The sequence below is a fragment of the Vicia villosa genome, unplaced genomic scaffold (assembly GCF_029867415.1).
Source record: "Vicia villosa cultivar HV-30 ecotype Madison, WI unplaced genomic scaffold, Vvil1.0 ctg.000365F_1_1_3, whole genome shotgun sequence".
NCBI classification, from domain to species: domain Eukaryota; kingdom Viridiplantae; phylum Streptophyta; class Magnoliopsida; order Fabales; family Fabaceae; genus Vicia; species Vicia villosa.
The window spans coordinates 144844-216932 of record NW_026705167.1 but is presented as its reverse complement, the minus strand read 5'-3'; the positions used below and the strand labels follow the sequence as shown (position 1 = coordinate 216932).

The following is a 72089-nucleotide window of genomic DNA, read 5'->3' as shown; positions in this document are numbered from 1 at the left end:
TTAAAAAAAACCTAATGGTTACAAACCTTATGGCTAAAACCCTAATGACAACATTCACCTAAGGGAAAAAACCTAGTGGGCAAAAACCTAATGGTTAACTTAGACTACAGTTAATGCCTTAGGGTTCCTATGGTTTTTTGAGTTTAAAGGCTAAATCTAATTAAAACCTAAAATAAAAACCTAATTAAAAATTAAAACTAATTATTTTAATAAAACTAATTAGATATGACCGTGCTAATTAAACCTAATTAAATGAGTTAAATAAATCAAGTGAGGAAAAAGTTAGTTTTAGAAGTTAATTTGAAATTAAGCAAAATAAAAAGAAATAATGAAACAAAAGAGAAAAGAGGCGCCTGGATCTGGTGAGATTGGTCCCTGATGGACAAGCGTCGCTGGGCCCTTAGATTTGGTTCCAGCCAAGATCTGTTGGACAATGTTGGGGGTTTACCGCAGGCTTACATTAGTTGGTTGCGCAGGATCCGTTGCAATACAAGGAAACAACAATTTGAAAAAAAAGAATTTATATGCAACCCCAGGGATCGAACCCAGGCATATGGGGTTGCAAGTCACACGCTTAGCCACTTGAGCTATTTTTATTCACTACACATGTATCACACAAGAAAGATTAAATATAAAACAAAGACTATGTGGAATTTTCATAGAAATAGTCAACCCTGGGGCCCACGTAACACGCGATGACCAATGAGAGGGGGAGAGAGAGAGTCCAATATTGTAGACTAGCCAATCACGCTGAAGATAAGGGGGGAAACCTGTTGACCAATAAACTATCACCCGCCATGTTGCCGTCTTCATCCTCCGGATCCTGCAATTGTGTTAGCTGTGAATTTTGCTTGGGCTTTGCTACAAAATTACCACACCATTGTCGTAACTAAAACAATCAAATCCAAACCTGAAAAATAAGCAACAAACACAAAAACCAATTGCCCATATCTCCTTAAAATTAACCCCTGATCAAGAATATGGCGCTCATTTTGCATGAAACGTCATGGAACATGGGACTCGAAGCTTTGCAGGTTCGAACCATCAACAATGGTGGATCACAGTTTAGGACCTAAAGCTCTAATATGGCACGTTGGACATGCTCTAATTGACATCAGAAGCTTGTTAGAATCGTTAGTTCACAATAAAACGTGATGAAATGCGTTATATAAAAGTCACAACGTGAATGCTTATGAAGAACGTAATTTCCATGTTATGAACATGATCAAGCTCAGTTTATGATCTCACCTTACCTTGTAATACCTCAAAGGTTGATTGGGGTAATTGGTTGGCCTTGAATCCTTATGAAATCTCTTCTTTCTCGTGGCCTAGTTTAGGTTTTTTTAAAGAGTTTTTGGAACATGTTTCAAGCTAGGATTCGTCCTCTTGAGGCTGAACGTGTTTGGCTTATATAGAGGAAGGAATTAGGGTTAGAAACTTGGAGAGAAAGCCATTGATTGATTGAAAAAATATTTGATTTGATCTTGTATGAAAACTTTCCAATATTGGCCAAATTTATTTCCAGTCTTCTTTGAACGAATTTGTATGATATTGCCTCTAAATATGTGCTCAAGATATGATTTAGAAATAAGCCAAATGCAATCTTTTATTTTTCCCATCATTTACTTGATTTAAATTGAATTTTAAGAGAATCAAATTCAAAATAAAATAAATAATAATGCTAAAAATAAGAGATTGGTCATATGGGTCGTGTACAGGTTTAGGATCAAGTCTCAAAACCAAAACTTAGGCCCATGGGCTTAAAAGATCAAGATTCTCCCCTTTTGCACTTCATGCATTTTCTCAATTTTGCCTAACTTGTGCAAGCCATAACTCCTTCAATTTTTGTCATATGAAGATGTTCTAGGACTTTTTGGAAATCCCAAGATGTCCTCTACTAGCCACTTTGGAACATTTTTTTGCATTTGAGGCTTTTATCTTGAAAATATGGCTCCTGACAAAAAGCAACTTTTTGTAAACTCTTAGAAGGACCTGTAATGTTTTGGCTCATATCTCCCAAATGATGCATTTCTTGGTCTTGTGTCCAACATCAAAGTTGTAGAGAATTGAATTTCCTTGAGATTGAGCTTTGGTTGGGGAATTTATGATAAAGTATGTGAGAGTTATGATCAGTCAAAGTTTAGTTGACTTTCTTCTACAAAACCCTAATTTAGAAACTATGAGTTTTGTTGATTTATGAACTTTCCGTGATGAATCATGATCAACCCTTGATAAAATGATGAATGTAACTTCAAAATATTGATGTTGACCAAAAATCAGGAGTTTTGACTGTATGTTGACCATAGTTGACTTTTAGGCCACATTAGTCGACTATTTTGGGGTATGACACGGTCTAGATGTGATTTTGGGTATGAACCGGTTGGAATGCAATTGTGTTCATATTAACTGTTACAACAAGTCTGTGCGGTTTTCTACTCTTGATGAGGAAGGGGAAATTGGTTTCTTATCTGCTAGGCAGTTGAACGAGTTGATGCTGGATGAAGCTTAGCTGTTTTCATTGGTTGCATCCTTATCTATTAAGAATAGGGCTACTTTTGATGAATTGCAAGTAGTACGAGAATTTTCCGAAGTTTCTCCTGACGATATTCCAGATGTTCCACCAGAAAGAGAAGTGGAATTTACTATTGATCTTGTCCACGGTACCCGACCTGTTTCCACCGTACCATACAGGATGTCGGCATCTAAATTAGTAGAGTTGAAGAAGCAATTAGAAGAATTGCTTGAAAAGAAATTTGTGAGACCAACTGTGTCGCCTTGGGGAGCTCTAGTGTTGTTGGTGAAAAAGAAGGACGATATGATGAGACTTTATGTTGATTACCGCCAGTTGAATAAAGTGACAATTAAAAACAAGTATCCACTTTCGAGGATAGTTGATTTGATGGATCAATTAGTATGTGTACGTGTGTTCAGCAAGATCGACTTGAGGCCGGGTTACCATCAAATTCGAGTAAAAGATGAAGATATTCAGAAAATAGCTTTTAGAACTTGGTATGGACATTATGAGTATATGGTGATGCCTTTTCGTGTTACTAACACGTCGAGAGTACTTATGGAGTATATGAATCGTATCTTTCGTCCTTATTTGGATCAGTTTGTAGTAGTATTCATTGACGATATTGTAACATATTCCAAGACAAAAGAGGATCATGCTGAGCAATTGCGAATTGTACTGCAAGTGTTGAAAAAGAAGCATTTATATGCTAAGTTGTCGAAATGTGAGTTTTGGTTGGAAAAGGTTAGCTTTCTTTGCTACGTTATTTGATCGGGTGATGGTATTGTTGTAGATCCATCCAAAGTAGATGCAATGTTGCAATGGAAAGCTACGAAGACGGTTACGGAGATCAGAAGTTTTAGAGGCTTGGCTGGTTATTACAAGAGGTTCATTGAAGGTTTTTCTAAGTTAGCACTTCCGCTAACTCAGTTGACTTGCAAAGGCAGAGCGTTTGTGTAGGATATTCAATGTGAATAAAGTTTTATCGAGTTAAAGAAGAAATTTACGACGACTCAGATTTTGATATTACCTAATTTTGAAGAATCGTTTGTTGTATATTGTGATGCTTCTAAATTGGGTTTAGGTAGTGTGCTTATGCAGAATGATAAAGTGGTGGCCTACGCATCGAGACAGTTGAGAATTCATGAAAGGAATTATCCTACTCATGATCTAGAATTAGCTGCAGTGGTTTTTGTGCTAAAAATTTGAAGGTATTACCTTTATAGCTTCAGATTTGACATGTTTAGTGATCATAAGAGTTTGAAGTATTTGTTCGACCAGACAGGACTGGATATGAGGCAACAGAGGTGGTTAGAACTCTTGAAGAATTATGATTTCGGCTTAAATTACCATCCCGATAAAGCTAATGTGGTGGCGCACACTTTAATTCGGAAAGCGTTACATATGTTATATATGATGGTTAAAGAAATAGAATTGATTGATTAATTCAGAGATATGAGTTTGGTTTGTGATCTAACACTATAGAGTGTAATGTTAGGGATGCTAAAGATTATCAGTGACTTCTTGAATAGTATTAAGGAAGCTCGAAAGTTGGATTTAAAATTTGTGGATTTAATGATTGGAGGTAATCATCTTGGAGACAATGATTTTAAAGTGGACGAATAAGGTGTGTTGAGGTTCTGTAATAGAATTTGTATTCCTGATGACTCTCAGATGAAACAGATGACTTTAGAGAAAAGTCATAGGAGTAGTTTGGGTATTCATCCAGGTGCAGCTAAGATGTACCAAAATTTGAAGAAATTATTTTGGTCGGCTGGTTTGAAACGCGATGTAGCAAAATTTGTATATTTGTGTTTAACTTGTTAGAAGTCAAAAGTCGAACACCAGAGACCTGTAGGATTAATGCAATTGTTAGATATTCCAGAGTGGAAGTGAGATAGTATATCGATGGATTTTATGACGGGTTTTCCAAGTACACTAGGAGGATATGATGCTATTTGACTGATGGTTGATAGGCTGACAAAATCAGCTTATTTTATTTTGATCAATATTAGTTTTTCGGTACCGAAGTTAGCAGAGATTTACATCGGTGTGATTGTGAAGCTGCATGATGTGCCCTTGAGTATCGCGTCTGATAGAGATCTAAGATTTACTTCGGTGTTTTGGAAGAGTTTACAAGATGCGTAGGGTTCTAGGATGAGATTGAGCTCGGGTTATCGCCCATAAACATATAGATTGGGTTCTTGAATTTAAGGAAGGAGATCATGTGTTTTTTAAAGTCATTCCAGTGACCGGTATTGGCCGTGCGTTGAAACCAAAGAAGCTTACACCTCAATTTATTAGCCCGTCTCAGATTTCAGAGAAGGTAGGAATTGTTGCTTATCGGGTGACATTGCCACCTAATCTTTCGAATTTGCATGATGTATTCCATGTTTCACAACTTCAAAAATACATTTCGGATCCATCTCATGTGATTTCAATGGATGACGTACAAGGGCACGATAACCTTATAGTCGAGACGTTACTAGTGAGGATTAGAGACCGTGAAATGAAGAAGTTGAGAGACAAGGATATTTCTCTCGTAAAGGTAGTTTTAAGAGGAGTTGCCGGACAAAGTATGACGTGGGAATTAGAAAGCAAGATGCAAGAGTCTTATTCTGAATTGTTCGAATGAGGTAATTTTCGAGGACGAAAATATTCTAAGTGGGGGAGAGTTATAACACCCCAAATATTTTATTTATTATTTTAATCGGTTGTTTGTAACTTATTTGATGCTATTGTTGTTTGTCGGTGTTTTTATGCAGGATAGTGTCAAAATAACAATTTTTGGGAGAATTAGCCTAATTAAATAAAGTGGTGTAAAATAATTATTTAGAATTATAAGAATTATTTAAATTGGATTATGAGGAAGTTAGTGAGGGTAATATGTGATTATCATATTAAGGGTCCAAGGGTTAAAGTAGGAAAATGAGGAAATTAGAGAGGAAGAAAGAATTGTTGAAACATTTGTGTATGGAGAAAGAAAGGAGCATAGCTTGGGCTAAGAGAACCTCCATCGAGAGATATTTGAAGAATCTTTACCAAGGTTAGGGTGAGGTTCTGACACTATAATAGGTGGTATAATTGTGGGTATGTGGGGATTGTCAAATGTTAGGCTTGTGGTATATGTTGTTCATAATTTGATCTATATAAGTGATTACCATTGTTGAATTTGATGCATATTTGCTTTTATGGAATGGTTAAATATGTGGTATAATGTGTAGTAACAATTTATGAATAATGAGTATTTGTTTTGATGCAACTTTTGAAAGTTTTGGGCTTGAAGGGTTTGAAAATCGCAACCTGAAAATAACAGATTTTTCTATTGGTATAGTAAAGTAACCGGTTACTTGAAACGAAGTAACCGATTACCTAACTCAAAAGTTGAAAATAGTGACTACTGAAAGTTGAAGTAACCAGTTACTTGAAATGAAGTAACCGATTACATTGGCCAAATTTTGCCTAATAGAGGCGTAACAGGCTTAAAGTAACCTGTTATCTGAAATGAAGTAACTGGTTACTCTAGGACAAAAGTCAATTTTTCTAAACTTTGAAAATTCATATCTTTTAACTCGGGTGTCTGTTTGGCGCGTCGTTTGAACCGTTAGAGAGATAAAAATATTCTCTTTAACATGATAATAATTTTGGTATTTAAAAATGATGTTTTCTGTTGGAGACTTATGTCTCACATGTCCATATTGTATGAAGTGCGACAAATTTTGTCGTGATTAACAATGATGTTGCAGGAATGATGATCGAATAAATTACATAATATAATGCATAACGATGTCACCGTTTTTGGCATGAAATGGTAGAATGCTGAGGGCTTACACTCTGTAATTGCATAATTACGTTGTTGCATATTATTGTTGCATGCATACATCGTTGAAGGCTTATGCCATGTGGTTGCCCAAATTGGCATTATGGAGAGAGCTTATGCTTTGTTGGTACCACATGCATCGAGTCAGGTAAGTTTCATAACATAAAAATAACTGATTTCCATGATGTTGAGTTGTATGGTTTAGTAAATGATACTAATTTTATCATTAAAACCAATTTATTTAATCATTTTGTTAAAAATCGCACAAAACTCAAATAAAATAAGACTGAAGAATTAATTTGATATGCTACTAATTATTAGTATTATTATTATTTTATATTTCCTTTATTTTAATTTTTTAAAATTTCTGAAAAATAAATCCCAAAATCTCTTCGCGTCTCTCTTTCTTTCTTTCTCTATTTATTTTTCCCAAAACTCAAACCCTACCGTTAGGTTCATTTCTTTCATCAATCAACAATCAATAGAGCAGTGTAGTATCCACTACAGTGCTTCGTCTTCCACCTTTCCGTTCATCACTCCTCATACGATGTCGTATCGTCCAACTGCAAACTCCAGGACCGAGGTCCGTCGCAATCGATACAAAGTCGCCGTCGATGCCGAAGAAGGCCGCCGACGCCGCGAGGACACCATGGTTGAGATCCGCAAGAATCGTAGAGAAGAGAGTTTGCTCAAAAAGAGACGCGAAGGTCTTCAACCTCAGCAGATTCCTTCCTCCATTCACTCCGTCGTAGAGAAGAAGGTCTTTTTCGCTTAATCAATCTTTTGCATGATTCCTAAATTGCTTGATCACAGGGATAAATAATCGTCGTTCTTTGATTGTTTAATTGCTTAATCGTTGAATTTGAATTGCGGAAGAGTAGTTAGTTTGCTTAATTACTTGTTAATTTTTTAGATTTGCGCAACCCTAGATTAGTCTGAATTTTCTCTCTCTGAATTGCAGTTGGAAAATTTACCATCCATGGTTGCTGGTGTTTGGAGTGATGATAATAATTTGCAGCTTGAGTCAACAACTCAGTTTCGAAAGCTGCTTTCTATTGGTTTGAAATTTGATTAATTACTCTGATTATTTACTGTGTAGCCACTTTTGATTAGTTAATTAAAGAATCTTGGATTGACTTGAGTTTTTATTTCCAGAACGTACTCCACCGATTGAGGAGGTTATACAGACGGGTGTTGTTTCTCGTTTTGTTGAGTTTTTGATGAGGGAGGATTTTCCACAGTTGCAGGTTTGTTGTGTACTTGGGTTTTATTTGTGTGTTTCAGTTTGTAATTTTGTAATTAAAGTTTTCTTGTATCTGATGTTTGGCCTAAATGTTATGTGTTACATGATCCAGTTTGAGGCAGCTTGGGCTTTGACAAATATAGCTTCTGGAACGTCTGAAAACACCAAAGTGGTAATTGACCATGGCGCTGTCCCAATTTTTGTGAAGCTCCTTGCTTCTTCTAGTGACGATGTCCGTGAACAGGTATATTCTACATATTTTAACTTACCTTCATCCACCTTAAATATGCAGAAACTCTGGGAAACTGATAAGATTATTATTATTATTATTATTATTATTATTATTATTATTATTATTATTATTATTAATTATTATTATTATTATTATTATTATTAATTATTATTATTATTATTATTATTATTATTATTATTATTATTATTAAATATTGAGGTCTAAACATTTTGTGCATGTTAATAAAATGAAATAAAAGGGATACCTATCAAGTCTCAACTACGAAACTTGGTTTTGTTGATTTTTGGATTTTGATTTTATAAATACTTTTGTGGGTGCATGCATTATGTTTCTGCTGAGTGGTTTTATTTATTTGTGTACTAGATATCAGAAGAACAATAATAGAACCTTATAATTGCACTTTTTCCAGCATCTTTTCTTGAAAACTAAACATTTCTCCTGTTGGGTTTTTGTTATGCAGGCAGTGTGGGCATTAGGAAATGTTGCTGGGGATTCTCCTAAATGTCGTGATCTTGTTCTCGGCCAGGGGGCTTTGATTCCTCTTTTGGCACAATTGAATGAACATGCCAAGCTTTCTATGCTGAGAAATGCTACTTGGACACTTTCAAACTTCTGCAGAGGCAAGCCACAGCCCCCTTTTGATCAGGTAGAAGAATATGCATTGCTTATTCATTATGAATCCAATAATTCAGTCCTGACAATAATTTTTCTCTAACTGTTACTTTTCTTTATTATACTCCAATCCTTTGCCAAGGTCAAATACTAGAGTGGTAGTCATTGTTTAAATTTTCCTTCTGTAACCTTCATAGGAAACGAAGAGGGATTGTAATACTCAACTATTTTCTGTTTAATTTTCATATTGAATCAATAGTATGTTTACAGACCCTATAGATTAGCGTGTTTATGTTCTAGCATTATACAGAATACGTAAGTAGAGCTGGTCTTCCCGTTGAACAACACTATTCAGCCTTTTCTTTATTTTCTTAAGCGACATCTTTCACGTGTTCTATCGTGGAATTGCTGAGAATGCAATTGGCCAGCCACTTGTACAACCAAATCTTAACTGTTGTCCATGTCTGAACTTGGAGGGTTATCTGTTAGCTCAGTATTTGGTTTGTCCAATATCTGTTTTACTGCTTTTGCTGTGTTGCTATAATGTTTTATTCTATGGACCTCACATTTTACTATCTTTTTACAGGTTAAACCTGCACTTCCTGCCCTTGCTGGTCTTATTCATTCAAATGATGAAGAAGTCTTGACTGATGCCTGCTGGGCACTTTCATATCTTTCTGACGGTACAAATGATAAAATTCAAGCTGTAATTGAAGCTGGTGTTTGTCCCCGACTTGTGGAGCTTCTACTGTGAGTAACCTCACATCTCAAATTCAGCCATGCAAGAATGCATGTGCCACTGTTGTTTTTCTGATAATTTCTAAATGCTCTACTTTTGTTCAGGCACCCATCTCCTTCAGTGTTGATTCCTGCTCTTCGCACTGTTGGAAACATAGTCACTGGAGATGATATGCAAACTCAGGTATTGACTTTTGGAGCAAATCTTGTAGCTGTTTTGCTCATTAAGTTACTTTGCCTTCTATAGTAGCTTTACTCTTGTGTTTTTGTTGCTATGTGCAGCAAGTAACTTTGCCTTTCTGTATTACGGATAAATAAATTACTGCTACCAGGGGTTATAAGGTGGGATGGGTTGGGGAAGGGACACAAGTGACTGAGTGATAAGGAGATCAGAACAAACTAGCTACTAACATTTGCTATTAAAAAAAAAAAACTGGGAGCATGGTTTATTATTTGCAATGTCCTCTTCTATTTTCTTTTTGTTTAAACATTAATTATTAAAATATTACTTGCCTAAAATGTTCTAATTTTCTTTTCACTTTTGGAGATTGCATTGTTACCTTCTGTTGAAGCTATTCATCAGTCATTTTTTGCCCATCTGTTATCTTGTAATCATTTTATGGTTTCCTTATTAGATTACCAAGGTTTTGCTATAATCGTTACACCTCTCACATGCTTACACACCCATATAAATGTTATTGCTCAAGTCACATACCTAACTTTTCATTGGATTCGAGTAAGTTTTCCCTGGACTGTGAGATAATAAGCTCTATTTTTTTCCTGGAAGTTTCTGCTAAAATTCTCATACCTAACTTTTCTTAAGGCTCCTTTGTCAAGTGGGGCACCTCTACAAGTTTCTGCTAAAATTCTCATTATCACTTACACAACGAAAATGACTGTGTTTCAGTGTTGAAACATGCTTTTCATAATTTTATATTATGTTTGTTTGTTTTAACCTGGTGCTTTGTTCCATAGGTTATCATCAATCACCAGTCTCTTCCTTGCTTATTTAATCTGTTGACCAATAATTATAAAAAAAGCATCAAGAAGGAAGCTTGTTGGACCATATCAAACATTACAGCTGGGAATAAACAACAGATTCAGGTACAGTTGGATTGCACGATAATTAGAATTTAATACTGTCTGCGATGTTCTGATTGCATTGAACATTTCTTTAATTCTCATTTCCTAATAATTAACAGGCTGTGATTGAGGCCAATATATTCGGTCCTTTGGTGACCCTGCTTCAAAATGCTGAGTTTGATATTAAGAAAGAGGCTGCTTGGGCTATCTCAAATGCTACATCTGGTGGATCTCACGAACAAATCAAGTATGGAGAGAGATTAATTTTCAATATTCCTCTTGAGGGTTATTATGGTGTTTTAAGTTATTTAATTTTCTTGCAAGATATAAATTATTCTTCGCTGATAACAGGTACCTAGTAGAGCAAGGGTGTATTAAGCCATTGTGTGATCTTCTTATCTGTCCGGATCCTAGAATTGTGACAGTTTGTCTGGAAGGGCTTGAAAACATCTTGAAGGTTGGAGAAGCTGATAAAAATATTGGCAACACTGGTGACGTGAATCTCTATGCCCAATTGATTGATGATGCCGAGGGGTTGGAGAAAATTGAAAACCTCCAGAGTCACGACAACACTGAGATTTATGAGAAGGCTGTGAAGCTTCTTGAGACATACTGGTTGGAGGAAGAAGATGAAACTATGCCTCCAGGGGATGCTTCTCAAGGAGGATTCAACTTTGGTAGCACTGATGTTCCTTCTGTGCCTTCTGGAGGGTTCAACTTCAATCAGTAGATTGTTCTCGCCTTAATGAGGGCAATGTCTTATATTTAGCATTTTCTGGTTAGTCTGCAAATTTGTTGATGAAACCATTCTACTATCTTATTAATTTGCATGTGTTTGTTTTTTTCATTTCTTTAAAGCTTATTAAGATTTTTTTTACTGCAGGAGTTTTGGCTGGTCTATCATTAAAGTCCTACAGTATACAGGACAAAGCTGGGGTCAAATGAATGTGTTGTTTCTGTGTTCAACAAGGTCCAACATTGGTAAATAGAGTGTTGCTGGATTGGCTCGGGTATTACAATGCCTGTTTTTTCATATCTCATGGTGACAGATGTGTGGTGGCTTGATATTTTTAGCCATCGTCGAAAATACTAGACATCTCTGAAGTGATGATTACATAAAATGAATGTTCCGTATCATGATTTATTTTTTCTTCGTTATATGTAGTTTGGAGTTGCTTAAGTCTTAGTTATACAATTGTGGGTCTTTTTGGCAAAATGCCATATGGTCGAGTTTTTACCGGTCCGTCCGCACCTATGAATTTTTTGGTCGATGAAGTTTACCCTAGAGTGCAGCTATTCATTATGTTATCTATATCTAGTGTCCTTTTTTGTTGATGAAAGTTTGTTTTGCAATGTCCTAAAACAGGAAATAGTATGATGCAATCATTTTGTATTATATATAGTTTCACGAAGGGCATGTATTTCTATATATTCCTGCTTCACGCTATCACATTCTCATAAATCCTTGTCTTGTGCATTGAGCATTATATTTCCTTCAATTTTGTAGATCCTTAATAAAGAACTCGTTTCAATAGATGGAACTCAATTACTTCTCACTTTTTAATCCCTGAAATCTGTTTTTCTTTTCATTTTTATTTTATTTTCATATATGTAATGTAATACCTAATCTTCAACTAGTCGACTATCTATCTCAGACAGAAAGATGCATATGATCTTCTTTTAACAAGTTTGAAAAATTCATACACTACTTCCATTTAAAAATTTCTCATCTCTGTTATAAATAAATTTCAAAATTTTCCAGTTTTCCAATTTTATATTATTTTTCCTTTATTATTCATACACTACTTTTTAAAAAGTTCACGTCTCTCTTGTTATAAATTTCAAATTTTCCAGTTTTCTACTTGCTAATTATTTTTTCCATTATTCTGTAAAAGTGTTTGTCTCTTTGTTATAAATTTCAAATTTTTGAGTTTTCCACTCTTTTTTATTCTGGAAGAGTGTTTGTCTCTTTGTTATAAATTTCAAATTTTTGAGTTTTCCACTCTTTAATTATTTTTCCATTATTATGTTAGAGTTTTGGATGGAGGGAAGTAAACTTTTTTTTCAGAGGAATTTAAAATGATTTGACTGATTATTTATTGTTTGGATTAAAAATATAGAAAATTGTTAAAATGATTGAAATCAATAAAATATTTTGTTTTAAGTTAATTTTAAAAAAATTTAAATGAAAATTAAAAATAAACAATTTAAAATTCTCTCGGTTTATATAATGTGAATGTCAAATTGGTAGTAAAGTTGGTAACCATAATTTATAAAAAATTTAAATTGATTCTATAAATTTTCAAAAAATTGCAAATTAATTCTAATAAATTTTAAATTTTACAAGTTGGTCTTCATAATTTATACAAATTTAATATTAACTCCATAAATTTTTAAATAATTTCAAATTTTACATTTTACAAAGATTCCAATAAATTTTAAAAAATTATAAGTTGGTCATTGTTTTTCAAAGTTTAAACTATATAAAAATGTTCTAAAAAGTTAACCATTAATAATTCTAACACTTTGTTCAAACAAAAGAATTGAATTTTTTTTTTCCAGTTAAATCATTTAAATTATTTAGAATTTTAAATTAACTCATTCAAATATACTATTATTCATTCTCGTGTTCACACACATACACCACACACTTTACGTTTTCACTTTCTTTATATTCATGTTCAATTTCGTTTATATTCTCCAATTCCCCTTCTTTTTAATCTCTCACTCGTTCTTTCAATATGTTCTTTTACCTATCTTGTCACATACTCATCTCCTCATATCTAGACGAACATTCTTATCATCTTTTGTCTTGCTTGAATGTTGTGTAGTATTTCAATTACATTATCTCATCAATTTTTTTTCACATGCATCACATCAAGACAATGTTTTACATTTATACTAAACCAATATGAAAGATCAAAGAACACTAACTTCTTTTTTCATATATTTTTCTCCGCAGACTCTTTTTGGTTATTTTCAAAGAAACGTTAATGTGTTGTTTAAATTATAAATTTTCTACATGTTTAAGGGCTTTGGAGCGATATCAAACTTCTATTCTCCATTAAAAGTCTTTTGTAATCGAGTTGATTAATCTGGATGTGTGTTCATGGTTAATCAATTTCTTAATAACAATCAAGGCCAAGATCCATTCATTTGAAGGTTCTTTTAGATTTTCTATATCCTCATTTGGGTCATCTTTATTCTTAGCTCTCTTTCTTGTTCGAGGATTTTTATCTTTGGAATCGATTGGTTTGCCACGCTTCAGGCGTGGTTGAGACTCATTTGATTGTCCAACAGGGATATCAATTTTTATTGGAGCATTTACAACTGGTATATATGATTTAGTCACACTTTTTGGATCAGTGAATGCATTTGGTAATTGATTTGCTAAGTTTTGCAGTCGAATTATCTTTTACACTTTTACTTCACATTGTTTTGTTCGAGGATCAAGATGAGATAATGATAATTCATTCCAACTGATCTCTTTTTCCAACTTCTTATTCTCACCCCCTAATGCTGGAAAATTTAATTCATGAAAATGACAATCAACCAAACGAGCAATGAATAAGTCCCCTATTGTTGGTTCAACGTACTTTATAATAGATGGAGATTCATATCCAACATATATTCAAATCCTCCTTTGAGGACCCATCTTATTGCGTTGTGGTAGAGAAATTAGAACATACACCGTACATTCAAAAAAGTTTAGATGGAAAATATTTGGTTATTTACCAAAAACTAGTTGTAAAGGGGAAGAGGTGTAGTAACTCGTTGGCCTGATGCGAATCAATGTTGCAGCATGCAAAATTGCATGTCCCTAAGCAGAAACTGGGAGTTTGCATCTCATAATCAGTGGTCTTGCAATTAATTTTATTATTTTAATAAATGATTCGCAAGTCTATTTTATGTATGAACATGTGCTACTGGGTGTTTAATGTCAATTCCAATGAAAATTCTGCAGCATTATCAAGACGTATTTTCTTGACAGGATAATCGGGGAAATGAGCTCTTATTCGAATTAGTTGAGCTAGAAATCTCGCAAACGCCTGGTTGCGAGTTGACAATAAACAAACATGTGACCATATAGTTGATGCATTAATTAAAATCATAAAATATCTAAATGGTCCACATAATGGGTGTATTGGCCCACATATATCACCATGTATACGCTTTAAAAAACTGATAGATTCATTTCCAATTTGTGTTGGTGATGGCTGAATTATCAACTTCCCTTGCGAGCAAGAGCTGCATGAGAACATATTTGATTGAATAATTTCCCTACTCATTAATTGATGACCGCATGAATTTTTAATTATTTTTTGCATCATTATATAACTGGTCTTGCAAAATTAGAAATTTATCATTATTTGTAAACTTCTGATTTACACTTGTATGTGCTTTTCCATTACATATTTTGTGTCCGAATTATATTTTGTAATACAAAAATATTCAATCCTTCCATCATCTCCTGTTTCAATATGGTATCCATTTAGACGAATATCTTTGAAACTCAATAAATTTCTATGAGACTTGGGGGAATATAATGTATTATCAATGTGCAATATTGTTTCTCTAGGTAACAACATATTGGCTCTTTCGGAGCCTTCGATTATTTTTGAGGTGCCAAATATAGTACTGACATCAGTATTTCGATTTACTAAATTAAAGAAATATTTTGTATTCTTGAGAATTGTATGGGTTGTTGCACTGTCAGCAAGACACATATCTTAATTATTGGTGCTAATGTCCATATTCATTTTGAGAGCTCCGTGCTGATAACGTGTTATAAAACTAAATAAAACTATAGAGATCAAAGAGAGGTAGAAAAGAGAAAGCAATATTATATTCTCTTCTTTCAAGTGTCATTTACATTGCAATGTCAATCTCTATTTATAGAACCTAAGGGAGATGGAAAATTACACATAATGAAAATGAAAAACTAGGAGAAGGATGAACAATTGAAAATATGAACAGTAATTAAATGTTAACACCTTACGCCATGGTTGATAATATGAATCGTAATGAAATATAAGGACAAATTCTTTTTGTGACGAAAAAATAGAAAATGAGTTATTACTACGATTAATAGGACGACTGTTGTAATACGGTGTTACGAAAGGTCTATTTTGCAATAGTAATACCACATCACTTTGGCAGGAGGACCCTTTCTTCTTACACCACCACCATCATCATCATCATCATCGTCATCGTCATCGCCATCGTCATCGTCATCGTCATCATCATCACCGTCATTGTCCTTCAACTTGTAGCGTTACACCCTACACTTGGGGCACTGATTCAATATGTCATACTCTTTCTTGTATAATATGTGATCATTACGATATGCATGTATTTTGATATAGTACAAACCCATTATATGGAATGAAAAACAAAAACGCAAGTAAACTAAATGACTATTTTGTTTTTATGATGACAACACATGATATCAAACGATATTCAGTGAAGTCAATATATATTAAAGATAACTCAAACGGTCAAAGATACTTCAAATGATTGAACAAACTATTCTCCCGAATCAAATCATAGTCTTGAAGATCAAAACAATAATATAAGTAGTGCCAATAATATAATACACATGTTCCTCAATTCACTCTCTTTTAAACAATGAACATTTCTCACATATTACTCCAATATATATACGCTAACAAATCTTCTCCTCTAACATTTTCATCTCATGGAAATTTTTAGATACATGTGTAAAATGTGTTTCAATAGAATTTGGTTTTCAAACAAATTAATATTTAAATAGGTAGATTTTGATATTATTCATACCGACAATAAGAATAATGAATATTTTGTTAAGAAACAAATATTTAAAAATTAGCATAATATGCTTGTAGACAATGAAAGATTAATTTTTTTTTCATTTAGTTCAAACCATCAACTCTTTAGATCTAATATTGTAGCGTGTCTGATTTATGCTGTTATCTTTCATAAAATATAAAAATGTAATTGACATATCTAGTAGCTGCAGAGCCAATACAAAAGAGTGAATGAGGCTCAATACTTCGTTTGAGTTAGATTTGAATGGTAGCTTAGGAAAGCTTTTCACGCGCAAAATAAAAATAAATTGCTTTCAATGAGAGTTGAACTCATGACCTCCCGCTTACTAAACGGGTGCTCTAACCAACTGAGCTATGAAAGCTTGTTGACACGATCCTGATACTGTACATATTAATTCGCAACACGTATCTAATAATTATTGAAGAAATAGATTTCACTAATTTCCTTCCCTGCAAAATAAACACAAAATAGGTCAAACCTTGTATTAACTCGTGAATTGATGTTACATAAAGTAGTACTAGCATGTTTTTTTTTTTGGGTTTCTTAAACGTAACTGAACATTTGAGAAATTAAAATTATTTTGTTACATTCAATGCCAAAGGATAAGTCCATGTTCCATGGTCAAAGTTTACTGAAACTCAAATTAACCAACAGTAAGTCGAATAGTTGATTCTTTGAACCAATTCCTGTAAAGTACACAAATCAATGACTTACATAGTTAAATTTACATCATAAAATACAAGCTGTTTATTAATCATCTTGGTGTAACATACTACAATCCTTGTAATTGGAAATAATATAACCGTATTCTGTCAAAAAGAAAAGTAACTACTTATTTTAAATTTCATAGAATCAATACTGTTTGTCAAATAGGGGAGCAAACGCGAGTGGATATAACTCTAACAACTTGTTTTATTTTATTTTTATCAAAACAACTCTTAACAATTTATTAGAAAGTAAAATTTTGTCCAGCTACACTAGTAACCTGATTGAGCCTAACAGCCCACTCAGAATCAGTTTTGACCGAAGGTACTCCTCAGTCCTCACAAGCTTTGATCAAACTTATATTGGAACAGTAAAGGCATCATTATTAGATATAAGTTAGATACAAGAAGTGCAATAAAATTTATACAGTCAATTAGAGTTATTACATAATATTAAATTAAAAGTAATGCTAACGAGTGCCCCAGGGGCACTGGTTAAGAGATTAAAAAGGTAAGTTGAACATTGTTTAATAAATTAAAAAAATATGTTTTTACCAAAAATATATGTATTAAATGCATTAAAAAAGATTGGGTGTATTCAGTGCATTGAATTTAAAATATTTTCTTAATTTGGAATGTTTAACCAGTGCCCCTGGAACACTCGTTAGCATGACCCTTAAATTAAAATTGCAGTCTATGTTTGAAAAAATTTAAGCAATCTATAATATAAGAAAATTAATGGTTGTGGAAAAGTCTAAAATACCCTTATTTGATTTTTTGCCACCACATTAAAATTGTGGTTTTTTGGTCTTTGTACCATAAAATTCTTAATTTTATTATTAAAATAATACAACTCTTATATTTTATCAAACTTATCAAATATCTCTCTATTCTCTATTTTTTTTCTCTTTCATCACTTTCTCACTTCTTTCTTCCAAAAAAAAATCTATCAATCAATAATATAAGAAAATTAATAGTTGTGGAAAAAACCAAAATACCCTTATTTGATTTTTTGCCACCAAATTAAAATTGTGGTTTTTTGGTCTTTGTACCATAAAGTTCTTATTTTTATTATTAAAATAATACAACTCTTATATTCGATCAAACTTATCAAATCTCTCTCTATTCTATATTTTTTTTCTCTTTCATCACTTTCTCACTTATTTTTTCCAAAAAAAAATCTATCAATCTATAATATAAGAAAATTAATGGTTGTGGAAAAGTCTAAAATACCCTTATTTGATTTTTTGCCACCACATTAAAATTGTGGTTTTTTGGTCTTTGTACCATAAAGTTCTTAATTTTATTATTAAAATAATACAACTCTTATATTTTATCAAACTTATCAAATCTCTCTCTATTCTCTATTTTTTTCTCTTTCATCTATTTCTCACTTCTTTCTTCCTAGAAAAAAACTATCAATTTCTAATCTATAATATAAGAAAATTAATGGTTGTGGAAAAGTCTAAAATACCATTATTTGATTTTTTGCCACCACATTAAAATTGTGGTTTTTTGGTCTTTGTACCATAAAGTTCTTAATTTTATTATTAAAATAATACAACTCTTATATTTTATCAAACTTATCAAATCTCTCTCTATTCTCTATTTTTTTTCTCTTTCATCACTTTCTCACTTCTTTCTTCCAAAAAAAATCTATCAATCTATAATATAAGAAAATTAATGGTTGTGGAAAAGTCCAAAATACCCTTATTTGATTATTTGCCACCACATTAAAATTGTGGTTTTTTGATCTTTGTACCATAAAGTTTTTAATTTTATTATTAAAATAATACAACTCTTATATATTATCAAACTTATCAAATATCTCTCTATTCTCTATTTTTTTTCTCTTTCATCACTTTCTCACTTCTTTATTCCAAAAAAATTCTATCATTCTATAGTATAAGAAAATTAATGGTTGTGGAAAAGTCTAAAATATCCTTATTTGATTTTTTGCCACCACATTAAAATTGTGGTTTTTTGTCTTTGTATCATAAAGTTATTAATTTTATTATTAAAATAATAAAACTCTTATATTCGATCAAACTTATCAAATCTCTCTCTATTCTCTATTTTTTCTCTTTCATCACTTTCTCACTTCTTTCTTCCAAAAAAAATCTATCAATCTATCTATAATATAAGAAAATTAATGGTTGTGGAAAAGTCCAAAATACCCTTATTTGATTTTTTGCCACCACATTAAAATTGTGGTTTTTTGGTCTTTGTACCTTAAAGTTCTTAATTTTATTATTAAAATAATACAACTTTTATAATTTATCAAACTTCTCAAATCTCTCTCTATTCTCTATTTTTTTTCTCTTTCATCACTTTTTCACTTTTTTCTTCCAAAAAAAATCTATCAATCTATAATATAAGAAAATTAATGGTTGTGGAAAAGTCCAAAATACCCTTATTTTTGGGAATGATACCTAAACAAAAATGAAGTCTGTATACGGGAAAAAATCTATTATTGACCTAAATATTTTTATATACGAGAAATGCTATTTATGATCAAATATTTTTGATAAAAAATGGTATACAGGAAAAGATATATTATTGATCTAAATATTTTAATATACGAAAAATATATTATTGATCTAAATATATTTTTTTTAATAATGGTATACGGGAAAAAATTTATTATTGATCTAAATAATCTTATATACGAAATTTACTATTGATCCAAATATTTTTGTGAATGATACCTAAACAAAAATGAAAAAAATCTATTATTGATTTAAATATTTTTATATACGAGAAATGGTATTTATGGTTAAATATTTTTAATCCAAAAATGGTATACGAGAAAAAATATATTATTGATCTAAATATTTTTATATATGAAATAATCAATTATTAATCTAATTTTTTTTTAACATTTTTTTTAAAATCAATGGTGTATTCAAATTCGCGTAACCGAACAGAACCCGTGCGTATGCACGGGTTTGTTTAGTTAGGAAAGTCATTCATTAGGTTCTTAAAAAGACAACTTTATTTACATTGTTTATTTTATTCGATGGCTATATCTTGCCTTAGCTAACAGAAAAAGAGCTTTATTTTATTCGATGGCTATATCTGTCTTACTTTGATACAAAAGATATGCAACTCCATTTATAAATCCTATAACCTCACAAAACCTCTATTTTTATTGCATGAATTTTTTTTATGGAAACAAAATTCTAATCCCCCCTAAATGCAATTGCCTGAGGGGGAGAAGATATAAAAATGTAAAGAAAAAACATGAAAATGACTTCACCAAGTTCTGCAGGCAAAGAATGTTTAAGTAGGGGTTCATACAACTGCCCTCTTTACATTTTCTGGCTTTATGTATAATTTTCTACTGTACCACAACAACTTCTAAAGCTCTTTTTCTTCTAACACACCTAATCCGCGCTACCTCTTTCGTGGCAAAACAAAAAAATATTGCAAGAGAATGAATATTGCCTCTTCATCCGCTTGTAGCCCAGCCATGTGTAGTGGCTGTGGTTACTCCAAAACTCCATGATCTTTTCTTAGACAGGCTGCTGTACTATGTCCAAGCAGGCAAGAGATGGTATGTGAATGGAAAGGTCACTCCAATGAGAGGTGACCAATATTATAAAGAATATGATATGAAATATCGCCACGGATCACAAAATAATTTCCTTAATGACCAAGAGAACCAACATAACAAAGCACATGATAAGAAGGACCGTCGCACACATTACCATGCCCCCCTTTTTCTGAGTTCTCTCTGCCTGCATGTCCCATAAACCAAATAAATACCATGGAGCAAAAGAGATAAAGAGAATGTTATAGAGAGGGCATGAGAGAAACTGGAAACTAAAGCCGACGTGTATAGTAGACAATAAAGAGAAGAATGACCTTTTGAAGCTGTTTAAGGCCATCCTCAACTGTGGTTGCCACATTCTGAATGTTGTAGTCTATTCTATCAACAATGGTTCCCTGTGTATAGAGGATGTCAGTTTTCATAAGGGTGTGGAATTAAGAAAGTTGTTGTCTCCTCCCAGAGGGAAAGGATCTGCTGACCTGGTCTATGACTAGTACTGATAAATCCTTCATAATCTGAGCAAGCTCATTAACAGATTCCACAACCTATAGAAGTAAATAACAAAAACACCGCATCCGTTCAAGAGACAACTGAGTCAAATGTGTAATTAATGATAGTGCAAGTGCATCTTTTTTTTACCTGTTGGATCTCTTTTTCTCTTTCAACTGTGAAAGCTTCACTCTTTTTTAGCTTGGCCATTTGATGCTCGTTAAATATCTAGATATAAATGATGTGGCAGTATCAGTAATCAACAGTTAACATATATAATAATCAACTACACCCGGTACAGGGAATGATCATGTGGATAATAGAATTTGTCAACTATAGTTCCAGGCTTCCGGTGAACCAATAGCTAATATACAGGATAAGAACATAAAAATATTAGCCCATCTCCCCCTTCTCAAGAAACACAAAGGTAAGCCCCCCAAAAAAACCTGAAAAGGAAATAGAAATACCATATTGTCCAAGTCATCGTCTTCAAATCTAGATTTATTTCCATTTATGTTGATCTCTAGGTCAACTCCATCTGGACCCTACATCATTATAAAATGAAAATAATGATTTAAAACAAAACCCACACTTAGTGGTATGTAACATGAGAATTGAGATAGTTTCCCGACAAGGGACAGAGAGAGCAGGGGAATAAGGCAAGAAGTACAATTTTCTTCACTACAATATTCCTTCAAAACAAAAGACCGAGTATTCTTCACCACTTGTTCACTGTTAACTGATGATATTAGAGAAAATCAAGACTCAAGAGATTTCTTTCCCATAAGAGAAAAGAAAAAGTGACAAGTCATGAGTTTCTACAGTACTCTAAATTAGAATTCAAGGTAAATTAAATTTGTTGAGCAAAAGTGAAGCAAATTGATTTGAAAATTTAAAACATTTTTATTTATTTAATAATTGATATAAATAAACCTATGCCAGTAAACCCCAAATAGAAATGCAAATGTATTTTCTTTATTAATGAATGAAAAATTGTGTAACACAAAAGCTTTTCCCTCACCTCTTTTTGCTGTCTGAGGCGCTTCAAATAAGTTGATTGTTTCTTGCGAAGCTCTACAGAGAGGCTTTGAAGGTCAGTAGCAAGAGAACGCTGCATACAGTCCAGACAATAAGAAAACGTTCAGCAAGCTACAACTAATACCATTATAGATTCTTCCAGCTACATGAGGGTGCAGAAATCAAGGCATTTTGGAGATTATTTTACCATCAATTAAAAGAAGTCAAAAAAGGAAGATATATGCTCATAATCGTAAGTTAGAACTTAGAATAATTTTTGTTTGAAATTGGATTCTTCTTATTTACATCAGTAAACAAATGATCACGAGTAGTGTACCATATATGCTTGTCCCAACCATACAACTCAAAGCAAAAGATTTGAAATAGTTTAACAAAGCACAAAAACTTATGGTTGACTTGAATTGAAGAATACAAATAATAAGTCACTGAAACAAGGACAAGTGGAGACTGAAGAGAACATGGAGTGAGAGAGCAAATCAGTAAATAGTTATATGTTCATTTTCCTAATCATCTCCTTGCCAAGTTCACTTTATAAGATCTCAGTTTTAAATTGTAGTAGACTTGAAGGCCAGAATAACGTCAACTAAACTTGGTATAGTTCGCTGAGCAGCAATGAAAATAGGATATACATTTGCTTCTGCAGATGCGTTTCATATGTGGAGTCATTTGGACAAATTATTTGGCGTTATTAGAGAATATGAGTCTGTCCTACTTTTGAGAAGTTTCTTCATGTTATCACCAAAGCATCGGCAAAAGATAAGGAAGACAAAATTGTATATGATGATTGTTTAGTTGAAGCAAAAACACATCTTTAAGGGTGTTTGCATGCCCTTGGATGTGTTTTGAGATGGAATTGTCTCTAAAGCTTCCCCCTGCACATGCTTCAGGGCATCTAGAAAGCCCATTGGCCATGGTTTTAAGGTCTACTCATACCTCATAGGCTCACACTTAATTAAATGGAGCTTCTTGTTGCTTTTTTTAGTGTTTTTTTTAATCTTTTTCCTTTTATCTTTTCTGATTTGGAGTACGTCTACCCACCTCCCCCACTCACTGTAGTTTCTCACTTTTCTATGATAAATACTATCCAGAAAATAGAAACGATTAACCATACGAGTGATACCATGGCAGAGGCTCTGGTTTAGCTTGTGATGATGAGCCCACAAACATTTCAACTTGAATAAATTATATTAAGATTACCACTTGAATAAATCATGATAAGAGTCCCGCATTAGAATAAACAAGCTCTGAAAATATGTTATAAGTGGGGGAAATCCTCACCTTACAAACCAGTTTTGTAAGGATTGAGTTAGGCCCAATCCAACTTCTAAGATGGTATCTGAGTCCATTCAAAATCCAATGGGCCACCCATTATCAGACCGCTCGGGTCACACTCCAAATGTCTAGTTCTGGATGTGAGAGTTGTGTGTTAAGAGTCTTACATTGGATTCAATAAGGCTATATGGAGAGAATCCTCACCTTACAAGCTGGTTTTGTAAGGGTTGAGTTAAGCTCAGCCCAAATTCTAAGAAATTGCATACATTCTTATTGGCCAAATATAAAAATGCATGTCCTATTAAAAGCATTAAGGGAAAGTTATATAGTGATAACTACCTGCACATTTTTCCTGACATTGGAATCCTCAGAAGGCCCTGCAGCAGCAAGTCTCCGCAGTCTCTTTTCTGATCTCTTTATCAAGTCAGTTATCTCGTGTGTTAGAGACTCAATAGCATGTTGGTCATCCTTACCGTCTCCAAACGATGGCATTAAGGCCTTCGCATGAGCCTTGGACAACTCTGCCATTTTTTTGCGAGCACGTTGCACATTTGCTGATATTTCTTCAGATACATCCACCCATGCTGGAGGTAGCCCAACAGTAATTGGATGTAGACCCTTACTGCATCCGCAAAAATAATTAATATCCTACAATTACCAAATCTTATTTAACTTGTAACATGCATGCATGTCAAAAACAATAGACAAATAATTGAAATGAGCATAATAGTTTTATAAACATATACGATCCAATTTTCGAAGGAAAAATTCCCTTTCCAAGACAATTCTAATTCCCAAAATAAAGGACAAAGAAAATAAAAAAACTTCACTGCAAATAATCATTCAGTCCACTATTACTGAACAATTGTGATTCCACTTGGTTAATTCGCACATGCAGTTAGTTAGACAGTCTGATACATGTCACTATTAGTTGGGCCTATAAATAGTAGATGATCTCGGTAATTCACTCATTCATTGCACTAGTTGAAGCATTCTTCTGTTCCTTATGCTTTGCTCTAATGGTATCAGAACTCCTTTTTGTGGCAATACTGCACTACTCTGCTTTCCAAAAATGCCAAGGAACAATTGTGTGGAGCTGTACCAGCTAGTGCAGCTTCTGAAACAAATGCCACATTTTCACTTGCAATGGACCCAACAAAGATTCCAGATAGTCCTTCATCCTACTGAAAACACATCTGTATTCTTGGTCTCAATTGATGAATAAACCTATGGTTTTGAAGAAAAAGCATTATTTTCTAGATGGTAGCATTCCAATCACGATTAGGTTGATCCATGCTTCAATGCATAGGAAATGTATAATAACCAATTATGTTCTTGGATTTTAAGCTCAGTCACCCCTTCAATCACTCAGAATTTACATTGGAAGTACTGCTAGAGAGTGGAGGAATCTGGAGGAAAGATTTTCCCAAGGAGACCTTGTCAAGGCAATAACTTGATTCTTTTAGACAGACATGTTTTATGTTTCAGACTACTATACTAAACTTAGGGTTCTTCTAGAGGAACTTGATAACCATTGATCCATAAAAGAATGTTCATGCTAAATCAAGTGCTCTTGTGATGCAATTTGAAATGCATTGATGTACAATAATCAAAATAAGGCGATTAAACTCTTGATAGGATTAAATGCTCGCAAGCAGCAGCACCGAAGACATGTTCATTTACCGACAGCGGGCCAAGGTTAGTCCTCCCTCCTCTTCACTCTCTTGTTGTCGTTTCTCTATCTTTCCCTCTTTCAGTCGCTTTCTCTTAATTTTCTTCTTCCCATACTACACTTTTCTAATTTCTTCTTTTTGATTGAATCAGTATTATTTCATAATTTGACAGGAGCTCAATGTGGAGGTTGCAGAGCTCTCAGAGAAGAAATATGTTCTAAGGTATCTGCCAAAAGCTGATTGCAGAAGCTGCAGAAAAATTATGCAATGTCGACAACAATTAAACACACAATCGCCCATCATGGATGATTGCACACTTCTTAATCATCGCATGCCGCATACATACAAATTGTTTTGATGCAGAGGGTACACAATAACACACAATTGCAAAAGATGGATCAATCTACTGGTTAGGAGTGTTAGTCTACCATGGATCACAATCATCTTGTAATATATGCATTTTCTCTTTAACTAATGTCATATACGCTTCACTAATATTCTAAGTTAAAAACTAAAACTCCTTCCACTATGGCTTCATGTTTCAATCCACAAACTTCAAAAGCATCCTTCCTTTTTTGCATTTCCGAATCATCGAAAATATATAAACCAGAAGCAAACTATGGATCTAAATCAAAATGCCACGAGTGTAACCATTTTGAGAATTGATCTACGATAACACCAATAAAACTATACAAAAACTGTAAGATCTGTGAAACCGCACCTCGAACTACCGGGATCCTCAGTACTAAGCGGAGCGTAAGATCGATTCGGATTGAGAAGCGACGTGCTGACCAATTCAATGACGGGACCGCCGCCGGAAGAGGTGGACGGCGGAGAAGAAATTGACGGAGCACGAACACTCTTCAATGCGTCTCTGTACTTTCGGAAAAGCGGAGTGCGATTCCGTGTCGCCATTCAGATTCCGAAGATCTGAAAATGAAACGATACACAGAGCGAATTGAATGATGCTACGTCGTTTCGTTACAGTTTAACCAACCGGAATGAAGGAGAAAGAAAGAAGAAAAGAGTTTCGGACACAGTCAGATCGCACCCTCACGTGATCTAAGTTGACGATATAACAGAGTGGCACGTGACGTGCCTTGTACAACCGTTTGTATGCTTTGAATGGAAGCACAGTTAGTTTGGTTTACTTTAACCATGCGACATAGTACTAATTCAAAGCTCTTTTATTTTAACACCTTATGTTTAATAAATTAATTTTACACCCTAAAATTAAGATTCTTATAAAAAAACTAGGGATTTTATTTTTTTATTGAACGAAAATGAGGGGAAAGTTAGCTGCTGTTTATTTAGTATATTCTTCTTAATTGTTTTTCAAATGAAAAGAAACTTTTGTTTTCCTTTTTTTTGGGTTAAGTTTTCTCTTTTTTTTACAAGAAATATTATATTTTCCTATAGCATTATTTCCTTTCTACGAAAAAAAGAAGTAAGTACCTGTTTGTAATGAATTCATTTTTAAAAATAGATGTGAATCAAAAAATTTAAATGTTTTTTAAGAGAAGAAAAAACAAAAATCACAAAGAGCAATGAAATAATTAAATGCTGCTATAGTTTTTACTAACATTTTATTTTAAAGGTACACTAAGAGTGTGTGTTTGGATGAAGTAATTAAAAATTTATAAATAATTCAATATTTTAAGTAATTCAAATGATTTAATTGAAATTTATTCATTTTTAAATTCTTTTGTTTGAATGAAGTATTAAATGATTCATGTTAAACTTTTGGGTCATTTTCATAAAATTTTAAAAAAATTGAACCAAATTTAAAATAAGAAAAATAGGGATCAATTTGTAATTTTTGAAAATTTTAAGGGGCCAATTTATAAATTTTAAAAATTATTAGGGATTTATTTGTAATTTTTTGAAAATTTTGATACCAAATTTGTAATTTTTATAAAATATAAGAACCATTTTGCAAACTTTCAAAAATTAATAGGGTTAAATAAGTTTTTGGTCCCTATAAAATTACCAAATTTCGTTTTAAGTCCCTCTAAAATTTTCCTTCAAATTTCAGTCCCTACAAAATATTCCGTCTAAAGAAATGGTCCCTGACGTTAAAAGCCACTAACGGCTGCTGATGTGTCAAGACAGGTGGAATTTTTTTAAACCATTTTTTAATTGTTTTAATCCAGCCTTATCTTTAAGATGATCTTCTTCTTCTGGTCCCTCCTCTTTCTCTAATCTTCATCGTGGTCCCTCTTCTCTCATCCATTCTTGTCCCTTTCACTCAAGTGGTCCCAACAACGACAACTCCTGCTCCTGCTCCGGTCCCAAAAAACGACAAGGTAAGTCCCACTTTCTGATTCTATTGTTTAATAATTGCGACATTTCTGTCTTGAAACTTGTTTAGGGTTGTGCGTTCCTTGCATGCAGTATTTAGGGTTCTATTTTTGTCTGATATACCATTGAAATGTGTAGGGAATGGGGTTATTTAAGGTTGTCTTTTTTACCAATGGCAAATTTGTAAGAGATGAAGGGGTATCATATGAAGGGGGCGATGTTTTTGCTATAGCTGGTCAGGACCCAGATTTCTGGTCATATTTTGAAGCATGTGATTTACTTAAGTCTTTGGATGCTTCATTTATAAAGGAAGATGTGAAAATGTGGTGGAAGTCCGAACATGGCTCACTTGAAAATGATCTAAAACCACTTGTTAATGATGAGGATGCAACATTGTTAGCTATGTGTGCTGAGGAAACAAAGTCTGATATTGAGATATATACTGAGCCAAAAGACAATGTTAATTCAGAAGATAGTGAAGATAGTGAATCAAGTGAAGACTCTTTGGATGGCATACATTTTGAAGATAGTGAAGAGGAGAGGATGAATGATAATGATGAAGATGTAGGTGAAGAGATCAATAATTCTGGTGCAGGTGGAGTGGAAGATGGTGCAGGTGGAGTAGAAGATGGTGCAGGTGGAATAGAAAATGGTGCAGGTGGAACAGAAAGTGGTGCAGGTGGTATACATACAGGAATGATGACAGCAGAGATGGAAAGGGAACACATAATTGATGATGACTACTTAACAGATGAGCTTGATAGTGGGGCAGATGATGATAGTGATGGTGGTAGGCCTTCAATGGTAAAGTTTAGGGATGATGAAAAACTTAGAAAGGAATTTAAGTTCAAGGTTGGAATGGAATTTTCATCTCTGAAGCAATTTAAAAAGGCTGTACTGGAACACAATGTGTTGAATGGGAGGGAAGTTAAGTTTGCCAAGAATGATGGGGAAAGGTGCAGGGTTATTTGTAAGGATAAACAACAATGTGGTTACACTGTTTTATGCAGTAGAGTGTTGAGAACTGAATCATTCAGGATTAAGACTTTAATTCAGAAGCACAAATGTGGAAGGAAGTTCTTCAACAAGAATGCTAATGCTGATTGGGTGTCTAGAATAATTGTGGACAAGTTGAAGAACAATTCAGGTATGAAATTGAATGAGATTGTTTCTGATGTTAGATTGAGGTTTGCCACAGAAATTACTGGATGTAGGGCTTTCAAAGCAAGGCAAATAGCTAGAAGGGTTGTTGAAGGTGACTCAGCCAAGCAGTACACTATGTTATGGTCATATGGAGCTGAATTGAGAAGGGCATGTATAGGTAATACATTTAAGTTGAACATTTCTGGTTTGCCACCTAAGTTTGAAAGGTGCTACATGTGCTTTGATGGTACAAAGAGAGCATTCAAGAATGGTTGTAGACCTTTCATAGGATTGGATGGTTGTCACTTAAAGAACAAATATGGTGGAATATTGTTGATAGCTGTCAGTAGGGATGCTAATGATCAGTATCTTCCACTTGCCTTTGGTGTTGTGGAGACTGAGTGTAGAGACTCTTGGAGCTGGTTTATGAGGTTGCTTCTTGAAGACATAGGTTCTGATAATAGGTGTTGCTTCATTTCTGATCAGCAAAAGGTGTTATTTGTTAATCTTTATTTCCTTATATGTGATTATATGTGATTTTAAGTATTAACTTAGGTCTTTATATGCAGGGATTGGTGAATGTATTTGAGGAAGACTATCCTGAATTTGAGCACAGGTTTTGCTTAAGACATTTGTATGCTAACTTCAAGAAGAAGTTTGGGGGTGGTACACTCTATAGAGATCTAATAATGGCTGCAGCAAAGGCAACCTATTTTGAAGACCATGAGGCTAAGATGAATCAAATTAAAGAGGCAAATCCAGATGCCTATGAATGGATGAATGCTATTCCCAAGAATAAGTGGTGTAAGCATGCCTTTCCCTTCTACTCTAAGTGTGATGTTCTTATGAACAACCTAAGTGAATCTTTTAATGCTACTATTTTGATGCAAAGGGATAAACCTATACTAACCATGTTTGAATGGATTAGGAACTATCTAATGGGTAGGTTTGCCACTCTTAGGGAGAAGGTAGAGAATTACAAAGGAGTGATTATGTCTAAGCCACTTAGAAGGTTAGATAGGGAGATAGAAAAAAGTGCTAGTTGGCTGCCCACTTATGCAGGTAGATTAACATTTCAGGTTACTCATGTAATGTTCACAGATAGTTTTGTTGTGGACTTGGCAAAACATACATGTTCTTGTAATTTTTGGGACTTGGTAGGGATCCCATGTAGACATGCTGTTGCAGCCATTCATAGGAAGGTAGATAACCCCATTAACTATGTACACAAGTGTTATCATAAGTCTACCTATGTAACATGTTACAATGAAGTTATCAGTCCTATTAATGGCCAAAACAAATGGCCAAAGACCACTGACCCTGAAATCTTGCCACCTAGTTATAAGAGAGGCCCTGGCAGACCAAAGAAATTGAGAAGAAGAGAGGCTGATGAAGAAAGTCAAACAAGGTGGCAAAGGACTAACACAAGTCATAGGTGCAAGATTTGCTTTGAATATGGACATAACAAAAGGACTTGTAAGAAAAACAAACAGCTAGCAGTTATTGTTGGTGAAGTACCAAGAGATGTACCAAGAGATGTATCAAGAGATGTACCAACAGATGTACCAACAGGTGTTGCACCCACCCAAGGAAGCCAAACACCTAATGTGGGAACTTCTGGAGTCAAAAAAAGGGTAAGTAATTGAACTAAATTGGTTACAGTTATTTTGGTTGATTTTCTTACAATTACATTGGTTGCAGGCTTCTGTGCAAATAGGAGGGAAATCAAAGAAGTCAAAGTCTACTGCAAATATAGGAGGGAAATCAAAGAAGTCAAAGTCTACTGCAAATGTAGGAGGGAAATCAAAGAAGTCAAAGGCTTCTGTGCAAACTAATGATGTGCCACAACATGAAGCTGTAAGTGAGAATCAGGCTGAAGATGTGCAAGCTGGAGATGTGCCTCATAGCAATGAGAATCAAGCTGAAGATGTGCCTCATAGCAATGAGAATCAAGCTGAAGGTGTGCAAATTAATGATGTGCAATCTAATGATGTGCCTGCTAATGATGTGCCTGCTAATGATGTGCCTCATACCAATGAAGCTGTAAGTGAGAATCAAGCTAATGGTGTGCCTCATACCAATGAAGATGTGCCTGCTAATGATGTGCCTCATACCAATGAAGATGTGCCTCATTCACAAAACACTGTCAGTTCAGCTGAGGCAATGAAAAGGTATTGTGGAATTGATCCTGATGAATTGGAGGCCTTGTTAGATGATGAGGAAATACTTGACATTGCACCATTGAGAATTGATACTAGTCCTGTCAAGAGTAAAAGACCTGGTCCCAAGACCTTTATTGGGAAATGCCCCAAGGTTCCAAAAACTGTCAAACCATCCATTGCTCCAAAGGTGTCCAAAGCTGCCAACAAGCCAACTATGTCAACTATGAGTGACCCTGTAAGTTTGTAACAAACATTGATGTACCTTGGCATGCTGTGTTTATAAACCATTGTTAACTGTTTTTTGTCTTAACAGGTAAAGGTAATGATATCACCAAGGAAAAAGTCCAATCTTGCTGCATCTCCAATTAGAAAGAGTGATAGGCTAAGGACTTTGAAGGCAAAAAATATACCGGGGCCTGGAAGGGATCAAAATGATCCACTTGAAATTCCTGATGAAGACACTACTGTGAGCAGTGCTAGTGGGAGCAAGCCATGGGCTGACATCCAAAAGAGCATGACTCAGTGATCCATAATTGTCCTACTGTTTTGTTATTTACTTTGAAACATTTGTGTGATGTATGATGAACCACTTTTGGAAGTATCTCTTTTGTGTTGAACTGAATCTAAGCTGTATTATGAAGATGTATTATGAACCACTTTTGGATGTATCTCTTTTGTTTTGTACTGAATCTAAGAGCTTTGGTTTTATCAGTTGCTTTGGTTTTTATCAGTTGCTTTGGTTTTTATCAGTTGCTTTGGTTTTGTATCAGTTGCTTTGGTATTATGAACCATTTTATCAGTTGCTTTGGTTTTTCATTTATGTGTATCATAACAAACAAAATTGAAACAAGAACTACATTGTATTTCATTAAACCAGAACATCAAACAAGAACATCAAACAAATACATCAAACAATGAACATAACCAAACTACAATATTTTTCCAAACATAAAATCCAAACATAACCAAACATAACCAGACTACATTATTTCACAAGCCTAAACAACTCAGTAATTACACTTGAACACAAAATACAAATTAATCATACAGGACACAACAAGAACCAACATCTTTATTTTTCCATGATATTCCAATATTTTCAACTTGGCCTTTAAGTTCTTGTTCTTCTTCCTTGCATCCTCATACAATGACTTCATATATCCCACAGATTCCATGACATCAAACTCTGAATTCCTAATGGTAAGATCTTCATTTCCAGATTTTTCACCAACATCTTCAGCCCATATGAATAGATTACAAGTATCAGCATTCTTCCAGTAAGGACATCTCCAAAACAACCTCCCCTTATTTGCTCCATTGTTACATTGATACATCACCATCCGAGCTTGACACCCACAAAACCTACCACCAAATCGCGATTTCACTGAAACAGACGACATAGGTCACGATGGACGAAGAATAACTTGAAGGAATGAACGAAGAAGAAGCACAAAGTGACACTGATATAGGAAGTAGGGCAAAAGAAGAAGAGGAACAATGGAGGCAGAAGATGAAGAAGAGGAATTAGGGCAAAGGATTTGCAAAGGAATGACACTGTGTTGTCCCTTTAATAACACGCTGGATTAAAACAATTAAAAAATGGTTTAAAAAAATTCCACCTGTCTTGACACATCAGCAGCCGTTAGTGGCTTTTAACGTCAGGGACCATTTCTTTAGACGGAATATTTTGTAGGGACTAAAATTTGAAGGAAAATTTTAGAGGGACTTAAAACGAAATTTGGTAATTTTATAGGGACCAAAAACTTATTTAACCCAAATTAATAATAAACAATTTAACATTTATATAATGAAGCAATTTCAAATTCTTTACTTTTTGGTGTCATTTGAAATTTTTAAATTTAACTTGAATAAAATATCTTATAAATTTACATCATTTTAACAATTCTCCATGTTTTTTATCCAAACAATAAATTTTGATCTAGTCATTTTAAATTCTCTCCAAAAATTATTTTTCCTCATTAAAATATTTCATCCAAACACTATAAATGATTTTGAGAAATGATAGAATCCATTATAGATAGATAAATATTTTTCAAATAATATAGGGATATAAAAGTAAAATAAGTAATTCGCGACTTAAAATATGTGATTTTTTTTATTGATAAAGAGTCCCTAAGTCCAAAAAGGAAAGAACTACAAAGGCACATCACCAAAGGAGTAAACGCCCAAACTATTAGCGAACACACATACTCCTGCAAGATAACAGGTATATCAATGTAGATACAAGAATGCTTTAATGAACAAACAATATTTGCAAGAGCATCAACACATATATTTGTTTCTCTATACACATGAAAGACTTGGAAGCTCTCATATTCTTCCATAAACTCACGAATTTTTCTGAGTAGAGCGAAACCATTCACATTATTGGACCTACCATCTTCCAAAATTTTCGCAACAAAAGTAGAATAAATGTTAAGGGTCTGCTTGTTTTGATAGAAATACATACGAGAGAAGTTGACGAGTGATAAAGAGAAGAGAAAAAAACAATTTCTACTGCTTGGGTTAGGGAAGAAGTAGGGGAGAGAGACCAAAAATATGAGACCCACCAACTTTTTAATTCTCCTCTATGATGCGAAAAAAGTATGGAGAAAGAGGATAATTTGGTTAACAACGGTATGGTCGATTTGGAATTCAATAAACAACTTCATCTTCAATAATATTAACATTGTCTTAGATGAAGTTATTACAAACATCAAATTGGTTTCTTGGATTTGGTTGGCAATTGGTGCAAAATTAAGTAGATTCATTCTTTGTTCTATTGGTTTCAAGCACCTTTAGAAGTTCTTAAAATGTATTAACTTATTGTTTTTTTCTTCTTGTGTTTGTAATGGGTTGTGTGTACCCCTAGTACTCACCTCATTCTTAATCAATCAATCTTGTCTATAAAAAAAAGGATATATTTAATATATTTTAACTTTCCAATATTGCCATTATTTCATTCAAATTAATACCAATTGTTTTAAAACATTTCATCGTGCTTTAGTTAAACATTTCATGATATTTTTTCAAAAAAACTATCACTGTAAATAATTCTACTACAGTTTAATAATTAATTAATTATAGATAAATTTAATCTAATTATTTGAATTAATATAAAATAGATTAAAATTATCTATTAATTTAATCAAGTTAATTTAAGGTAGTTAGTATTTTTAATAATATCTAACACTTTTTTCTTCTCTATTTTTTCTTTCTTTTTCTTATACCAATCAACACATCAAATCAACTCTATTTCTCTTCTATTTCTCTCTTTTCACACTCTTTCTCATCTTTTTCTCTCTTTTCATTTTCTCTTCACAACCAAACACACCGTAAGTTCCACCTTTCTCATCTCTGAAGCCTTAGTAAGCTTCAGCCCTTAAAATAAACTCATAATTATGCAATGAAAGCACTACATTGCTCTCGATATTTGGAAAAACCACCAAACCATTTACCCACCGCTTCTCGAATAATTCCTCCATACCTAGCTTGACTATTATTTTTGCTAGCCCCGTCCGTACCATATCATTAGGGGGCGACTTCCACCTACCATTATGGTTCCATGCTTCTTTCTCCATCACTTTTATGTTTTTGTTCTTTGATATTTAATACCAAAGACTACTCTGTAAAATATAGTGCTCAAACTCAATAAGCCGAAGGTAAAAAATATCATGCTCTTTTTTATTTCGCCAACTCTATAATTGAGACTTTATATATATATATATATATATATATATATATATATATATATATATATATATATATATATATATATATATATAAATATAGTTGTAAGGAGTTGAATCATATCTTACAAAGAAATATATATTTCTTTTAATTTAAAGATGTTATTGGTGAACAATATTGTACACGCTATTCAACAACTTGTTAGCGCCTTCCAATCCAAGGTTTACTTGTAGTATTGTAAACCAAACAAGACTTCTGGTTGTGTAGTTAGAGGCATAATTTGATGTGCAACCAGAGGCAATTTGATAGATCCAACTATTTGAGGATTTTGGATCAAATTTGATACAACAAAACCACGTCTTCTAGATTCGTGACGTTTTGCCGAGGAGGTGGAGAAAGAGGTGGTTGATTGATCGCTGCTTAAGCTACTGCATGGACAACATCTTCTCGAGCAACTGAATGAATAACTATGGATCTAACCATTACTCTGAATCGTAGGAACTAGAGATCTGGAGATTTAAGGAGTTGAATTTGAAATGATATTCAATTGAATCAAACACGACAAATCTTCGTGTTCGATCTTGATTGCTCTTGATTCAGTGAGTTGAGAAGATTATGAACTATGAATTGGAGGGAGAACATGAAATTATGGAAAATGCAGGAATCAGAAGTCAATTCCCACAAACACTGCCACTGTTTCGTTATAGAACCAGAAAATTGAGTGAGGGTCAAAAGTGATGGCGGATCTGAGCTTCTGGCGCAGTGGACAAGGGTCCGACATGCAATGTTAGCACTCCAACGCTCAAATCAGTATGTGAGAGAGAAGAGCGAATTAAAATAATGTTTGAAACATGTACCTGAATTTGACGCATTCTCTATGTATAGTAGAGAGTAAATAGCAAACTCGATATTAGTTTCCGTTTGATCCACTTGCAGTGGAGATCTTTGTTATCTTCATGAAGGGAATTCTCGTGTACTGAGAAGATTCTAGAAGGATTACTATTCCCTCAGAGTGGTTAGCCATGGTCGATATGGTCGGCCCAAAATACTAACCTTGCAAATTAACCCCCTCTACCACATCAAAATCTTGGACCACCGCAGTGTCACACCAATTCGACCTCTCCGATCATCGTTTTGTTTAAGTGTAGAACATTGATATCATCGGTGATAATCAACCTTTAATTCCTACAATTTTCAATATGTCTCTTAATCACAACACACTTTGTCTCATTTATTTCGAAGAATCCTTTTGAACAACCTCAAAACCCACGTGTCTTTTTCTTTTTTTTACGACCAACGTGTCTCTCTATCACAATGTCTCAATTAATTTTGTTAAACATTTTTTACTATTTAGAGAAATTAAAAGTTAAAAAAAAAATTGAACAAAATTAACAAATATATCAAACACGTAGATAATTCAATTTTAAATGACAAATAAAAATTTAAAAAGAATCTTATCTTATAGTAATAATTAATTAAAGAGCACATATAATTAAAAGAAGTGTCAGCTAGTACACATCATTTTCCAAAAACAAAAACAAAAAGATATTACTAAAACCTTTGTAGCAGCATTTCACAAAAATTGACAAATTGACTCCCTATTTATTTATGACCCTATTCCTCACTCGTCTTTCCAGCTTGAACTTTTGGACATTTCCGAACAATGACGTGTAAAATCCAAAAAACAAAAGATTAAATTAAATAAATAATCAAAAAAAGAAAATAAAATGAATGGAGGAAGACAAATACATTGGTCACTTTTACCCTTTGTTGGTAAGGTGAAAAATTCGCGATCACATTCTTCTTCTTCTTCTTCCTGTGGTTGTTTGTTCCTTCCTTCTCTCTCACTGTCTCACTTCCTCTACCAAATCCAAAACCCTAATCCTTTCACATCGCAAATCAAATCATGGACGCCGATTCCTCTTGGACTGCTCGTCTCTCTTCCGCATCCAGACGCTATCAAGCCGCTCTTCAATCTCGATCAGGTCCGTCTTCTCCCCCTTTCGCGTTTTCCCCCAATTTCGAAAATTGAAATTCGATTTTGGATTATGTTTGGAAGCTGTTTTCAGCTGATGGTTATTGTTTTTTGAAGTTGTTTATGTGCTTTGGTTGTTACCGGGAATATAGAAATGAAATTATATGAATTTGGAAGTAGTGATAATTGGGATCTGTTATTAGTGGAGTTGTAAATTATAGGGCTTTACTTAATAGAAGCTTTTTTTTTAATCGGAAGGTTTGTTTCTGTATAAGTGTTTGTGCTTAATGATTTGAGGTTGTGTGAATGTAGATATGTTCATGGGTTTTGATGAAAACGATGTGGAAGAAGATATAAGGGAAGAGTTTCTGTGTCCGTTTTGTTCGGAGTATTTTGATATTGTTGGATTGTGCTGCCATATTGATGAAGAGCATCCAATGGAAGCAAAAAACGGGGTATGTATGACCACTTTTTGTTTGTTTGTTTGTCTTCTCTCTTCTGTTATTTTTTTTTCAAACAGCTGACAAGGTTTTCAGTATTGGCTAAGAGATGCTTAAGTAGTGCAGAGCCTACATGTCTTTCCCTGTTTTTTTTTGAAAGCTTGGTATCCGAACTTGCGATCAACTAGTTCAAGAGAGTCAATTCCACCATCCACTAGAGGGGGGGGGGGGGGGGGGGGGGGGGGGGGGGGTCCATTTAAAGCAAAGCTCTGTATGGACAGGCCCAACTCAGGAATTGTCTTTCCCTGTTTATTTCATATAGATGAAATCAATATTATGTTATGATGCTTACATTGGAAAAAAAGTTGTATGTTTTTTTTTTTTTTGTAGTTAGAGAAATCAATAGTTTTTATGGATTACAACATTTCTGCATGCAGGTATGTCCAGTTTGTGCATTGAGGGTGGGGGTTGATATGGTTGCTCACATAACCTTACAACATGGAAATATATTTAAGATATCCTTTTTTTCTCCTCAAGTTCTATTCACTTCTGCCAATTCTTAAATAATTTTTAACATGAAAATTGCAGATTTTTTAGCATTTAGTTTAACATGTTTTTTACAATATGGAACATGTTCCCATAAAGTTTTACTTATTTTAAGGTTGATCAAAATTAATATAAATTGATTTTTATGTTTAAAGTTCAAACCATACCCTATTACTTGGCTGAATTCCTTAACTAGGGAATACATGCAGCGCAAGAGGAAATCACGGAAAGGTGGATCTTATTCAACACTTTCTTTATTGAGGAAGGAGCTGAGAGAAGGAAATTTGCAATCCCTTTTTGGTGGGTCTCAATGTATAGTGTCCTCGTCTAATGCAGCACCTGATCCGCTGCTGTCTTCATTCATATCGCCTTTAAGTAATGAATCTATGAGTTCTCAGTCTCACACACATACGGAGACAAGATCATCCAAGAAAGGCTCGGATGAGACTGTACCAAAAAGGTATTTCTTTTCAATTTTCAAGTTCCGTAACAGATTAATCTCCCCACTTCTCTGAATTCTGCTCAATATTGCCAAGTCTTCCTAAATGAGTTGATATGTGATACTGTGCCCATCTCTTGTTTTTCATGCGAGAATACTATTGTTTATACGTAAATGAAAATTTCAATAAATTGGTAGGTTTTATTCTACTATTGCAGTATTTTTATACTAGATAGATTGTATTCATTGTTATGGTTTTCTTCCTACTTATCATTTCTCTCACACTAGAGTCCTGAAAAGCTTTATTCATTGTTTCTGGAACAAATGTTTGAAAACAGGAAAAAGTGAAGACATTTGACAGTTTTCCAATTCAAAGTGAAAACAAGATGAGAAAAGAAAACATTTCCTCAAACTTAACAGACTTTAAGAGACTTGTTTTCACACTATCAGTACCAACTGTGTGATGATGGCATGTTTAATTTATCTGAATTTTGTTAAAGGCTTATGGCTTCCAACTTATTCAATTGAGTAATTTATTTGCTCTGAATAAATATTTTTTTCCTGATTATTTTGTCATTAATGTTTTTGCATTTGTAACCTTTCACATGTCCGATCAATTTAGTGCCTTGTTGCAAACAATGTCTTGTTCCTTGCTAAGGGCACAGTTTTCGAACAATATTACACAATGGTATGGGTTCTATTGTCTCCTGGTATCTAACAAGTCTACCTTTTCTGTTCAGCCATGTGGAGACACCAACCATGTCAGTTAAAGATAAGGAGGAGAAGACGAAAAGATGTGAATTTATTCAAGGACTGTTGATGTCCACCATACTTGATGACGATTTATGAAAAGAAATCCATCAAGATGTAATGCTTCAGTGGCGGGCTAATTCACAGATGCAATCTACAATCTATATAGTTTGTTTACTGAAGTTGTCTATGTATGTATTCCGAGTGGAATAATAAAGAGTAGTAAATTAATGTAATCTATGTTGTATGTGTACTGATGTTTGTAGCTCGAGTGTTTCATATGGCATCCTTAATATAAGATGGTAAGGCTTAAAGAAATAGATAAAGTTCCTTTCTGGCCACAACTTATGTTTGCCTTATGCTTCTGTCTTGTACAAAATAAACATACTAGAAATCTCAAGAGATGAAAATTTCATGTCTGGTATAATGAGAAAATTTTAGGTATAACGGTATTATCTTTGCATGATGGGCATTTATTATCTTTTATTATTAAAATAATTTATGCAAGTTTATTCATAAGCGTCTATTTTGATAAGCACTTATATCATAAGCGGTATATAAGCTGTTTAAACAGGCTTTCGTGTAAATAAATGAAATTTAAAACATGTGAAGGACCGAGTAAGAGACCCATCTTCCTTATGATTAGCTCTTAGAAAGGAGAGACTATCATTAGCGAACAAAAGATGGGTGATTTTATGAGCACTCATTACCATTTTAATGTCAAGGGTTCTGTTATTCCTGAATGTCACTCATTGCATGCCAGTTGAGCGTCAAGGGTTTTGTTACTCTGAGCTTCTTTATGCATCAATCCAAACAAAACTATAGCAAATAAACAAACAAGAAGAAAGAGTACTACCTTTGCGAGTGTCTCGTTCTAACGTGAAGCTACCATTTGCAGAACAAAGGTATATCAATCAATATAAACACTTATATATAAATTTTTACACAAGTTATTTATGTAGTAAATGATTAAACAATATTAAACTATTTTTGTATAAAATGTCATCAAATGTTTATATATATATATATTCTCTCAACAGTAATTATAAAATATATGTATGTAGATAAGTATGGATAAACTAATCCAAACAACCTTGATAAAAGTTATTATTATTTTAATAATAATATCTTACAATTTAATACCAACAAAATGTATATTTAAAAATGATCATCAGTCAACTTTTAACTATAAGTTAGTTGATAATTTATTTTACCAAGTACAACCATAGATATAGATTAAGTTACCAAATAAACCAAGTAATTACATATTCTAAACTATGAAATGTTTTAAATATAAACCACCGAGCGAGTGAGCGAAAGGCTCGGAATCAGGTTCGGTGCAGCTTTTTCACGTCAATATTAGAAAGGGTTAAATAAGTTTTTGGTCCCTATAAATATTCCAATTTTCATTTTTAGTCCCTCACTGCCTTTAGGCAACGGTTTTTACAAGAAAACCGTTGTCAAAACCAGCTAAAACCGTTGCCTAAAGGCAGGGAGGGACTAAAAATGAAACTGCAATATTTATAAGGACCAAAAACTTATTTAACCCTATTAGAAACAACAAAACTAGAGGGAAAAAAATAACCGAGGGAAACTGAGAGAGAAAGAAAGAAAAAACTTTCAAAAAACCATTTTCTTTCTCTTCACTTTCTTTCTTTCTTCGCCTTTCTTTCTTCTTGATTCATACAGAAAGAAAGGCTCTCTCAGAATCCTAATGTCTGCATCTTCATCATTATTTTTCTCATTCTCATGAGCATTTAATTACAAAATAATAATATTTTTGAATTGTTACGAACGGTGTTTGATTGAATCTTCCCAACATTTAATCGTTTATTTTCTCATAAATCGATTCGGATTTTCGTTTTTCGAAAGTGTTGAATTGTTGAGGCCGAGTAATGGCGACAGAGCCAGAGCCAGAGCCAGCTTTGCCATTCTCACTTGTATCCGTTGTTGAAGACGTTATTCAAAAACATGGAAGTAGTTTAAGCGATATCAATTTGGCTACAAGAAAAGCTCAAGAAGCTTGTAAGTATCGCATTTCTTCATTCTTCGATTCTTTCGCAATGTTTTCATTCAATTCCGTTGTTAGTAACATAGATAGTACTTTGTGTATGCTGTGTTGTTGAATTGTAGCTTCAAGAAGGAATGGAGCAGCTACTTGGCTGCGAAATACAGTTGGAAACGTCGGAGGAAAAGAGATGGTGGATGAACCTTCTGAACAAGATTTCAGAATTGCATTGCGAAGTGGCATTATCCTTTGCAATGCTCTCAACAAAATTCAACCTGGAGCTGTTCCCAAGGTATATATATCCGAGCATCGGAATTAGAATCCCGATTTTAATAGTAAAATCTCATGATTTTGCAATTATACTTGCCTTGAATGATTAAGAGTATATGCATAATCATACTTTGGCGGAATCTGATGGAATTGCATTGAATAGTATAATCCACAATCTTTGAAATGTTTAACATGACCGGTGTCCGATACATATAGGTTTAATTACTTCTTGTGTCTGGTATCTGTGTGTTTGTTGGTGCTTTATAGATTATCTTAGTCATTGGTTTGTGTGATAATCATTGTGTATGTATTGTTAGGTAGTTGAAGCCCCGAGTGACATTGATAACATTCCTGATGGGGCAGCGCTGTCTGTTTATCAATACTTTGAAAATGTAAGGAATTTTCTAGTAACTGTGGAGGAGATGGGGCTTCCAACATTTGAAGCTTCTGATTTGGAGGAGGTGCGCTATTACAGTTTAAGTGCGATAGAGTTCATGAAGTTTTGGTACTTTGAAATTATTGCAACATTATTATCGTTGTTGTGATGTAATTTTATTCTGCTTAAAGATGTTTTATTTCTTTTTTCAGGGAGGGCAATGTTCGAGGATAGTGAATTGTGTTTTAGCACTTCAATCGTATAGTGAATGGAAAATGGGAGGTAAAAATGGATTGTGGAAATATGGTGGGAATCCCAAACCACGTAGCTTTGAGAAACCAGTTGTGAGGAAACGCTCAGAACCATTTACGAGGTCTTTGTCAAGAGCTAAGTCAATAGGCGACAAAGATAGTTCGCCGGGTGATCACTCTTTTAACATTGATGCTGTACTGCCTGATCCCAGTGAAGGGGTAATTAGTTAATGATCATTTTTGGTTTTTTTTAGACTAGCAATTATTTGATAATCAAACCGAATCTAACGGTTCAACTAGTTGAACTTGAACCGTGAGCGGACACTATCTATTTGAACCATGACTTGGAAGTCTTACTGGTTCAATGTGGGATTGGGTTTTTAAAACATTTGTTCTGAGTGAGTGTACTATATGTCCATATCTATCTGAATAACTTTTTGGATTGATATCTGCAGAGTTCTATTCCTTCAGTGTATTCACTAATTCGTGAAATTTTGCATGATAAGAAGCAAGAAGAAATTCCAATTGTAAGGATTATTGCTTATCATCAACTACACTGTATATATATGTTGTATAGCACCTCTTGGAAGAGATTTTTTAGAATTTGCTCATCACTAAAGAGTTAATTAATGTCTTTTGTCAGATAATGGAATCTCTGCTTAGTAAAGTCATGGAGGAGTTTGAAAGTCGCGTGCTCACCATACAGCAACAAACAGTGTGTTCCAACCTCATATCAGTGAAACTGTTTAAAATAAAATTCCCCTGTGGGTGTGTTTTGCATGCATTCACATACACACACACCCAAAATTTGATCTATATGTCTTGCTAAATTTCATTACAATTTTTATGATGACAGTCTATAACACCCCGAGAAGATAAGGCACCATCTAAAGCATTGAATTCAAATTTAAAAGTTGTTGATGGTGATGAAGAGGTAAAAAATGATGATGTAGATGGTGTGAAGCACAATGGCAGTGAAGAATCAAGTAGCCAGCTTTTGAAGCATCAAAACTGCCAAAACATAATTCAAAGGCAAAATGAAAACATCCAGGTAACTCATGCACGTAAAGTCGTAAAGCAATATATGCAGTAACTCAAGTTGCATACTGCATGAGTATGGGATGAAATGATGGTGTATAAGGAACTTACTAAAGCTAGATTAATTCAGGAATGTAAATGATTAAGTGACGAATTTGATATTGACAATCTTCAGGAATTGAAAATGATTGTTCATCAAACAAAAGAAGGAATGCACTGTCTACATAAAAAATACAGGGAGGATTTCGTCTATCTAGCTAAGCATCTGAATAGCTTAGCTTCTTCTGCTTCAGGATATCAGAAAGTTCTAGAAGAAAACCGCAAGTTATACAATCAGATGCAGGACTTGAAAGGTGAAACCCAATTTGTTTTCAGTGTCTGATAATTAATTTCCTTCTTAGTTTTCTGAATGAGACTAGATAGTAAAACATTTTTACTTGTTTGTAGGAAATATTAGAGTGTACTGTAGAGTTCGCCCCTTAAAAGGGCAACCAAACAATCGTGGCATTGTTGGTAATGTAGAAGAAGAAAGTCTTTCACTCATAATGCCTTCTAAGAATGGAAAAGAGGCGAAGAAGATATTTACTTTTAACAAAGTGTTTGGTCCTTCTGCAACTCAAGGTAGGTTCTGTTGTCCTTTTAATCCAAAGGTTACTTTGTGTTGCCAAATATTCTACATAGAAATTAAAATGACCCACAATTTACAATCTTATGGATGTTTTTGCCATTCTAAGTCTATGCATAACAACACATATTATTTCAATGGAGTTTGACGCTTAGACTTCTCATGTTTGGTTCATGGACGATTGATTCTCTTTATGTTTTACATGCAGTGGAGGTTTTCTCAGATATACAACCTCTGATTCGTTCAGTTTTGGATGGATTCAATGTTTGTATATTTGCCTATGGCCAGACAGGCTCAGGAAAAACACACACCATGGTAAGACTAAGAGAATCAGACAATAATGCTGCCCCCTCTCTGTTTTCACTTTCTAAATTGTACAAATTGTTATAATTCCTTTAGTGCTTCTTATGTGTTGATGTAGTCTGGACCAGACAATATTAGCGAGGACACAGTTGGTGTCAACTACCGCGCTTTGAGGGATCTTTTCAATCTTTCAGAACAACGGAAAGACACAATTCACTATGATATCTCTGTCCAAATGCTTGAGATATACAATGAGCAAGTGAGAGACCTGCTAATGATTGATGCTTCTAATAAAAGATATCCTTTTTGTTAATTTACCAACACTACTAACTAATTTTTTAAATTAATGATTCTCTAGCTACTGTCTGTGATCCATTAACACTTGCATACATTAGAAATTCGCAACAGCTCCCATAATGGTATTAATGTGCCAGATGCAAACCTTGTTCCTGTTTCATCCACAGCCGATGTCTTAAATTTGATGAACTTGGGGCAAAGGAATCGGGCAGTTAGTGCTACTGCGATGAACAATCAAAGTAGTCGTTCTCATAGGTGTGTGCAGATCAAATTCATCTCTTAAATTCTTCAACTTACAGCACTGATTTTTTTTCTTAATCAAGCTGATCAGCGAGGCTTTTCTAGCTGTGCCAAAATAAATCAAAAGAAAAATAGTCTCAGTTAACTCTTCAAAGTCTTAACAGTCTAATAGCTATGCAGATATTGATATTTGTTGTGATGTTTGGTGAAATGCGATTGATCCTTTGTGCATGTTCATTAAGCTCAAATTTTAAACCTTGTACTTTTTCCCGTGTTATGTATATCCTTTAATAGAAAAACTAGTATCTCACTGCGCTAGACTATTACATACTTTGGTATCTTGTTTATCATATACGTTTTCCTATAAATTTATTAATCGGTACTAGCGTGTGACGTGCTAATTGCAGCTGCTTGACAGTTCATGTTCAAGGAAGAGAGCTTACGTCAGGAAATAGTCTACGTGGATGTATCCACCTAGTTGATTTGGCTGGAAGTGAGAGGGTTGATAAATCTGAGGTCATAGGAGATAGGCTAAAGGAGGCTCAACATATTAACAAGTCGCTTTCCGCTTTAGGAGATGTAATTGCTTCCCTTGCCCAAAAGCAACCACACGTTCCTTACCGAAACAGTAAACTTACTCAGTTGCTTCAGGACTCTCTTGGTATGTTCATATCCTTTCTTTTGGTATTGTTTCTTATGTTAGCTATTATGTAGCTGAATTCTGTCTATGTATTTGCATATACTTATCAGGAGGCCAAGCAAAGACACTCATGTTTGTTCATATTAGCCCGGAGCCTGAAGCTCTTGGAGAAACTATTAGTACACTTAAGTTTGCTGAAAGGGTCTCAACTGTTGAACTTGGTGCCGCAAGGGTTAATAAAAGTAGCAGCGAAGTGAAAGAGCTGAAGGAACAGGTTCTTTCTTCTTACCTTTTTTTTTCTCTGAATTGAACCACGAGTCTCTGTACGTGCAAATCGTGCACTTTCGTCATTGATTGTCTCTATCGTCTTCTATTCCAGATTGCTAGTCTACAGGCCACATTAGCAAGGATGAAGGATGGAGAGTTGGATAACTTTAAACATCCTGCAAATAGCATCACTGACATGACAAGGTCAACATCTCAATTGTCTTTCCTTGCCCCAACTAGTTGGACTTCCGGAGCTCGTAAGTTACCAAGAGATGATTCTAATAGCATCGAGGTAACATAATTAAACACGACTCCAAAAATTCATTTATTGAATATTTGTTTTAGCTAACTTTTAAAAAGAAAATATGTATTTTCTTTTCTTTCAAAAAACTGTCCTTAATATTATGATTGCAAGTTGATTTAAACATATCTAAAATTTGAAATTCACTACTACTAATGTTAAACATCTTAGAAGCAGATATACAAGAGAATGATCTCATAATACATAGTTTCCAATCTCCAGCAGCTAATATGTCAATAGTATAATACATATTCATAAAAATGATTTGGTTCTGTAGGACCCTAAAAAGGCTGCATCCAAGCTGAAAATACAAAGCCTTGATCCTGAAGACATATATATGAATTTACCTACATGGCCACATCCACATGCTGGGGTACATGGAAATGAGGATGACAGAGAATCAGTTTCTTGTAGAAGTATGAATAGGGATAAGAGCTTCACAACTGATGATAGCCTCACTGGACAGTCGGAAATAGAAAGCAAACATTCTCCATTGTTAAGTCCCTCATATCTTTCAGACCCTTCAAAAATATGTATGGAGGTGGCCACCACACCCACAAATGACTATGATGAGCTTGAGTTAGCAACTAGTGAATGTTCAGAATCAGACATGAGTTGGCAATCTCATTCATCCAAAACAACCGCCATCTCCAATGCATTAGTGTCTAGACCAAAGAAATCAGTTCATCTCAAACAAGCAAAGAACTTCGAAACCAGGTATTATTTGCTGCAGTTCATGTTGCTTGTGTTCTTTTCAAGGATCATATTATTAGAGCATTGGATTCACATACACAATCAGTGTAAAGTTTTTTTATACTCTCAATCAATCGTAATCGCCATATCACTAAAAAGGCTTGACTTTTAATCATAACTACTACTAAAGTCACACTTATCAGTGATTGTGATCTATAAACAGTTTTTAGTTTGACATTGTATCAAAACTAAATTCATTATTATTATTATTAACGAACTAACTAATTAACTAACTTGTATTTCGTTTCCTATAACTTTTCAATGTGGATAAGGAGTATGCTCCCGTCGTTGACTCCTTCATCGCCAAGGAAACAACCTACATTAGTTAGTCAACCAAGAAAGCATTCAGGTTCAGTTTCTGCTAAAAGAAGAAGTGGAAATGCCAAGTGAGATAGCTGCTCCAGGGGCCAGGGACAAGCTTCCTATTTTATTTCCCCACTGCCTTAACAATTTTTGTATATATCTATAATTTAGTTGTAAAGAGAAATGATAAGGGTTTTAATTTTTCATCATTAGAGGGACAGTGAAATAGTTGCCTCTGTTTTATAGTGTGATCATGAGATGCCACCCCATATCAATCTGTTTATAGGGACATAATTTTTGTACAAAAGGAGAAGAGGAAAATCCAACTTAGTTTTTAGTGTCCTATCCTCTGCTGCACTAGAACAAGAAAAGTAAGGGGAGTAATGGAAAAGTGATAGTGTTGTTTTTATGCTCCCCATGTATTTATTGACTGTTCTCTGCAGACTGCAGTACCTTCAGACTGTGCGGAGTTATATGAAAAAGTTGTGAATAGGAAAAAAATCGTGCAAGTACATAATTAATTTTACAAATTGTAAGTATATAGTATAGGCTATGCATAAATTAGTTTCTGTAAATCATTTTGTCATAGATAAGTTATATTGAATAAATAATTTCACAGCTTTATCAACCCAAAAAAATTTCACTGTGAAATTTAAATTCCATTTTTTGAAACAAAAACATTTTAAATGTTGGGGCTTAGCCCCTTACCATTCAAAAAATAATTTTATTTGAATTATTATATAATGTTTGTTACAAGAGAAAACATATGCTCTATATTTAACTTTTTATCTCATATGTAAATAAATATAAATGAATAAATGGAGGGAATATATGCTCTATATTTTAACTTTTATCTTTTTTTAAAAATATCATGTTCCGAATTCTGTCACGAGGACAAAAAAAATCATGTTTGACTTAGATAATATAGAAAATTAAATTTGAAGATGGAAAAGGAATTTTTTAAAAAAAAAATAAGAAATGAAAAATGATATATTGATATAGATCAAATCTTTGTTTTTATAAAAAACTAAAAAATTATTAGTGTTTGATGCACTAAAGAGGAGTAACGAGAGAGAATGAAAAGTGATTAAGAAGAATTATTATTGAAAAACTATTAAAAAATTGAATTACAATAAATATATATATATATATATATATATATATATATATATATATATATATATATATATATATATATATATATATATATATATATATATATATATATATATATATATATATATATATATAAGTAGTTTGTACACTAAATAATTAATTAGAATATGACTCGCGCGTTGCACGGTTATGTTGAATCTATTTTTTATATTTTATGTAATTGAAATAATTAAAACGATTTTTTAGATATAACTTTAATGGTGTATATTTAAATTGTCTCTCAAAAAAATATAATTATTTTATATAAATGATATATGACTATTAAATTATAATTATTATTTTAATATTAAAAATTGATATTTGAAATAATATACTTTTGTATTTGTTAAGATTTGAACTTATGACCTCAAATAGAAATTCAATATATATTTTTAAAAAATATACTTAGTTATATTTAGTTGGAGTGATGCTTCTGTTATTAGAATTTTTAGTTCAAATATGTGTTTCAAATTCATACTTTTTAAAATATTTTTTATAATAAGAATAAAATGTTATAATGAGTTGAAACTCGAGTATGTTACTGATGTAAAAGAAAACGATATATGTATTATATTGTATTTGAGCTTTTGTATAGTAATTTTAATATTCAATATTAAAACTAATAATTGACTTGTCATAAGAGTCTCGTTTATTGTAAATACTATGATAAAAGAGTAGTATAAGATTTTGTTTGTTTAAAAAGAAAGAAGTTAATATTATTTTAGATAAATTATATAGAAAAGATATTAAATTTTTTTATTAATTAAAAATAATTGCAAGGAAAATAAAAATATTTTTCTATAAGTTTTATGACAATATGTAAGTAGTAATTAAGAATATATTTTTGCCTATTTTAATTTTATAATAAAAAAATTTATTGCAAGAAAAATAGAAATATGAATATATTTTAAAAAATAAAAAATATGTAAATAGTTATTAAACAAATAATTTATATTTCCCTAAGTAAATAAATATGGATATATTTTTAAAAATAATATATTATAGCAAAATATAATTGAATATATGTACAAAAGGGTTAAACTAACAATATAAATAAACTAAATTCATTTAAATATATTATAGATAAATAGTTTGAAATAAATATAAAAATTATAAACAAGGCATATTTAGAATTTGATATGACATAAAATTATTATGTGATGTTAGAAGACTTATTTTATACATATAGATTAATATATTCCAATATGTATTGTAAATTGAAAATATTTTCAGAAAATGTAGTCATATTGAAAGATATTGCTTAAAAGTAAATATTAGCATGTGTCATCCATCCAAGTTCCAACAAAGTACAAACAACAAGAAAGGCAATATATAGTTGTCTTTCCAGCTGTTATGTGGGTTACCACCAACATGTGGCCACGCCAGCACGTCACTTTGGGATAGATACATACAGTTTTTAAAAAATAATATAATATAACATATATTTTCTGTTTTTTTGTTTACACTTTTTTTAAGCGATAAATGATAAAGTATAAATTAAAAATGTAAATTTGTTTATAGTCAAATTTGGTGACTGAACAAATCAATGAGCTGCTAACTATGATTTTTAGTGCTGAAGAGATTCACTAGGCTGTCCAAAATCTAAAGGCTGACTCTGCTCCGGGTTCTGATGATTTTGGGAGAGTTTTTTTTATCACAAATGCTGGAACATAATAAAGCTTGATGTCACTAATGCTGTTTTACAATTTTTTACTCAAGGATGTAATGCCTAACTATAATGCTAATACCTTAGTCCTTATTCCTAAAGTTAAGGAAGCTAATAGTCTTCGGCAATATAGGCCTATTGCCTTAGCTAACTTTAAGTTCAAAATCATATCCAAAATTTTGGCTGATAGATTATCTACCATCCTCCCTAATCTTATTTCTTCTGAGCAAAAGGGATTTGTCCCTGGTAGAAACATTAGGGATGGAATCTGCCTAACTTCTGAAGCTATTAATACCCTTAATAACAAAAGCTTTAATGGCAATGTTACTTTAAAAATTGACATAGCCAAAGCCTTTGACACCCTTAACTGAGATTTCCTCATTCACACTCTTAAATGCTTTGGTTTTAATGCTAAATTATGTCATTGGATTGTTGCTATCCTTAATTCTGCCACCATGTCTATTAGCTTCAATGGCAAGCAAACTGGATACTTCACTTGCTCCAATGGTATGAGGCAAGGAGATCCTTTGTCTCCTCTTTTATTTTGCATAGCTGAAGATGTTCTCAGTAGAGGAATTACAAACCTTATGAAAACTAACCAACTCAATCTTATTAAAGCTAACAAGTATAGTTTGGTTCCATCTCACACTCTCTTTGCAGATGACATAATGATATTCTGCAGAGGGGATGCTAAATCTCTCAAAGCTATTCCTGATCTTCTTAAGGATTATGAGAAATTCCTTGGCCAGCTCTACAACTATTCCTAATCCCTTATTTATGTTGGTGGAATGTCTATTACTAGGCATAACAGTTTGGCTAATCTAATTGGTTTCACTATGGCTAACCCTCCATTCATCTATCTTGGTGTTCTAATTTTTGTTGGTAAATCTAAAGCTTGTTACTTTATGTACATTGCAGATAACATTAGGTTCAAATTGGCTGCTTGGAAAGTTAAAACTCTATCTATGGCTGGAAGAACTCAGCTGGTGAAATCACTAATCCTCAGCATGATGGTGCATTGCATTTCAATATATAATTGGCCTGGTAGTTTAATAAAAAAGATTGAGACTTGGATCAGAAACTTTATCTGGAGTGGGAACATGGAAAAAAAGAAACTAGTCACAGTTGCTTGGAAATCCTGTTGCAAAAAGATGAATGAAAGAGGTTTAGGAATTCCTTCCCTCAAGGCTTACAATACTGCTACCAACCTTCATCTATGCTGGAAGTTTTTGAATGTTAATCAATACTGGTCCATTCTGCTTAATGATAGAGTGAAAAGAAATGGAAAGATCATAAAATATGTCATTAAATCTTCAATTTAGAATGGAATCAAAGAAGCTCATGACACTGTTGGATAGTTGCATCTGGAGCATCGGAAATGGCAACAACATTAATTTTTGGTTGGATAACTGGACATGTGACTCCTTAGTAAACAAGTTTCAAATTCCATAAATTTTTCATCATGCCCTCACTTCCAAAGTCAGTGAATGGTGGAATAACTCTTGGCATATCAGCAATAACATTCAACTGACTCTTCCCTCCCTGCTAGGCATTGTTTCTAAATTCTCTATCGCTGCAGTGGAGGTTCATGATCTTTTTGCTTGGAAGAATCCAACCAATGGTATTCTAACCTTGAAAGAGGCCTATAATTCAGTCATCAAACCCTGCCCCTATCTTCTTGGAATTCTTTCCCTTGGGATAGGGACTCTCCTCCTTCCCACTCTATGCTTGTTTGGAGGTACATTCACAAAAAGCTTCCAACTGATGAAAATATCCATATTAGGGGCTTCTCTTTTCCTTCTATATGCAATCTTTGTTCATCTTGCTGTGAATCATCTGCCCATCTTCTTTTTGACCGTAACTTTGCTAGCAGCATCTGGAGATGGTTGGCTAGCATTCTTAACCTGAATTTTCTCATCATGAGCATCGAGGACTGTAGGAGGATCTTATCTCTCAGCCGGTCTCCTCAAGCCAAGGCTGTTATCCATGCTAGCATTGTCTGCATTTTCTACCAGGTCTAGAATGCTAGGAGTCAAGCTAGATTTGAAGATAAAATCATCTCTTGGAAGTCTTGTGTTTCCATGGTCAAGGCTCAAGCTAAGATAGTGGGCAATTCTTCTCGGCGGGTTTCTAATGGTTCTATCTTAAACTTTTCTCTATTAAAACAGTTTGACATTACTTTACATCCAAGCAACATTGCAAAAACCATGGAAGTCATTTGGTCTCCTCCAATATTGGGATGGATAAAGTGCAATATAGATGGTGTTACTGTTGGTAATCCTAAAAATTCTGCCTGTGGAGGAATCTTTAGTGACCACAATGCTAACAATATTGTGAGCTTTAGTGCTTACTTAGATGGTGAGTCTCCGGAATCGGCTGAGCTCCTTGCAGCTATTATGGCCTTAGAGTTGGCAAAAGAGAAGAATTTTACTAAGCTTTGGATGGAAACGGATTGTAGTTTTGTTGTTAATGCTTGCAGTAACCATGCTTTGGTGTCTTGGAAAATTCGGTCTCGTTGGCTTTCTTGTTGGGATTACACTTTAAATATTGATTTTAGGATCTCACAATTTTAGAGAAGTCAATTTTTGTGCGGACTCTTTGGCTAGCATTGATTTAATTTCCAAAACTACATCTAGATTTTCTTATGTTCATGAAGATATCATTAGAGATTACTTGTTAGACAAGAAGGGTACCCCTAGGCTTAGACTTTGTTATTAAGGGGTTTTGGTTTACTCTCCCTTGTGTTGTTTTGTTATTTCTTTTGTTTAATGATATCTTTCCTTTTTGTTTAAAATAAAAAATTAAAAAAACAAAAAAAACTAATGACTATTGTATATCCTACTAAGTCAAACTAAAATTTCTAAGTTACTTATATAACATGATAGAGTAAAGATTTTAGTGAATTTTTTTTACAAAATAATAATGTAAAACTATTTTAGATTATTAATACATTTCCATTAAACTCATAATTCTATAATAGATATTAAAAACTATTTTAATGGAAATGTATTAATAATATTACTACAGTAATAGAAATAGTTTTATATTATTAATACATTTCAAAATTACAGATATTTTATATTATTGATATATTTCCATTTTACTCTATCATGTTATATCAGTGTAAAGATATGTTATATTATTAAAACTATTTTATATTACAAAATTACAGTGTAAAGATATTTTATATTATTAATACATTTCTATTAAACTCAAATTTATCATAGTAATTATAATTAAAAGTGCTATATTAGAGAAAAATTAGACCTAAGAAATTATTGCAACCAAATATCTTGCTCCAAATAATTCAACCCAATTAATAAATATTGAAAATTTTATCTTAATAGAATATAACATAGAATAAATGTATATGCAAAGACACCGTTAAATAAAGAAATAGGAAGTTGATAGTAGTGAATATGGAGAGAAGTTAAAATTTGATAATAAGTCAAATATAAAATGAAAGGATATGCTAGTGGAAAGAACAAATCGTTAGAGAGTTATAAATTAAAAAAAATCCCAACTTTATATTTTAAAAAATATTAAGTCCGTGATGATTTATCAACGGATATAAATATTTGTGATACATGTACATTGAATTCGCATATGTACTCATTAACTATTGAGTAATAAAATATTCCGTTAATTCTTGTGTCTGTAGTAGATTTTATCTGTGAATATTCGCAAGTACGAATTGTTTTGTCATCTCTATGTGCAAGGACTTCGATTATTACGTTAGACGCCAACATCGAGATTCAAATCATCTATCTGATGATTGTGTGTGAGTTTTTATTAATTATTATCACCTCGTCTACAGATAAAAACTAATACTAATAAATAAAATTTTGATAATTATACTATTAGACAAAAGATAATTTTTCTTTTCAAAATATATGTATAAAAAAGGGCAAACATGTTCATTCATAAAAAATTATGAAGGTTGTTGCTTAAGGCTAATCTCACTCTACTCGTTTATCAAAATATTTTTTTACAAGATACGGAGTAATTGTTTTTTTAAATATTAATTATTACTTTTTTAATAATAAGTATGCATTGTATTTTAACACACATAATTTATGATAATGTTTAAACTACTAAATTTATTTTACTATTGAAAACCAAAATAAATAATATTTTTAAAAATCCACACAAAATTGAAACATGTCAAAAAAAAAAAAGACAATGAGTATAGAAAAAAAACAACAACAGAGAAACCAAATCAGTCAGGGCAACAATACTAACAACCAAATAAAGAACTTGAAACCAAAATAATACCTCGAGAAACGTCAAACTTAGGGAAAGATGAACGAGACTACCCTTTGGTCCATAGAGGAGAAAAGACAATCAAGGATACTCCTATAGGCCTAAGCACACGAGAGGACTCATCTCCCAATCCCTAAAAGATATCGAGTGATTCACAAGATGAGTTTGACTCCATTTCTAGGACTATTAAATAATCACGCTCACCTCTTATTAACCGTGAAGTTCTTTATGCAAAAAATAACATTATTATGAGAGGTCCGAATCACCTAGATGACTGCATACCAAATTAAAGTCAGGCCAAACACAATACTCTCATCTCCTTCAAACTTCTTTAACCCCTCAAATATATCAACTAAGAAAAATGGTAAGATCAATGTTCCACCAAACCACTTATAAACTTTATATTAAATCATCTCCACAAAACTACACTATGCAAATAGGTGATATACCAACTCTATATGATTATGATACAAAACACAAATTGTTCCACTAGGCTCAAGAATAAATTTACACATGAAGAGGTTCACCCTTGTAGGGATTTTATCTTGCAACATTTTTCAGAAAAAAGTAATCACTTTAGAAGGAGTCATACTCTTATACTCCTTAGGAAGAGCCTAAATCACCCTACCAAATCTTCTTTCATAAATACGAAACAAAGTGGTGATAAGGTAAAAAACCAAACTCACACCCGCGACCCCACAAACCCCTCCATATGTTGCAACTGACTAGAGATGAAGAACAACCTCCTAAAGGGAAGAGGGCCATAATCCATTCACACATCCTCCTAGAATATTATTCTCAAACCATTTTCAATAATCTTAACAACCCCTTCAATAAACTACTTGGAGACATCACCATCATTGGAACATATGAGTGAGGTCCATTTCCATCACATGAAGACCCCCTTAGAGCGCCCACCATGCTACCTATAGAGGACGAGACAACCTGAGAATCATACCTAGCTGGAAGAATCTCACACCACATAGACAGGAAAGCCTTAAGGGCTCTCCAATACTACTTACCTAAAAGGCGAGATCAATGTGTCTCTCATCTCAAACTACTAGAGACCTTAAATTTGCAAACATCCTCCCAATGCATCCAAGCAATCTTCTTCCCACCTTTAGCCACACTCCATAGAAAACTTTTGCGTTCCAACAATCTTCTTTCAAAAAGAGACCAAAAACTTCATAAAGAAAAAACATAAGACATGAATGACACTTGACACATAATTAAAAATATTATCCTTTTAAGATTAACAAACTTATTCCTCCATGAAGTGAGTCTCTTGATGAGGAGGTTGATCAAAGGCTTCCTAATAACCATCTTCCTAAGATCTGCTCCCACCAAAAGACATAAATACTCGATCGGGAGAAAACCCACTCATCAATTCAAAATATTTTATGTCAATTTAAGGAATCACCTATCCACATTAATACATAACTTAAATTTACTAGATTATTTTTTAATATTAAGTATAAGAACACACTCAAGTACATTGCACTTTTATTAATTAGTACATGATAAACGTAAATTATGTTATAGATTCTTTCTTTTTGAGATTATCTATAATATAAGAAAAGTATATCTTTTTCAACAACTCCTCTGGCTGTGACACGTGGCTTCATGGTAGCAAGGAATTCTCTTTTTCAACTTTCAACCTGGTGCATCCACGTCACCACTCTTTTGACTTCTCAAATATTCATCCGTTTCTAACATGCAGCAGCAGTTAATAATCCATCCCTTCAACTTCCACATGCAGCAATTATGCAAATGAAAAGTTTCAACTGCTCCACTCTCAATAATGCTACTCGATGTGATATCTATCATATAACTTCCAATCCTTCTGCCTTCCAAGCCCTCCACCTTCCACATTCCAAAACGGTTTTATCATTACTATATATAACCGATCATACTTTCACATTCTCTATCATGTTCATCAAACCTAATCGTGGAAATTTTGGTTTATACTATTTTTGCAATTCAGCCATTCGCACGACTATTCATGGACAAACAAGTATTTAACATTTGCTCCTTTCTTTTCTTGATAGAAAATATCTTTCATGTTATTTGCAGGTTGAATTTGTAGTGTATCATTTTAAAGTATCAATTGGCGTCACTCCATAGTATATGGTTCGTTTTTTACCTGGGTTGTTTCCAATCCCTATTTTCTATTCTTTTAGTAACAATTTAAATATTGTCCTAATCCATGTGTTTTGGATTTTTTTTCTGGTGCAGACAGTAGCAAACATCGTCTATACGATTCGTTTGAAATAAATATTCTTCTTTGACTACCCTGAAAGTTTGAGCAGTAGAAGTAGAAATCAAGTTGGCTGGTGTCAATATACAATGGAGAATCTGCTTGAAATTATTGGGTTATGCTTGCGCAAGTTTTGTCGAAATTGTAGATATTATAATATGTAAATAACATGATATTTTATATTAATTCATAGAATGAACTTTAATTTTTTATATTTTAAGTGCAAATGTTAATAAATAAATCTCATAGATTGATTGATTTTATGTTTGAGTAATATTTATATTAAATCTTAGTAATTATCGAAATTGTAGATATTATAATATGTAAATAAGATAATATTTTATATTAATTCATAGAACTAAAGAATATTTTAGTTAGGTCAAATTAAGAAATTAAGTTTATCAATATATATAAAGTTAGTTTTATAAAATATTATTGATATTTATTTATTGTAAGGTCGAACAAAACAAAAAATAAAAATATAATATAATAAAATATTACAAATTAAAAATGTATACATAATTTTGAAATGTATAAGAAAATAGATTCAAAGAATAAAGAAAAAACAGTATATTTTTTTAGGTAAATAAAGAGTTTTGAAATGAAAAGATATAAATCATTTACCTATAAAAAAATTAAATATCATAATCATCTTTAATTGATTGCAACTTTAATTTTTGATTTAATCTGATTGCAACTTTTGATTTATTATTTTGATTTTTGATTTAATGTGATTGTAATTTTTAACTTCTTATCCATAATAGTCCAAGCATTATGGTTGATTTGAACGTGATTTTAAAGAATGGTTTGTTGAAATAATGAAACAGCACACCTATTTTTTTATATGGAAATAATTGGTATATTATTGCAAATTTTAATAAATAAATTTCATTGATTAATTGATTTTAGGTATATTTATATTAAATCTTAGAAATTATAAAAATTATAGATATTATAATATATATAAATAACATAATATTGTATATTAATTCATAGAACTAAAGAATATTTTAGTTAAGTCAAAATAAAAAATTAAGTTTATCAATATATATATATATATATATATATATATATATATATATATATATATATATATATATATATATATATATATATATATATATATATAAAATAAATATAAGGAGGGTTATATTTACTCCAAGAGTAAGTCAATATAACTTACTCCACATCTTAACCATTTATTATTTTCAATCTGATGGTTAAAAATAATAAGTAATTAAATGTGGAGAGAGAAAACTATTGAGTAAGTAATTATATATATGAGGAGGGTTATATTTACTCCAGAAGTAAGTTATTATAACTTACTTCAAATCTAGACCATTGATTCTTTTCAATCTAATGGTTAAAAATAATAAGTAATAGTTTTCTCTCTCCATATTTAATTACTTATTATTTTTAACAACTAGACTGAAAAGAATCAATGGTCTAGATTTGGAGTAAGTTATAATAACTTACTCCTGGAGTAAATATAACCCTCATATATATATATATATATATATATATATATATATATATATATATATATATATATATATATATATATATATATATATATATATATATATATATATATATATATTAATGAAATTTTTTAGAGATTATCAAATAAAATAAATGTATTAGATCTATTGACTATTTTTTTAAAAACATATTTAAAAATAACTATGGATGTTAATAAGCATAAGTAATAGAATGAAACATAAATACTGTATGAATAAATAGTAATAGAATGAAACATAAGTAATGTATGAATAAATAGTAATAGAATGAAACATAAGTAATATATGAATAAATAATATCAAAATTGTATGATATTTTTTATTAATCATACAATTTGTTTGTCATTTATAAAATTTAAAATTTTAACTGGACAAGTTCATCATTAATCAATATTATCTATATATAATATAATATAATTGAAATATTACCATTAAAACTTTAATGGGGTCAATTCTATCCAAATACAAAATAATATATTACGAATACACACGAGTAATTATATGGTACGTGCATATGGTACTGATATTAACACATTTAATTAAATATTAAATAATAGCGAGAATAGTTTACAATTGATTTAAATAGTTTTATAAATAATTCCAAAACAAAAATATTGATGAAAACATGAAGTTACTGATTGAAATATTAAATATTAACGGAAAAATAATATTTATTGATCAAAATATTTAATATTAAAACAAATGAGCGTACCACACTGGTCCCAGTGCGAATGAACATGTATCCCGTTAATATTCAAAATATTGAATATTAACTGGAGCACGGAGTTATTGATTAAAATATTGAATATTAACGGAAGCGTTACTGATCAAAATTTTGAATATTATCGGAAACATTAAGTTACTGATCAAAATTTTGAATATTAACGGGAACAAATTTTGAACATTAACGGGAACATGAAGTTACTAATCAAAATAATAAATATTAACATAAATACGTGGTTATTGACAAAATATTGAATATTAACGAGAACACGAAGTTACTGATAATTTTTTTGAATATCAACAGAAACATTAACTTACTGATAAATTTTTTCAATATTAACGGGAACACGGAGTTACTGACCAAAATAATGAATATTAACGGGAACATGCGTTACTGATAAAAATATTGAATATTAACGGGAACAAATTTGGAATACGTTGAAAGTAAATGTGACTAAGTTTATTGCATTGGACAATCGACATTGTGTATTCTTTATTGATCTTCCCAATTTTTATTGCATATTAATAAAATAACACTTCATTATTCTATTCTTTATCAATTTCATTTTTAAGTTTATTATGTATCTTTGCTGAACGAAATGTATCATAATAATAATTACATCAATTTCTTTTTTTTTATAAAAAAAATATAATATTGAACAAAATAAGCAAGAACATGAAGTTACTAATCAAAATATTGAATATTAACGGGAACATGAAGTTACTGAATAAAATATTGAATATTAAAGAGAACATGAATTACTGATCAAAATATTGTATATTAACGGGAACATGAAGTTACTGATCGAAATATTGAATATTAACGGGAACATGAAGTTACTGATCGAAATATTGAATATTAAAACAAATGAGCGTACCACACTAGTCCCCGTGCGAATGCACGGATATCCCGTTAATATTTAAAATATTGAATATTAACGGGAGCACGGAGTTATTGATTAAAATATTGAATATTAACGGAAGACAAAGTTACTTATCAAAATTTTTAATATAATAGGAAACATTAAGTTACTGATCCAATTTTTGAATATTAACGGGAATACAAAGTTATTGATCAAAATAATGAATATTAACGGAAAAACGGAGTTACTTATCAAAATAAAGAATATTAACGGGAACATGAAGTTACTGATAAAAATATTGAATATTAACGGGAACAAGTTTGGAATATTAACGGGAATACGAAGTTACTGATCAAAATAATGAATATTAGCGGGAACATGAAGATGCTAATCAAAATATTGAATATTAACGGGAACATGAAGTTACTGAATAAAATATTCAATATTAACGAGAACATGAATTACTGATAAACATATTAAATATTTACGGGAACATGAACTTACTGATCGAAATATTGAATATTAACGGGAAAATAATTTTTATTGATGAAAATATCCCAAACTTTGCCCCAACCTATTAAAAAGAAATTTCTATATTTTACACATCTAGTTTTATGACATTTACCTCTAGAATAATATATATATATATATATATATATATATATATATATATATATATATATATATATATATATATATATATATATAAAACAAAATAACACGGCCACAACGGGTACCCGTGCGGACGCACGGGTATCACGCTAGTTTATATTAGAATAGTACTCCCTCCGGCCTGAATTATAGCAAATATTATCTTTTTAAGTTCATTGAATAATGAATGTATTTGGTCTACATAAAAAACCAGATACATTTATTATTCAAATAACCTAAAAAGAGAATATTTGTTTGTAATAATGACCAGAGGGAGTACATATTTTAACATATCTATTTATTTAATACTTCCTGTATCTCATATTATTTGTCGCATTTAACTATTTCACACAGATTAAGAAATAGTAATAAATGAAAGAGAGAATAGTGACTAAAGTCAATTAAAATTAAATATAAAATTATATTATTTTATTAATTAGTTGAAACATTTATTATTTTATTGGCAATAGTCGTTAAATTATTTACCACGTGTTTGCTGTATATTTTATTTGTGAAATTGTGTGTACATAATACATGGATATTATAAACTTTTTTAATACATGCATCGTTCTAGTCCACCTCTGGTGAAAATTCCATACTACCCCTGACTTCAGAAATGAACTTCCGAAATGCAAGAAAAAAGTGTTTTCGGAGATGCATATCCGAAAACGCCTTTTGTTTTGAAAAAATTATCTTATTTCGGAAGTTCATTTCCGAAAACACCATTTCGGAAGTTCACTTCCGAAATACTGCGCGTTCTGCAGATTTATCAAAACACTCCCCCTCCCCCAATTCATTTACCCTAACTCAAATAAAAAACAACCAAAGGCGAAAATTTGTGCAAACACACTTCCAAGGCTGCATCAAGGCTCCAATCACATTGCTATACAACATTCAAAAGCCCACAAATCACTCAATTTGTAAGTTTTAAATTTGTTAGATTCATTATTCAAATGCATGTTATTTAGGGTTTCAATTGCATAAATGATATATGGACTGGTTGTTAGTAGTATTTAGGTTGTTTAGAAGCTTTTTGAATTGGTTTTATGTTTGATTTTGGGGTCTGCCATGGAAGTTTCAGAAAACTCTATCGCAGGGGTGTTTCGGAAGTTCATTTCCGAAAACACCTCCATCCCAATTTTCGGAAATGAACTTCCGAATTGTATCAGAAGTTCAAATTTTTTAGTTTTTTATTTTGTCTCGCATATTAATTGATTTCAATTGTTTACAGGAACATGTCAGGAATGGGTGGCGCTAAGGGAAAAAAGGAGGTGAAGGAGAAGAAGAAGGTTTCGACCGGCTCTACTTCGTGCTCTCGCGGAGTGAAGGAGGTGAAGGAGAAGAAGAAGGTTTCGACCGACTCTACTTCTCGTTCCCAGGGGGCCCGGGGCCCGGATGCTCAAGCTCAACTATCTGGCGTGAGAGTCGTGGTTGATGCTGATGGTTCTGAGACTGAGTGGGATGAGGATTGGTATCAGTATCTTCATTCGGAGGAGTTCGCTCGTCGGGCAGAATAATGTGTTTTTGTTTTGTTTGATGTGTATTTTGTAACGCTCGTCGGGCAGAATAACGTGTTTTTGTTTTGTTTGACGTGTTTTGTTTTGTTTTGATTTCGGATTGTATCTTTCGCACAGTGTTTTTGGATTTTATTTATCATATTAGTATTTTCTGTTTATATGTCGCTTATTTTATTTGCCGTTTGCGTTTAATTAAAATGCAAGACTGTTTAAGAAAAAACATAAAAAAAAGCTTTTTGAGAGCGAGAAAGTTTTTGTATGGTATCCTAAGCATAACATGACACCATTGTTCAAGAGTAAACTATCTGATATTTACAGAAAAGTTGGTGCTAGAAATATCTCTGAGTCACTATCCAAAGAAGAATCATCTGTTGTGAATGATGATGTTGAACTCGAGCATGTTGATCCAAATAATATTCTCAACTTAAGGGGGTTGGTTAAGCTTATTCTTGGTTTTCTTGCATGTTGTAGCCTGAAAATGGAACAAAGTAAGAGACATGAAGTTGTTCAAAGTCTTGTCAACTTGAGTTTCCGCGAGACAAAGGAGCCAATCAATGTAAGCTATAGTTTATCATTATCATCAGGGGACGTCATTACAAAAAAATCAAACAAAGGGGTGCGCTGGGAAAGTCAAAGTTCTATGTTTATAATCTAAAAGATGGATAGTGTTCGCGGCGATGAAATGAAACATGCTTCAAATTTCTCTGAAGCAATATCTGAAGGCGTTTTACGCGAGAATCATGATCATGTCGCTTATTTAATATATGTCGTTTATTTGTTTTTTTTTCAACAGGAGCGAGAGCCGTTGAAAATGCGAGACTGTTTTAGATAAAACATAAAAAAAAACACAGCTGCATAATTCGGAAGTTCATCTCCGAAGACACCCCCCATGAGGTGTTTTCGGAGATGCACTTCCGAATTGTGGAAATTTTTTAAAAAGACATGCGCTTCGGAAGTTCATTTCCGAAGCAGGGGTATTTTGAGATTTTCGCTGGGGGTGACCCCCATAGGGAGGTGGCTAAAGAAATTTTCTTTTTCAGCGATCATTTTTAAGGTTACTTTAAAAATTATTTTAATAAATATTTATTTGATACTCCGTCCATTTTAATTATAACTAGCTTTGAAAAAAAATACTAAATTATATATTTTAAAATATAATAAATTATTAATTATACTTTTTCTATTATATCATCAATCACTTTTTATTCTCTTATTTCCATTTTAAAATTTATTTTACCAATACTATCAATAAAAAATAATTTTCTAAATTTTTTAATATTTTTTTACAATAATAATCATATTTATTATTATGTGTGAAAATATCGAAATGATTTATAATAATAATAAAAAATATTATCTTCTGAAAATGTGTGAAATAGTATCATTTAATTTCTGGTGAATAAAAAAGTAGTTAAAAATCACACTATTTTTCATCCTAGATGGAGGGAGACGTAAAAAAATGTTATATTTATTAATTATTGAAACCAAATGTTAGCGCAATCACAGGAGAAACTTACCATATGGACGGAGAATTATAATGATGCTTGACTTTTGTTTTATCAATTTTCGTAAGTTAAGTGGTGTGACACAATGACTATAAATTGATAAAGCATTCCAATTGCCAAATGGAGTACAGCCCCGCATTTCACCTACTACCTTTGAATTTGAATATAAGATGCTTTTTTGGTATAATCATGAGAAAAAAATGTTTATGATATTAAATTTGTTAATATACAAAATGTTCAATAATCTTAAATCGACCTATTTGGTTTACAGATGAGGAACTAAATTAAGATTTGATGGTGAATTGCGGTGCTTGAGTTGGGGAATTGATACTTTGGTCTAGCTGCGGGGTATTTGCAAGTATTTCGATATTTAAGTCGGTAAAACTTGAAAATGAGAAGTATTTAGAGTTAGAATAATGTGTATTTAAATATAGAGTCTTTGTTTGACTTTTATTGTATGGTTCTAGGATATGGGTCCTTAGAATCTTTTCTGCGGGACATCTATCTCGAAAGACAAATGTTCATAGATTTCAATTCGCCTTGATTTGGCGATATAGTTTGCTTCACACAGTATTTAGACTCTTCGTTTTGGGTTGTTTTTTATTTGGGCTTTCATGGAGTGTGCATCAACCCAATTCAGAATAATAGCCCCCAATTATGGACTGACTAGCCAAAGCGTAGTTTTTTTTTTTTATTAAACTTGTTCTTCCACGCGTATATTGGAGGACTCAACACTCTTGAAATTAAATTTTCTAAGGAGAATTAACTTTGGAGTCGGCTCTTTTTTATTTATTTAATTTTCTCATATCAGAATGTGACGAGACCTTATTAGTTTGTCTCCCCTCTCTTATGTCACGTGGGGTCTATAACCTTTAGAGTAATGACTTAGGAACATATGTGTCATGATTACTACTTGGAAAATGTTGGTCTAAGGATATTCTACGGAAGTGAAATGGTGGATCACGTGCACATCTTAGAATTTTTCTATAAGTGAATTTTGTCTCTTTGTTGGTTATCACGGCCCCTGGGATGCCAAACCATATCATGACGTTTCTTTCGAAGTCAAGCTTTTATTTTTATTGAGTAAAGTTACCTAGGATTTCATGTAAATCAACTATTTCTTTTATTAGGGAGACACAAGTCTCACAAGTTTCTCTTGAGTTTCTAATTTTAGTTATTTCTATCTTGAATGATTTATTGCTTTCCTTAATAGATTTTAAATGCTCTATAAGAACTAAGTTGTGTTTTCTAAGTTTATCATTTTCTTTAACCAACTTAGTACTCATTCTAAACAATTGTTTGTAACGTGGTTTGGTTAGCTTAACAACAACTTCCTCGTAGGATGCATTTAAGCTAACTTCATCTTTTTCGTTGGAATAAGGTTCTTTATGTTTCTCTTCGAGGTTGATTTATATCCTTCTTTTCTTCTTTCGAAGATTCCACTTGAAGATGCTTTTGCTTCACAATTTCTTAAACATGATGTTCTTTCATTTGATCTTGAATCTTCCAAAGATCGTTCATCTGCTGATTGTGTTCTTTCAAAGGATTCTACCAGAGTCGTTTGATAGGATTATGATGAAGTTGGCGATTCTTTATTTTTTGTTTCTTCATCTTTAAGTAATTGAACTAATTCGTTCAATTTCTCTATGATTTCCTTCTTTTTTGATTTTTCTTGACATTCACAAAGGTCCATCTTTCAATTTAAGGATTGAATTAAGTTTCCAATTCCTAACTCTTAGACATTGGTTAGTGATCAATGTTCCAATATAATTTTTAAGATTTCTAAGCTTTGAGAAATATTTAAAGGTGGTATCATCATCTTCTTCTCCTCGTGTGTTCATCTCCTCTTACTCGATACTCGAAGAAATTTCATATATCATTTCAAGAGTATCCCACATTTGCTTTGGCAATTTTACAATTGTGAACATAAAAGAATTTTGTGTCATCTAGAGACATTACTATAAAATTTTTTATTTTTGAAATCTATTTCAAATGTTCTCTTTTCTTCTTTGGTCCAAAGGGAATTGACTTTATTTACTACTTTTCCATTTACTTGATAAGTATGGATAAACAAACCATTGATTATAGTTTCCCATAATTTATGATTTATACTTTGAATAAAAATTCAAAACCTAACTTCTTATATTTAAAATCTACTACTATTAAAAAGATGACAATTGCAAAGTAAAGTAATAGAGACATCCATCATGATAAGGATACAACAAAGGATGAGTCAAACAATGCACTTAAGTAGTTAAAGATACAAACCTTGAATGTAAAGGTTTGATAAACTTGACTATCAGATAAAGGCAAATAATCTTAACTTTATCAAAAGCCTCAAGAGATCTCAAGCAAGTGTCAACGCAAGAGATTACAAACGACAAAGGCTTAAAGAATTTATCTTAAAATAGTAAGTGAGCGAAACTATGAAAAAGCAAAAATACTTTTTTCATAAAAGTACATGGCTATAAGCACACACATACTAAAACATTTTTCTCAAATGGTTTACTTAACGAAAACACTTTTAAAAATATATAGAAGTTGTATAAAACAAGATGAGAGCAGTAAAAGAGCCATAGAAGAATTTTTTACTTAATTTAATTGGTTGTGCTAACCGATTAGATTGGCGCAAATTTAAAGTTCAAGGCAAGTCGATTGCACCCAAATTCTATACGACGACTATATACCTTAGTTTTCCATATTGAGAACTTGTAAACGATTGGTTTTCAAAAACTAACCAATTGGAAAAAGTGTCAATCGATTAGAAACGACTATTTTTGCTTAAATGTTATTTCCTTTTTTGGGGAACCCAAAGCCTATAAATAGAGGCGCCATTTTTCATTTCAAATCATCTAGAACACGAATATGTGTATTGACACTCACTCACACACTATCTCTCTAAAGTTTTATTTTAACTTTCTCTCACTAGTTCTTATAGCCAAATACTTTTGTGATAAAAGTATTGTGTGTGAGTGAGATTTCTTATGTAATTCTGAAAGGGTAGAATTGCATACATTCACCAAGGTAATTATGTTTATAAACCTTGGTTTAATATTGTTTAAATATGGATTATATATGTGGTTCGAAGCTAAACCCATTAAGAGCTTATGGTTGGGAATTGTGTGATCATCAGTTCCTAGGGGTGGGGATTATCTAGTTTAATAATCTTCTCTTATTTCTTGGTCGGTTGAATATTAGTCGATATAAAAATCTTCATAGGCTTAAAGATCAGCCTGGTTAAAATCTTAAGGTTTTTGGTTATCCAGTTAAAATAGATATATTTTAGAACTTGAAGACTAACATCTACAAGGTCTGTGTTCGTCGAGAGAAGACTACCCGCTTCAATCTACAGTTGGGAACGAAACTTGGCCACTTCACTTTCAACAAGTTATTAGAGAAAATACACAAACGCTCATATCATTTGTCTTGTAATATTTTGGTTGAAGGACAACCACCACTTCCTTGTATAAGGGGGTTCGTGAGCCTTTCCTACTAGAAGCTCTCGAGTATAATTAGAAACTCTCAAGACCAAGTCTTGGGGAGAGGAATAAGTCCTTTTTTATTTTGACTAAACCTATATAATTTTTGGTGTTCTTCTCCTTCCTTTAACTTTTCAATTTCTGCACTTTAAATATTTTATTTCCACTACTTAGACTTAAAAAATATTTTCAAACTCTGATTTAAATTGTCAAAAGTTTTTAGAACCATGTTTTTCCAAATCACACGATTCACCTCCCTCTTGTGTGTGAAGTCTCAAGTCCAACAAGTGACATCAGAGCCTAGCTCCTATTTAAAGACTAATCATCTCTGGAGGAAGATGTCTTCCAACACAAGATCGTTTTTAAGCATACCACCACGTTTTGAAAAATATAGTTTTGATATTTGGAAAATCAAATTAATTTTTTTTCTACAAAGTATAAATCATGATTTATGGTTACAATAAATGGTGTGGTTTACCTTACTCATCAAGTAAATGATGAAGAAGTGGAAAAACCCTTTTCTCTTTGGATCAAAGAAGAAAAACTAAAAGTAGATTTAGATCTCAAATCCAAAAATTTCATAATAATGTCTTTAGATGATAACAACCTTTTTTAATGTTCGTCACTATAAAACCACCAAGGAAATGTGTGACACTCTAGGAAAAAAATATATGGAGCTTCTCCAAGCATCAAGCTAGAGAAGATGAAAACACAAGGCGAAGATATTAACTTTAAATATTTTCCTAGCACTAAACTCATAGGAAACCTTATCACAAATTATTTTGCTAACATATATCGAAGAATTAATAATTGGATATTTTATCCAACTCTTAAATCTATAGATGAAAACCTTCATGACTTTCAGGAAAAATCAAGAAAGAAGGAAATCGTAGAGAAGATGGACGAGCTGATTCAACTACTCAAATATGAACAAAACCAAAATGAAGAATCGTCGTCCTCATCATGTTCATATCATACAACTCCAATTCAATCCCTCAAAAGAACATACTCTATGTTGAAAGATTATCAGGTGAAGAGTTCACTCGTTCAAAGAACAAAAAAGAAGATGAAGAAGTTTCTTCAACAGTTGAACAAAGGGGAAATATATCAACCTTGGGGGAGAAACATAAAAGAATCATCTTCCAATGAACAAGATGAGATATGCTCAAAGGCACCCTACAAGGAAGATATATTCCTGATAAAAAAGAGAAAGAATCCAGCATACAAATTTACCTACTGTAATAAAGCAGGACACTTAAAATATTTTTTTTAAGCTAAAAAGAACTAGAGGTAAAAACCTTAGATCTTCTATGACTAATGCACCTGAGCCCAAGAAGATGATGTGGGCACCAAAGGTGAAACCTTAAGTGTTTTACAGGTTATACTTTGCAGCTTAAAATTTTTAAGAAGAGATTATTTAATGAAGCTATAAAAAGCAGAAGTATACTCTAGAAGTGTACATGTTTCAAGTCTTTGGTCCTGAAGAAGAACGATAAAGACACATGTCAACCGTTGTGATCAAAGCAACATTTTTGAGTTTTTCTCAAAGATTAATGATCTGAGATGATCAGTAGAATGAATAAAGTATGTGATGGACTTATTCATTGTTGTGATTTAACCAACTTGCACATCCAACAATGTGTGGAGAAGGACACACCATTGAGGTGTTTTTCCTAAGGAAATTTCATCAAGAAATTTCTTGATAAAAATAGGTAAAATTATTTTAAGGTTGAAATGATCAGTTAAATATGAATAAACCCTTAAAATAATTATTTTAATTGTTTTTTCTTATTTTTCATTTTCAATTTAATCATTTCTAACCCATAAAAATGAGTTTGCTCAATTATCTTAAACTTAGAGGTAATAAAAGCATCAATTTGAGGTGTTAAGGAAGCAACAAAGTCCAACAAACCAACCAAAACACTAAAAGCTTCAAGAGTGAGCACAAACTCAACTCATTACCTAAAGGCTTATGAGTGAGAAAAAACGTCTGCCACAAGTATCAGAAGATACAAGGGTGACAAAAAGCTACACGAGAGACTCTCAAACCTGCAACTCTAATCTTCCCCTAATTTATAAATTATGTGAAAGATACCAATTACATTAGGTTAAGTATTCTCTTTAAATACACCTATGTAGTCCATGGGCTTCGAAATCTGCATCCAGATATTTCTTGATCCATAAGCTGATTGATGCACCAAATGTGTAAATAAATCTCCTTAAATCTTGGAACTCAAATATCAAGTTTCCTAAATTATCTTTTCATTCAATCTTGGCAACTTGAAAAACTAGAGATATAAATACTTGTTCCAGATTAAATCTTTTTGACCTGTGAAATATACTGAGATATATGCAAAAGAAATATCATTGAATCAAATCAAATCAGTCAAGATTTAAAAACAACATGTGCTAATGTTCTGGTATAACATGTCACAACATATGTCAGGACATCTTTCCTGAGCAACATGTTAGAACATATTCCATAACATCTTTGTAGTAAATCATGTTTTAGCAAAATTGTGTCAATCCTAAAATCATGGTACTAACAAATTATATTTGATATTATATCTAATATCTCAATAATATCTCAACAATGTCTACTTCAATTGTAGGATGTAGAGGCTTATTCAGGGACTCCTCTAGAAATGGGGTGATATGTTATGCGCGGAAAATCTATTTATATGATGCTCTTACTACATTGATGTGGTTGATGTTACATGGGATTGAGTCAACTTGACGTGTTAGAATTAAAAATTTGGTGGCTGATAGTTTATATAAAATCTTGATTGATATGGTTAGTGAAGAGATTGAGGGCGACCACAATTTCCCAACCATAGTTCGTAAAATCAAGAGGATGCGTCATAAGAACTGGCACACCAAGTTTAACGATACTTAGCGGAAAGGAAATCATTGTGCGGATGGGATAGCCAATTATAGTCTTACATTAAACAACCGTGAACTCCTCATTTTTTTTAATCTTGTATCGAATGAGTTAAAAGTCATTTAACTAATGATAATTTTTAAGCTTCACTCCCTAAACATATTAGAGTGTATTGTTAGTGTGAGATTTTGGATCGAACTCTAGTATGGCCGAAGGGTAGCTTCTTGGTTCGACAGGGTTAAGCATGAAGTCGAAGGTTGTTCACATGCTTGTGTCGAAGATGCTAGGTTGTTAGCATGTTAAATTAGGTTTTAGTGTTTAAACCCTAATTTGTTAAGTTAGCTTGTTTATTAAGTTGACTTGTGTAATGGGCCTTGTGGAAAAAGCCCATTAGTTAGTATGTTAGGTTTTATTATAAATAGCATACTAGTCTCTCATCATTGCTAAGCTGCAAATCCTAATTTAGGGTGAGAGAGGTTATTTGTTATTCTTGTAAACTTGTAATCTTGTTTTAAGAGAAAGTGAAAGAATAGCAGTTATAACCAATTCTTGTGTTCCTCTTCTTCCTTGTCCTTTATTCTTTCCTTGTTTTATACTTTGTTCTTGGCATTGAATTCACAACAAATAATGTGGGACTATTATCCACACTCACACTTGAGGGGGAGTGTTGAGAATAATGCAAGTGTGAGTGTGGATAATAGTCCCACATTGAAAATGCATGTGGTGACTTGAGCATATATAAGTGGGTTCTCCCACTTATATATGCTCAAGTCACCACATGCATTTTCAATGTGGGACTATTATCCACACTCACACTTGCATTATTCTCAACACTCCCCCTCAAGTGTGAGTGTGGATAATAGTCCCACATTATTTGTTGTGAATTCAATGCCAAGAACAAAGTATAAAACAAGGAAAGAATAAAGGACAAGGAAGAAGAGGAACACAAGAATTGGTTATAACTGCTATTCTTTCACTTTCTCTTAAAACAAGATTACAAGTTTACAAGAATAACAAATAACCTCTCTCACCCTAAATTAGGATTTGCAGCTTAGCAATGATGAGAGACTAGTATGCTATTTATAATAAAACCTAACATACTAACTAATGGGCTTTTTCCACAAGGCCCATTACACAAGTCAACTTAATAAACAAGCTAACTTAACAAATTAGGGTTTAAACACTAAAACCTAATTTAACATGCTAACAACCTAGCATCTTCGACACAAGCATGTGAACAACCTTCGACTTCATGCTTAACCCTGTCGAACCAAGAAGCTACCCTTCGGCCATACTAGAGTTCGATCCAAAATCTCACAAATCTCCACCTTGGATCTAACTCTACAACATCAAGGGAACAAACTAGCTTTCTTCATGCAGCTTTATCAACTGCATACAGTGGAAAAACTTGCAACTCGACAATGTCTTGGTGATCATATCAGCAGCATTGTCTTCAGTCGAAACCTTCAGCACTTGGACTTCTCCACGCTCGATTACTCCTCTGACGAAATGCAGCCTCACATCAATGTGCTTAGTTCGCTCATGATAGGCTGAATTCTTCGACAGGTGTATTGCACTTTGACTATCACATTTAACAGTGATACCTCGACCTTGAAGTTTCAGCTCCTTCGCAAAACCTTCAAGCCACAATGCTTCTTTCACAGCTTCAGTTAATGCAATATACTCCGCTTCAGTGGTTGATAGAGCAACAACCTTCTGAAGTGTTGCTTTCCAACTAATTGCTGTGCCAAACATAGTGAAAACATATCCAGAAATAGATTTCCTGGAATCCATACAACCTGCATAATCAGAGTCGACATATCCTTCGATTACTGCTTTACCATCTTCACCCAAGGCTCCACCATAAATTAGGACTCTATTCAGAGACCCATTTATGTACCTTAAAATCCACTTCAATGCTTGCCAGTGAGCCTTTCCAGGATTCGCCATGTACCTGCTTACAAGACTTACTGCGTATGCTATGTCGGGTCTAGTACAAACCATAGCATACATCAAAGAACCAACTATATTAGCATATGGGATGCTATTCATATAGGCTCTTTCCACATCAGTACTGGGACACTGATCAATACTCAGCTTGAATTGAGGGTTTGTTGGAGTCACAACTGGCTTCGAATTCGACATACCAAACTTTTCAAGAATCTTCCGTAGATATGCCTCTTGAGATAGGCATAACTTCGACTTCTTTCTATCTCTTCGAATGTCAATTCCAAGAATCCTGGAAGCAGCTCCCAGATCCTTCATATCAAACTCCTTATTGTGAAAAACGATACCAATAACAAAGTATAATAGGGAATTATAGGGGAGAAGAAGAACAACATCGGGGGAGTCGAGTTCGGGAGCATTGATAATCACGGGACATTCCTTCGAGCAATACACCTTTGTGGGAGAGACACCACTTCTCCACCTAAAACCTTAAGGTTTTAGGTGGAGAAGTGGTGTCTCTCCCACAAAGGTGTATTGCTCGAAGGAATGTCCCGTGATTATCAATGCTCCCGAACTCGACTCCCCCGATGTTGCGCCAACAAATGGTATCATGAGCCTTTGGTTCGAGAAAGGGACCGGCTAAAACTTGTAGTTGAAAGTCAACGGATACAAGTGTATGTGGAAGTGGAGTTTCCACATGGAGGGGGAGCATTGTAGACTCACACTTGAGGGGGAGTGTTGAGAATAATGCAAGTGTGAGTGTGGATAATAGTCCCACATTGAAAATGCATGTGGTGACTTGAGCATATATAAGTGGGAGAACCCACTCACCTATCACCTTAAGGTTTTAGGTGGAGAAGTGGTGTCTCTCCCACAAAGGTGTATTGCTCGAAGGAATGTCCCGTGATTATCAATGCTCCCGAACTCGACTCCCCCGATGTTGTTCTTCTTCTCCCCTATAATTCCCTATTATACTTTGTTATTGGTATCGTTTTTCACAACAGTTAGACTTTTCTCTTTTTTCCTTTGGACCTTTAAACCTTATTCTCTACCCAAAAAAATTATACAATTGAATTTCAACCTATTTAAAAAAAAATTTGTTCATTTATATATCAATTATATTACATCACCAATGTAGACTGTCTTCTCTCTCAACATAGTAAATGAATAGTTAAATTTCCATCTAAAGAAACATTTACATTTAATATCCAACTATTTCTAGAATAAAATTAATTTATGTGACGAAAGTTAGTGAAAAAATCACATCAATTCACTTCTCTAGTTGATAAGATTATTATTTTATGCTAATTATTTTTTTTTTTGTATTTTATACTTATAATAATAATACTAATAAAGAGAAAATAAATAAATAAACGAACCAACAATATTTTTAATATATATTAATTAAATAAATATATAACTTACTATTTTAAAATAACTTGTCTCAATTTATGTAAGACCTATTTAAAAAAAATCCTATTATTCTTTTTATTTATTTATAAATATATATAAGTAACTTTATTTCTTTATGAATATAAAAAGTTGATAACCGAAATTGATGTAGCTTCTAAGTTTGATATTTCAATTTCTTCTTTCTTTTTTTCGTAGTTTCCTTTTTTTAAATAAAGATGTATTTACAAAAACACTCTGACGCCAAAGTAAGATGGGAAGTAAGCAAGTGCGAAAGTAAGATACGGAGTAAGCAAATGCAACGTGAAATAATTTGAAATTGAATGATCATGATTG

The 72089-nt window shown here is 32.6% G+C and overlaps 5 protein-coding genes and 1 non-coding gene across 8 annotated transcripts; 4 read left to right on the top strand and 2 right to left on the bottom strand.

Annotated features, from left to right (window-relative positions):
- Positions 1 to 6757: 6757 nt before the first annotated feature.
- Positions 6758 to 11690, top strand: LOC131627523 (importin subunit alpha-2-like). The gene is made up of 11 exons (XM_058898369.1): positions 6758 to 7092; positions 7294 to 7390; positions 7488 to 7579; positions 7688 to 7819; positions 8289 to 8474; positions 9027 to 9190; positions 9284 to 9362; positions 10154 to 10282; positions 10381 to 10508; positions 10613 to 11039; positions 11145 to 11690. Exons 1-10 carry the CDS (start codon positions 6880 to 6882, stop codon positions 10989 to 10991), a joined length of 1599 nt encoding a protein of 532 aa, XP_058754352.1. The 5' UTR covers positions 6758 to 6879; the 3' UTR covers positions 10992 to 11039; positions 11145 to 11690.
- A 4666-nt stretch (positions 11691 to 16356) lies between these two features.
- Positions 16357 to 16430, bottom strand: TRNAT-AGU (transfer RNA threonine (anticodon AGU)). The gene has a single exon. It is a non-coding gene; the product is annotated as a tRNA-Thr (tRNA).
- Positions 16431 to 19657: 3227 nt separating this feature from the next.
- Positions 19658 to 25896, bottom strand: LOC131627522 (tlg2p-like protein a). The gene is made up of 8 exons (XM_058898368.1): positions 25520 to 25896; positions 23465 to 23747; positions 21837 to 21926; positions 21283 to 21360; positions 20966 to 21043; positions 20806 to 20871; positions 20641 to 20721; positions 19658 to 20513 (listed from the first exon to the last, which is right to left on the bottom strand). The coding sequence occupies exons 1-8, from the start codon at positions 25711 to 25713 to the stop codon at positions 20406 to 20408; spliced, it is 978 nt and encodes a 325-aa protein (XP_058754351.1). The 5' UTR covers positions 25714 to 25896; the 3' UTR covers positions 19658 to 20405.
- Positions 25897 to 27711: 1815 nt separating this feature from the next.
- On the top strand, positions 27712 to 30994 carry LOC131627513 (uncharacterized). Its single transcript, XM_058898358.1, has 4 exons — positions 27712 to 28734; positions 28812 to 29876; positions 29944 to 30639; positions 30718 to 30994. Exons 1-4 carry the CDS (start codon positions 27796 to 27798, stop codon positions 30928 to 30930), a joined length of 2913 nt encoding a protein of 970 aa, XP_058754341.1. The 5' UTR covers positions 27712 to 27795; the 3' UTR covers positions 30931 to 30994.
- Positions 30995 to 35834: 4840 nt separating this feature from the next.
- Positions 35835 to 38659, top strand: LOC131627520 (protein DEHYDRATION-INDUCED 19 homolog 3-like). Of its 2 annotated transcripts, XM_058898366.1 has the most exons (5): positions 35835 to 36079; positions 36382 to 36524; positions 36947 to 37026; positions 37261 to 37515; positions 38235 to 38659. In XM_058898366.1, the coding sequence occupies exons 1-5, from the start codon at positions 36001 to 36003 to the stop codon at positions 38341 to 38343; spliced, it is 666 nt and encodes a 221-aa protein (XP_058754349.1). In that variant the 5' UTR covers positions 35835 to 36000; the 3' UTR covers positions 38344 to 38659. The 2 variants fall into 2 exon arrangements, with proteins under 2 accessions (XP_058754349.1, XP_058754350.1); XM_058898367.1 differs by lacking the exon at positions 36947 to 37026 and having other exon boundaries at positions 37265 to 37515.
- A 1026-nt stretch (positions 38660 to 39685) lies between these two features.
- Positions 39686 to 46325, top strand: LOC131627519 (kinesin-like protein KIN-14I). 2 transcript variants are annotated; one of them, XM_058898364.1, is made up of 17 exons: positions 39686 to 40269; positions 40378 to 40544; positions 40840 to 40983; positions 41111 to 41368; positions 41605 to 41676; positions 41793 to 41864; positions 42006 to 42200; positions 42363 to 42540; positions 42635 to 42808; positions 43021 to 43127; positions 43234 to 43414; positions 43508 to 43667; positions 44060 to 44313; positions 44403 to 44566; positions 44672 to 44851; positions 45138 to 45577; positions 45886 to 46325. In XM_058898364.1, exons 1-17 carry the CDS (start codon positions 40140 to 40142, stop codon positions 46001 to 46003), a joined length of 2994 nt encoding a protein of 997 aa, XP_058754347.1. In that variant the 5' UTR covers positions 39686 to 40139; the 3' UTR covers positions 46004 to 46325. The 2 variants fall into 2 exon arrangements, with proteins under 2 accessions (XP_058754347.1, XP_058754348.1); XM_058898365.1 differs by lacking the exons at positions 39686 to 40269; positions 40378 to 40544 and having other exon boundaries at positions 40881 to 41002.
- Positions 46326 to 72089: the final 25764 nt, after the last annotated feature.

What these genes read in the sequence shown, in the direction of transcription:
- LOC131627522 (XM_058898368.1), bottom strand. Translation starts at nt 25,713, where the DNA reads ATGGCGACACGGAATCGCACTCCGCTTTTCCGAAAGTACAGAGACGCA. An exon ending in GAGGATCCCGGTAGTTCGAG is followed by an intron (nt 23,748 to 25,519) that starts GTGCGGTTTCAC and finishes TTGCGGATGCAG; the next exon opens with TAAGGGTCTACATCCAATTA. An exon ending in ACGATGACTTGGACAATATG is followed by an intron (nt 21,044 to 21,282) that starts GTATTTCTATTT and finishes ATTTATATCTAG; the next exon opens with ATATTTAACGAGCATCAAAT.
- LOC131627513 (XM_058898358.1), top strand. Translation starts at nt 27,796, where the DNA reads ATGATGACAGCAGAGATGGAAAGGGAACACATAATTGATGATGACTAC. An exon ending in TCATTTCTGATCAGCAAAAG is followed by an intron (nt 28,735 to 28,811) that starts GTGTTATTTGTT and finishes CTTTATATGCAG; the next exon opens with GGATTGGTGAATGTATTTGA. An exon ending in TGTCAACTATGAGTGACCCT is followed by an intron (nt 30,640 to 30,717) that starts GTAAGTTTGTAA and finishes TTGTCTTAACAG; the next exon opens with GTAAAGGTAATGATATCACC.
- LOC131627520 (XM_058898366.1), top strand. Translation starts at nt 36,001, where the DNA reads ATGGACGCCGATTCCTCTTGGACTGCTCGTCTCTCTTCCGCATCCAGA. An exon ending in CGCTCTTCAATCTCGATCAG is followed by an intron (nt 36,080 to 36,381) that starts GTCCGTCTTCTC and finishes GTGTGAATGTAG; the next exon opens with ATATGTTCATGGGTTTTGAT. An exon ending in GATGAGACTGTACCAAAAAG is followed by an intron (nt 37,516 to 38,234) that starts GTATTTCTTTTC and finishes TTTTCTGTTCAG; the next exon opens with CCATGTGGAGACACCAACCA.
- LOC131627523 (XM_058898369.1), top strand. Translation starts at nt 6,880, where the DNA reads ATGTCGTATCGTCCAACTGCAAACTCCAGGACCGAGGTCCGTCGCAAT. An exon ending in ACTCCGTCGTAGAGAAGAAG is followed by an intron (nt 7,093 to 7,293) that starts GTCTTTTTCGCT and finishes TCTGAATTGCAG; the next exon opens with TTGGAAAATTTACCATCCAT. An exon ending in CACAGCCCCCTTTTGATCAG is followed by an intron (nt 8,475 to 9,026) that starts GTAGAAGAATAT and finishes ATCTTTTTACAG; the next exon opens with GTTAAACCTGCACTTCCTGC.
- LOC131627519 (XM_058898364.1), top strand. Translation starts at nt 40,140, where the DNA reads ATGGCGACAGAGCCAGAGCCAGAGCCAGCTTTGCCATTCTCACTTGTA. An exon ending in CAGGAAAAACACACACCATG is followed by an intron (nt 43,128 to 43,233) that starts GTAAGACTAAGA and finishes GTGTTGATGTAG; the next exon opens with TCTGGACCAGACAATATTAG. An exon ending in GTTGCTTCAGGACTCTCTTG is followed by an intron (nt 44,314 to 44,402) that starts GTATGTTCATAT and finishes TATACTTATCAG; the next exon opens with GAGGCCAAGCAAAGACACTC.